This window comes from Mercurialis annua, linkage group LG1-X (genome assembly GCF_937616625.2).
Source record: "Mercurialis annua linkage group LG1-X, ddMerAnnu1.2, whole genome shotgun sequence".
Classification (NCBI taxonomy): Eukaryota; Viridiplantae; Streptophyta; class Magnoliopsida; order Malpighiales; family Euphorbiaceae; genus Mercurialis; species Mercurialis annua.
Window position 1 is genome coordinate 54,391,250 of NC_065570.1, and position 60,948 is coordinate 54,452,197.

Sequence of the window (60,948 nt, forward strand, 5' to 3'; positions counted from 1 at the left end):
ATTATGAATCGGAGGGAGTGCTAAATACAAGTGTGTCTTCCATCGCCAATTTTTTTTTGCAAAATTAAAAATATATTATCTTCTTAATTATATGAAATGTTGTAAATATTATTAATTATATGATTTAAAAATATTAGTCATTTTATAGAATTAAAAATTAAAAATTAAAAATTGAGAAATTAAATTTATTATTAATTTCATACTAAATTTAATAATAATTAACAATGATTTAAAGAAGGTAACACTTGAAATGAATTGATGGATACCGAATTCTATTTTAAGTACAATGAAGCCGAGTCGCATGAGATCCATTCTCAGACGATACTGGCCCCCCGCACCAAGGGCTAAACCAGATGAAACAGATGGCCGAATCCATAGGATCTGTCTCGACTAGAACACCGTCCAACGGGAAGAATACTGGATCCCTGAGGACTCGGACAAAGCACGTCGACCTTGGAATTCGGGCAGATGATAAGATCCACTGGATATTCTCGAGTATCTATCCTATTTGGATACAAACTCCAACTTAAGAAGATAATCTCTAACTTCGGAAGACGAGACTATTTAGGAAAGACGTTCCTAAATAGGACTCATGTCTGAATAAGGAATATAACTCCTAATAAAGGTTAAACCCTACAAAATAGGATTCACCTTCCTGCTACAACTCTACAAGGTATACTATCATCTGCTATAAAAGGAGTTTGAGGTATGCCTAAACACACAATTACATTCATATACACAAAACTCTGCTTAAGCTCAATACTGATTTTAGCATCGGAGAGTTAATCGGACAACCACCGTCTGGTTAGCTTCTACCCTGTTTTGCAGGTTCAATACACCGGATCAGAAGGCAGACTCCATCATAAATGAAGAGTAATACTTATATTATAAATTAGTTAACCAAATTAAAATTGTAAATTTTTCAATATTTGAAACATCTAAAATAATTTTTTTATTTATTTAGCGTGTTTTACAATTTTAAAGTGAACTTTCAATTTTGGAATTTAATATATGAACTATCATTTTTTACAATTTCAAACACCAAACAATTTTCCGTTAAAATAATGCTGATGTGGACACCAGAATAAATATTTTTCTGGTGTCCACATCAGTATCTTTTTGACGGAAAATCATTCAGTATTTAAAATTATAAAAATTTCAAAAGTTGATATCTGATATTGCTAAAACTGAAAGTCCGTATTAAAATTGCAAAAAACTCTAATATTTATAATTTTTAAGCATTTAGTCTAAATAGACATATAAATTATCAAATTACACAATAGACTAATTATTTATAAATGAGATGCACATAATTATATATATATATATATATATATATATATATATATATATATATATATATATATATATATATATATATATATATATATATATATTCCGTTATGATCCAATTCTGACCGGTAATAGATACCGGGACTTTACAATATTTGATTAATCACAATTTTGTATATTCCATTTATTATAAAAGTTTCCAGGGATAATTCTATATATATTCTAAATTCTATATTATAGAATTTCTATATATATAACTGAAGGAGGGAGGGCTTGTGGAGAAATTAAACCCACAACTTTAGCAGATTGCTGTCCAACACTTATATCATCTGAATTACAGCTTGTTGGTTGAGATGAATATAATTATTCCTTTATAAAGAAATTTTATAAATAAATACAAAATACTTAGTTACTTACTTTATATTTGTTTATTTATTTATAGAATATAAAGTTTGCATTCTCTCATTTTAAAAATTATTAAGCAATTTAAGGCTAATATAAATATTAAAAAATTAACTTATTTAAATAGAATAATTTAAGTTATAAATAATACTATAATTACTCTTATTAAACTAAAGAGTCGACTTATATTTTAAATAATATTTATTAATTTGAAAATAAGTACTAAAAAATAGTTTAAAGATAACTGTTTAATTTTTTTGAGATTGTAAAATTTATAGTATTAAAAAAGTAACAGGATCCATAAACTCCATCTTCTGTAAATATATCTGCCACTATTTAAAAAACTAAATAAGTATTTTTTTTATTATATTAAATACATGTTGTAATCATAACGTTGTATGCATTATAAATTTAACTTTTTAACAAATTATTGAAAAAAGAAGTCTAGAAATTTAATTTTATAGTAATTATTTATGGTATCATTCTTCCAACTTGATAATTACTACTTTTTAAATCAAGTTGGAAGATGATACCATAAAATAATTGGAAGAATAATTGAAATCTATAACTTTTAAACAAACAGCTTGATTTACGAAAATATTTTGTTTGATTTGATTATTTTTTTTGTGGTTATTATTATAAAAATAAAAAAATGCAACACATTTAACCTACAAGCCAAATAAAAAAGTAATTAAGGAGCTATAACTTGCTCGCAAAATAAAATAAAATTATAATTGATTCTGCTATTTCGTATTCAGTAATACATAGGTAATACATCCATATTCTTTAGAATTAGCTGCCATATTAAGAAGTCTTCAGAATTTAAATCATGAATTATCTTCATAAAATTCATTATTATTGATAGAAAAATTCTTCAAGATCCATTAAAAAATATATAGAGAATTTTATCTAAATTATCTAAGAAAGATTGTAATATGTTTATTTTAAGTTGACATTGTTATTTTTATAATAACGAGAAAAGTTGACTTCTGATAATAAGAGCGAAAATAAATTGTTTTTTTTGTCTGATTACACTGCAAGTTCTACCTATTCACATATACCATCAACCAACCATGTTTAATGGCTTACGTACCAAATAAACATAAAAATAAGCTTAGAAATAAATTACAAAAACAGTATTCGAAACAAATACGGCCACTAAAATTGTATATGGCCATTTTTAAAATCTTATTCCTTTTATTATAATTTTAACTCATTCATATTCATTATTTCAAAAAAAAAAAGAAGCTCATTCATACACATGTACACGTCAGTAGTAGGAATATACCGTTAAATTTAAATAGTTCATAATTTGAGTCATTTTTTCCTATTATAATAATTAAATTGACTTATCCATTTCTCATGAAATTGATTTAAACAATAAAGCTATCATTCAATAATTTATTTTATTTTCCATGACAATCATCAATTATTGGTTGTTAAAATTATATAATTGCAATAATTGCTTGATGTTTAATTAATCAGAAAAATAATTAGAACATTATATTGCTTTTGCTTAGTCTTTATGAATTTTTAGAAATTTGGTATTTGTTTTTAGTGTATGGATATACAACATATGTGTATTGTGCATATATTAATGGTTTAATGATGATGTGCCAGGCATAGAAAATATGAAAAATAATTTTGGATGAACCAGTCGGCTGTGAAAATTACACTATGATTATTTAATTCCATAAAGATGCAAAGGAGTACACTCATCATCTGTTTTTATATAAATGTTTCTATTGTATATATTGTTTTAGTTGCACTATTTATGATCAATAATGTGTTTGTCCTAACAATTAAATTATTTTGTAGATGGTGATTGGCATATATATGTTGTTATAGTATGCTAATTACATCATTAAAGATAAGATAAAAAAATACTTACTATTTCTAAAATTATAATAAAAATTGATAAATATAGGAACAATAAATCAGTTCATTAGCCCAATGATTTTATTATTTATGACAGTTATATATAAATGGCGAATAAATAAGGATATTGGCGAAAAAAAATACTGACGTTCACTTTTTAGCGATTTAAGTCTAATGTTTACAATATTACGAAATAAATTTTAAACTTTTTAATTTTTGCATTTTGCAACCTCATCCCGAATTCCGGCCATTTTGCAATCTCTTTTAGGCTACGGAGTGCAAAAATACAAAATGTTGGAATTTTATTTGTAAAATTTTAAAACGTTGAGATTTAATATGCTGATAATACGGCTGCCACACATGCAAAAAATGGCCGGAAAACAGTTTGAACTACAAAATGCAAAAATTAAAAAGGTCGAGATCTGTTTCGTAACGTTTTAAACGTTAGGCTTAAATCGCAAAAAAGATGAAACGTTAGGATTTGTTTTGCCAATACCTTAATAAAAAAATGAAAAGTCTAATTGATTCTCAATTTCTTTTTATAATAAATTAGTTGATAATCAAAAAAATCATAAGATATTAATTATATATCTATCTTAATTTTTTGTATTATTAAGAAATCATGATTGTTTTCTCTAAATATGGATAAATTTGTCATAGAAATAATTTTAAATATTAATTAATATTTTATTTTTATTAATATTTTGACGGTTCTTTATACAGAGGGTTATTATAATAATCCGAACCAAAATCAATCTAGTTCCTTATTAGCCTGAATAAACCGACCGATTTGGTTCCAATTTGACAACCATGTAAAAAATATAAAAAAGTTGAACAGTCTAATTAATAAAATAAAATATAGTATATAAAGGACGATGAAGTCCTTTAAACCGGTAAGTTAATTCGTCGAACCATGTATATTAACGATTTTAACTCGGTCTGATTCAATTAAAAATATATTTTCTCAACTAAAAAACCAATAGATGCTTTGGGCCCCGGTTCGCCTAAATTTATGGCAACCTTAGATATAGTCGCCACCTATCTAAGTTACAGAATATATTTTCTACCGACTGGACGTCCCACTCACTTATAAATGTATAGGACGACGTGCACCGAATAGAAAGATCCGAATTTGTATTAACTCTTGTACTTGATTTATTAATTTTATCGATTTATCAGGTATATCCCAAATAAAATAACTCATGTTATATATACAATAACAGTCTCATCAAATAGAATGTCTGGAAATAAATATTGGAAAGTAAATGACTGGAAATAAATGCAGAAAGTAGATGTAAACATGCATTATATTCATGACTGACATATGATTCGATCTGAATTGCCATGGTGAATAAGAAGCAAATACTCCTAAACAAGCATCTAACCCTAGGGGTTTCTAATACGTAACATATAGAAGCCAATTTTATTCCAATTATATACATAAAGACTAAACTGGATATACAAGTGAGATTGATTTTATTATTTACCATCATGAATTTCTATACAACAACTAACTACAAATATTATGGCACTCCAAAAATTTCTATGTGTTTGATTAGTTTGGAACTAAATTGACGTGATTATCTGATTAATCATGTTAAAATTGGATTTCGACATGCATAAAAAGCAATTAACACTTTCAAAATACTCAATACAACAATTGATATACATATATGGTGGTTTTCTGTCATTTGTCTGTTAGTACAATTAGATTTTAGGGTCTAGTCAAAACATAAAAATTGTTCCTCCGGTCGACATGAATCCACTGGTTCAAATCAAGGTCAATTTTGAATCTGAACCAAGCAAAAACATCGAAACAAGCTGTTGGGCAACCCAGCACAAAGAATACAATACAAGGGCGCAAGCCCGACATAGGAAATGCACAAAGCGTAAGCTAAACATTTATGGAAAGGAATGGCAATGAAGCCCTAAAAAATAACATATGGAAGGCGTAAGCCAAGCATATTAGCAATTGCATTCATCCATGAAATCATGGTATAAGATGCGTAAACCCGACCACCATAATTTAACAACATGCCATAACCAATCAAACATATAATTTGCCAAAGAAAAATCATGTCTACAAGAACCATGTTTCTCATAAATAGAATACGATGGTAAAACCAAAAGGTAAATACCCTACTAATAAAAGATGAAAAGCTAAACTTATGAAGGTGCAAATCTTACTAGAAAAAGCCGCAACACCGACTAGAATGAAAGAAACAAAACCCTATTTTGGATATTAATTCATAAGCAAAAATCATGCTAGGGGGCGAAGCAGCCTCACGCTTTGAAACTTTATAAAGTAAGCCGGAAATGACACTTCGAGGAAACAAAACAACAATCAGAAAAAACACTAAAAGCATAAGCCCGACTATATAAGGAAGTCATAGAGGCACGAGCTAGAAAACAATATTAAACAAAAAATGAAATAGAAGTTCAAAAAAAAAAATACAATGACACAAGCTTAGAACAAAAAGAACATCCACGAAAGGTGCAAGGTCTTGAACAACGTTCAAATAACATTTCTGTACAAAGCTGGAAAATGGAAAGGCAACATCAGAAAATTTATAAAAATCAAATACAACAAGAAGAATGTACAATCACAATGTCAATAAAATCATATATACATTCATAAAATGAGATACTATCAACAACTTTATTCCATATATGGTAAAGTGTTGTAAAGGCACTAAGTAGCGAAAACTAAGTTATTACAAAGAAAATGGAACAAAAATAAATTAGAAGCCCTGATTAGAAAGGCAAGAAAAGGCCCTGAACTTAGAGGGCACAAAAACAAGTTACAAAAATGAACTTTGAAGGTTCATTGACCAACAAGATTCATCTCGGTAAGAAGATTCCATACAGTTCTTAACTCTCATCCCACCCCTTAGTACCAAGGTAGTCGATCGTCAAGAGAATATCTGTTGGTCTTCCACTGCAAGTGTACGATGTCGCAACTAGTAATACTCGGTAAGACCGACGTCGAATCCCAGAAGGACAATAGTTTAATGAGAGTGATTTTCGTTCCTAATCTAAATTCGTTTAGCAAGCAACATTTTGAGAATGATTATGAACTAGAATGAGCTAACGAGCAATTGAGCCATAATTAAACTAAGCACGCAATTAATTCTAAAATAGCAATTAACAAAGAATGAACAATCAAATGAAACGATAAACTATGGGTAAAACGCTTGATGGTTGATACTAGTGTCTAGACATGAAAATCATGGGATATAGATTATGACAAATAAAATGATCTCGAGCCTCAAAGAACCACAAAACCGCACACACATTAATCAATCAAGCCTAACCCATTCTCGTGGCACCAAATATAGTCAATTAATAAGCTAGCAATTAATAAATCAATTCAAAGGTTACCGAAACGCTAACCCACTCTTGTAGCGTTAAAAATTAGGTTTCTATTTAATAGATCCAACCAATTATCCTTCTCTCAAAGAACTAATTAATCTAAAATCATTTTTTAGTTAGCTAGACTAAAATAAGCATTAGAAGCATTAATTAGAACAACAAACATGCCAATCACATACCCAAATCAAGCATTCATATCAACTCCCAAATATGGGGGCTTAGCCACTCATGGCTAAGACAAGAACAAATTTAATCAAAGAACAATAACAAATTAAAAATTTAGAAATCATATCTCTAATAGACGTTAATTAGATTGAGCTAGTGATTAAAAGAGATAAATCTTCAACAATAAGGAAATAACTTCATTCAAAGCTCCAAATGTGTTCAACAATGGTGGAAATAAAAGTGATGAAAATTAAATGTAGATGGTGGCTCAAAACTCTAAAATTATTCTACTCCTAACTAAGAGATTCAAAAAGTAGGCGAAAAGTGTATACCTAATTTAGAGATAAGGTGCCTTATGTAACGTTTACAAAATGGAAAATAATGACACCAAGTACAAGTTGTGTTTGGCCAAATCCGGAAGTGTGCCTCAAGTCTTGTCTTGTGCAAATTGAATTCCCAACTCAATTTTTCTTCATCACTCAACCGAGACCTTCATTTAAAAGGAGGGCTCGATCGAGCCTTGCTTCTGAGATCTCCCTGCTTCTAATTAACATTAGCTCTCGATCGAGCCCTTCACTATAAGTGAGGAGCTAGATCGAGCACATGCTTGATTTTCTATTTCACAATCACTAACTTCAAAACTGCATAACTCAATATAAAAACTTCCAAATGAGTTGGTTCTTGAACCCCTGGAAATATTAGGATGTCTACTTTATTATTTATGAAGAACACAAGCTCGTTAGAAGTTTCTAACTAATCCAAAATTGTCAAATAGTGCAGCGGGGTCAGATTCTCAAATGTGCTTTCAACGTCTCTTTGCTTCAAGACTTCCCCCTTCCTCTGATTCGTCGATTATTCCCTCTTTCAGTCTAAAAACACTCTGCATCGCTCCATTGTTCCTGAAAAGCTCACACATGCAATAAGGCACACAAACACCTCAAAAAGTACGATAAAATACAATAAAAGCGCACGAAAACAACTCAAGTACATAGGTGAATTTTGCTCCTATCAATATCTAGTTCAAGAGAATCAGCCTCATTAAGTGAGAAAAGTAGTCGACTCATGATACTAGTCTATTTGAACAGGCTCCCTTCGCCTTCCCCGTCGTAGTCCAAATAACCCCCACCTCTCTTCCAATGAAACTTGTGAATGAAGGAGTTTGGACATAAATGACGGGTCATGCTAAGGGAGATAGAATCTCCTATCGAGCAATGATAAGTAAAATAGAATCTCCAAGAGAGAACACTGGATATATAGCAACGAGAGTCTCTTCTCTCTAAAAAGTTGTGATTTTTGCATAACCAATCCATCAAGTCACTAAGAAACCACAATCACCATACTAAAAGTAGAATAAACACTTGACGAAAAGCAAATAAAAGAAGAAATTTACAACTATTGTCTCAAAGACTAACTCTCGTTTATAAAGATTATACCAACAACTAAAAAGGAAGAACTCAACACTGTTTCGTGAAGAATATGCAGGAACAGAAAGAAGGAAAATCTCATAGAAAATGAAATAAAAAAGTTTGGACGAGGAATGACTATTTATAGAAGAAATAGAAGGCGAGTTGTAACAGTCAAAAGTGAATTAAAGTATCGCATTGGGAAGGAAACAATAATTATAGCGGAACAATTACAAATAAGAACGTAATAATGAGAATTTTGAAATAAAATTCAACCACCTAAAACGGTAATTAAGAAATCGAAAGCGTGTTAACCCTATAGGGAAGCACAGAAAGGAAGGCTCAAAGAAAGATTTAAACTCTTTGTGAAAGACCAAGAAAGTTTTACAGCCCAAGTAATATTTTTATATTCTAACTCAAGTTACTAAAACTTCAAAAGATCAATCACCAATAAGAGAAGTATACAATTAAACATCGAATTTGATGAATCCCTACCTCAAAACATCATAAAAGAGGAAAGAGAGATCTCTAGCCCAGGCATGACTATCCGCATGACTTAAGGGGGGGTGGGGGGTGGGGACTAGTGATAATTCAATAGAGGCGAAGTAACCTTCAAGAATACATATGTTACAAACTCTAATATAATAGAATGAAACAGGCCTACATGCCCATGAGAATTTCAATCCCGGACTAAAGAAGTCTTTATCTGAGATTGCCTTATGTCTAATTCCGAATCTGTATCACCAAGGAAGCTGCCGAGATTAAGGCATAAAGAACATTACTTATAAAAGAAGAAAGGAAGGTCACGATAGTCAAGGGGACCACTGAAGATTCTCTAACAAGAGGATACACACATTCCGCGCCATCTGTGCTCCGAACACTAAAATAACATAAAAGATCAGATCAGCCTATAGCATAGAGGGACACCTCACCACAGGGAGCACGAGTAAAGAAGAAGAGTATACTATGTAAATCATTTTATCCTTAAACCTTACGGCACTTCTTTTTGATCTCTGCTTTTTGTTCTTTCTTAACTCTTCTTGTTCACCTAATACTTACTTAAGCGTCAAAGCGAGCACCCAAAAAAAACCTTTTCCGACGTTCTTTCTGACCGTGTTTTCAGTTCTCAGATCCCAGAGTTCTACTAGATCACCCCTCTATTTTCAGCGGTTTATCTATAGTCATGCTCGCAGCTAGAATATTTGGTTACATGTATGTTGTAAATTGAAAAAGGTACAATTTAAGGATTGAGATTTTATCAAGTTTTATGATTGTTCAAAAGTGTGTGTATATGGTTTACGTAATAAGTATCACATTTCAGTTTTATTAACTTTATATTTATAGTAATAATATGAACTCACTCATATTTATTCTGATCCGTTGTTTTCTCTATTTTTTTTTTAAAAACACAGTTAATTTTGAAAAGAATGCTTATAAATATTTGATTTCTTGGGGGTTCAATAATTAAATGAGGTATACCTCAAATGATATAAGCGCTAGCTTCAACAAACGAACCCTTCTTTCCGATTATTAAAAAATAAATTAAATGAAACTCTTTAAATAAGACATATGAATGTATATTATGGTTCATCTTTTTTAAGTTTGTTAACAAAGTTAGCCATTTTTATTAGATATATTATTTTTCTTAATTTACTCATTGTCTTATAATTTTGAAGCAAAAATATCACTAATCAAACATTAATGTAGTAATTAAACTTTTTTTAACTAATCGTCTTTGTCTGTTATCAAAAAAAAAAGTCTTTGTCTTATTCTAATATTAATATGTTAATTTTATTTGTTATGAATTTTCTTAGATATGAAACGATTTTATATAAAAAAAAGAATGTTAATTGATTTTAGAGAGAAAATTAGGGTTAGAGAGAAAAAATTAGGGCTTTTTCAAATTGATCAAGAAATCATTGTTTGGAGATGAAATTGAAGTTAAGTAAGGGTTTCTGAAGACATCAACAAATTGAATTTGGTTTATAAAAGCTTTGGAGCAGAAGTTGAAGTTGCAAGCATGGAAACTTATGAGGCGGGGAATTGAATTTCACTTGAATTTTGCAAAGATGGGCTGACTTCTTCCATTTTTGTTGTTTTGTGGTTCTCATCTTTTTCTAATTGTTCTTTTTAGCTTCTTACAAGTTATAGTTTCTTAGTATCAGAATTGCTTAATCAAATTGTTGAAATTGGGCGTCCTTTTTGGGTCTCCATTTTGACACTATCAGTACTTTTGTTAGTGCTTATCCCTCTTTCGGCAGTGCAGCTGTGGATCCTTCTTTCATATCTTCTACTGTTGCTGCTGCATCTGATATGGCCATGGGGTTTTTTGCGGTTCATACTCAGCATGAGAAGCGTAAGCGAGCTATGGTTTCAAATATCTATGAGGTTGATGCTTCAGTCTCGATTAGTTATATGTCCGAGGAGGAAACTTCATTACTCATTTTGGTGTCATCTGATATGGTGGAGGTAGCCAGCACCTACTGGCTCCAGACGGGTCCATGAAAATTCTATTTTGGAATTGTCAGGGTATTGGAACGATTCTGACAAAGAAACAGCTGCTTTGGCTCGTCAAATCCCACGGTCCAGATGTTTTTTGTGTTTCCGAAACTAAGACGCACTCTGAAGCTACTATAAAATATGTTGCTAAGCTGGGGTTTCATAATCTGTTTCGAGTGGAACCGATAGGTACTGCAAGAGGGTTTTTATTATTCTGGCATGACCATGTAAAGTTAAGTATTCAGTCCTCCTCCTCCTTTATGGTTGTTTGTACAGTGAATGACTCTACTACTAGTATGTTTGGTGTAATTTTTTGCCATTTGCATAGTTCCCCTAGGGAATTAGGTCAGCAACTTGAAACTTTGTTATCTTTTAACAGGTTGTTAATGCCTTCTTATGCAATCATGGGGGATTTTAATGCAATTCTCCATCCTTCTGAAAAGGAGGGTGGTGTTCCTTATTTGGCTTGTTCTTTTACCTTATTTTCTCGTTTTGTTAATACCCTTTCAGTTCATGATTTAGGCTATGTTGGTTTTCCTTTCACTTGGACAAATAAACGCAAATATCCTTTTCTGGTGAGAGAACGTTTAGATCGGGTTTTAACATCGGATACTTGGTTCAACAATTTTCCGACTGCTTCAGTACATCATCTTTCACCTATTGGATCTGATCATACACCTTTACTATTATCTACTTGTCCTCAATCAATCATTAGACCACGGCGGTTTTTTTTCGATCAACGATTCGGCTCTCTGGATAATGTACGAGCTATTATTTCCGCTGTTTGGGACACTACAGTTTCGGGTACTCTAATGTTTCAAGTATTTACCAAGCTTAAATGTACTCGTAGGCAATTGGTTTCTTGGCGTTCTACAAATCAAACTAATTCACAGAAACGTATTGCTTACTTCCGGGATCAAATTGAGCTGGCTCATCAACAAATTGCTGCTAATGTTCAATGGCCATTCATAAAAAGTTTGGAGAGTCAGCTGCTTCATGCGCAACTTCAGGAAGAGGCCTACTGGGCACAAAAATCTCGTATTAGTTGGCTCCAATATGGTGATAAAAATACTACTTTTTTTCATGAACATACAAAGTCTCGCAATCAAAGGAACAATATCTCTGCTCTTCAAGATCATACAGGTAGATGGCTCACTCATGAAGTTGATATTGCAGCTCTTATTCATTCTTACTTTGAGGAACTTTATTTATCATCTCAGCCATCCAATATTTCAGAGGTACTTGATCTTTTTCCTACCCAAGTTACTACTTCTATGAATGATTCATTAATAGCTCCAGTCACTTGTGAAGAAATTAAACAGGCTGTCTTTGATATTCATCCATCTAAAGCACCGGGGTCCGATGGTTTCACAGCTTATTTTTTCCATCAGTATTGGGATATGATAGGATTGTCTGTTACTTTGGCAGTTCAAGATTTTTTTAGGTCAGGCAAGTTATTGAAAGGGTTTAATCACACTCTTATTTCTCTTATTCCTAAGATTGCCTCACCTGTTCAAGTTTCAGATCTTCGACCTATCAGTCTTTGTACTATATTTTATAAGATCATTTCAAAAGTTTTGACTTCTAGGTTGCAGAAAATTCTACCTATTCTTGTTCCTGATACACAAAATGCTTTTATTAAGGGTCGAACTATCTCGGATAATATTTTGATTGTACATGAACTGTTTCATTTTATGAAAAATCAAAAAACACAGCGACATCCGTACATGGCTTTGAAACTTGATATCAGTAAGGCTTACGACCGCTTGGAATGGCCTTATTTGCATACTATTTTACAGTGCTGGGGTTTTCATAGTATTTTCATTCATTGGATAATGGAGTGTGTTACGACAGTGTCATATTCGTTCCAACTTAATGGGTCAGTCCATGGTTATATTATACCAAGTCGTGGTTTGCGTCAGGGCGATCCTTTATCTCCGTTACTGTTTGTCTTAGCTTCACAGGGACTATCTTTTATGATCAATAAATCAGTTCAGCTTCATCTCCTCCAAGGTTTAAAGATTAATCAGCATTGTCCTTCCATTTCACATTTATTTTTCGCTGATGATGCAATTCTTTTTGCGCCTGCTTCAATATATTCAGCCACAACAATTTTACAACTTCTGAATGACTATGCTTCTGCTAGTGGGCAGCTTATCAATTATGATAAATCATCGGTTTATTTTGGAGGTAATGTTTCTGTGACTCTTTCATCGGCTATACTATCTAGCTTGCATATGACTCTGATGGATCCTTGTAAACATTATTTAGGACTGCCTGCAGTTTTATTAGGTACTAAGACAGAGTCATTTGCTTATATCTTATCGAAAATTAAGAGCAAGCTAATTGGATGGAAAGAGCAATTTTTAAGTTTAAGTGGAAAGGAGATCTTATTGAAAGCAGTGATTTTTGCCATTCCGATATATACTATGATGTGTTTCCGTTTGCCTATCTCTCTCTGTAAGCAGATTAATCGGTTGGCAGCTAATTTCTGGTGGGGTTTTCATAATCATGAGCCTAAACTTCATTGGCTTTCCTGGGATACACTTTGTCTTAGTAAATGGAGTGGGGGAATGGGTTTTAAAGATGTTATTCAGTTTAACCAATCACTTCTGGCGAAACAAATGTGGCGAGTTATTCAAGATCAGGAATCTCTCTTATTTAAACTACTCAAGGGTCGTTATTTTGCTCAGTCACATTTTCTGCAGGCAACAGCAGGTCGTAATCCATCTTGGGGTTGGCGAAGCTTGTTATTTGGGTTTTCTTTGCTTAAGAAAGGACTCCTTTGGCAAGTTAATTCAGGTAACCAGACATTTACACTTCGGTCTCCTTGGGTAGCTAGTGCTCCTTTGTTTATTCCTCAGCTACGCACGGATATTCAGGTAGATAATGTTCCTTTATATGTTTCTGGATTACTTTCTGCTTCTGCATCAGATTGGAATACTCCTCTTATTAAAAGTTTGTTTATCACTGAACATGCTGATTGTATTCTATCCCTTCCTGTTCCTCTTTTTCAACAACGGGATAGGTTAGTTTGGCTTCATACGAGATCAGGTATATACTCAGCAAAATCAGGTTACTTTCAGGCAACAATCGACAAACCAGTTTCTTTAGCTATTCAACAACTCACATTTACAAAATCTGACTGGCAAGCTCTATGGTTTCTTCCTATTGCTCCTCGAATTAAAACTTTTTTATGGCGTGCTATTCATGGAGCAATTCCAACATGTGCTGCATTAACCCGAAGACATTGTCCTGTTTCCTTAGTGTGTGTTCATTGTGGAGATGAGGAATCGTTAGCACATATGTTGTTTTTCTGCCCTTTTGTGCAAAGAGTTTGGTTCGTTTCTCCTTTAAACTTGTTAGCTGTGAATCTACCAACTCTTCCTTTTCCTCAACTTTGGAAACATATTATGCAGGAACTTGCTATTTTGGATAATACACATTATGCATTGGGCTTATGTTCTTATATTTGCTGGTCTCTATGGAAATGTCGTAATCTGTTCCTATTTGATCATGTGGCTCACGGTGAGTAGGAGGTTGTCTCTTTGGCTATTTCTGCATTTGAAGAATTTTGTTCTTTGCCACCAACTAATCCTACTTCGTTATCAGTAAGCAGCTCGGATTCTATTCAGGTCAGTTGGATTGCTCCACCATTGGGATTTATTAAGATTAACTTTGATGCTGCTACTTCCTCTTCGCATCATTGCGGTTTCATTGCAGCGGTGGCTAGGGATTCTTCTGGATGTGTTGTTAATAGGTTTCATGCTTGTTACCGACATATTTGGGACCCAGGAATTTTGGAGTTCTTAGCATTACGTGAATCACTCAACTGGGCGATTTCATGTGGTTGGCACCGAGTCATCTTTGAAGGAGACGCTCTTCAGGTTTCACAGGCTGCGAATTCGGGCACTGTTTCGGATTACAAGACTTGGGGAATCTGTCAAGATATTAGTCGACTCCGTCGCTCTTTTACTTCTTGTTCAATATGCTATGTCAGCAGACGTTTCAATATGATGGCTCATGAGTTAGCTAGTTCAACAAAAAGTTTGTATTTGTCACATTTGTAACTGCAATGTTTCTATCAATATACTAAATTATTTGAAAAAAAAAAACGATTTTATAATAAATAACCAAATTCATCTCAAACCAAAAGGAGATGAAAATTTATTGAAACTTATAATACCATCAATGAGACTATTGTTTGAGTCCATAGATGTATTTTTGTATAATAAACTTTTCGATGCTTCATATAAATTGTTTCAACAATTTCACCATTGAAAAACACAATCTTAACATCCATATGATGTAACTTAAGATCACATCGTGCCATAAGTTAAAAGAGTCGGATGAATTCTTCGAAAAATATTTTTAACTCGTTTGTGATAAGAAATATAATAACTCGGTAACGCTTCACGCTTTACGGATGAATCAATTGATGATTGGCCAAAAAAATTCATATTAAAATCTTCATATTTCATTCAATAAAAATGCAATCATAGTACTTGTGAAAATCGACTCCGACCACAATAATCTGAATGAAAAGGTCTAGGGTTTAGGGTTTAGGAGTTGCAATCATAAGTATAATATTGGCATTATAAGTATAATATTGGGAGTTGCAATCAGCTCTTAAATATGGAAAAGAATTGCTTTGATATGATGGATGCTAGCTGCTCAGTCTTTTTCTTTCTGTTCTAGTTTGGAATATGCATTTATAATTAATAATTATATTCAGAATATTGCTAGCTATGATTAAATTTAGTACTCTAACAAATAACTACTCTTAGTTATGACTTAATTAGAGTTAGGTCGCTAACATATTAAATGGTGAAAATGACGATATTTATATTTTTGAAAGGTCCTGACTCCTGAGAGCAGTTTTTTTTACTTAGACATAGAGTTTTTAAAATTTGTTTTAATTGAACATAAAAATTGGATGGAATGAAATTATGATGCATCATTAGATGAAGAAGCAGCCAGTTATTATTTTTTAACGGTGACTAAACTTTTGTCTTTTTCCATTTTGGTTAGAAAATTTTAATTTATTTCAATTCAACCACTGATTTTCAAAATAACGAGCAACAAAAAAATTGGTGATTAGATAGAAAAAAATTGAAATTTCTAATTAAAAATGAAATAAACCTGAACATTTAATATACCAACCAACTCCATCAAATCAGAATTGGCCTGGGACAAAAAAATCGACCAATCTTTATATCAGTTTTAGAATACGAGAGTGAACAAAAAGAAAGCTAATGAAAAAATTAAGAAAGTGGGTTAATTGATTTTTAAGATATTCAAACCATATATTGTGTTATTATATTTCAGTGTTTGATTCGTTTCATTTGTGTTATTAGACTATAATTTTATTTCAACGAGAATTTTTTTACCCAAAGTACGTTTGTGGCAGTTAAATTTTGCTTATTTTTAACACGTGACATTCATATTTTTCTTGTTTTTCCTGAAAGCTTGTCACATATTTCATTATAGCATAAATTTTTTATAGAGAAATCACTGGCTTTTCTCTATAGTTCTTCTCTATGAAACCAATCCAAAATTCTCTAAAATTCTCTACACGGAATTTATCTAGATGACTCTAGAACTCTCTCCACAAGAAAAATCATAGTGTAGAACTCTCTATAACATATTAGATGTAGATACTATTATATAGAATTATATGAATATATTTAGACATGGAATAAGAACCATTAGATCATACAAATTAAGTATGCAGACCATAAATAGCCTAAAAGACTACATTTATAAAATATCCTACATATCCTAAAAAAACGGTTTTTCTTATAAAATAATCATCCAATTTATTAATCTATAGATATAGATTAAATGATGCACACATAATAAATTTTCAGATAAAAATAAATAATATATAATTTTTAGGTATATATCTTTGGCTAGTTTAATAAATAAACGGAAAAGAATTAAACTTTGATCACCAAATTGCAAAAAGGTGATAAGTTAGATATCCAAGGATCAATTACTCAAAAAAGCAAGTGAGCACAGTTGGCAATACTCACATTGCATGTTTCTCAGGGTATGGGTTTGACGCACCTCTTAGACAGCCAGTAGACTGATTAAAAAATGAATGCTAACTCTAACATTTAGTTTAGTGTAATTTTACCTTCCATAAAAAAATTATTCAAAGAAGGTCAGATCTAACTTTTATATATGTATGAATGAAAATAATAAAGTGAGTGGGTCGGCCTGAAAGATGAATGGTTGTGGTGCATAATAATAAGGCTAAACGCATATTTGGATCCCTGCACTATCACTTTTTTCCAGACTGGGTCCCTACATTAAAAAAGTGTAGTTTTCTTCCCTACACTATCAGAAATGTTTAATGCAAGTCCCTCTGACACTGCGAGTTAACGGAAGGCAAACGGAATGTAACGTAGGGACTTACATTAAACTTTCTTGATAATGTAGGGAAGCATTTTATAATTTTGAGTGTAGGGACTCAATTTTAAAAAAATTATAATGTAAGGACTCAAATATGTGTTTGGCCAATATTTTATTTTGAAATTTAATAATTTTTTTATTTGTACGTTGCCATTATTAATAATCATTATTGTGGGTATGAATTTATATATATTAGGCTTAAATTTTAAAAAAATTATTAAATAATTTAAATTAATAGAAAGGTAATAAAAAATTATTTGATAAAATAAATTATTAAATTCACAACTATGGAACAAGTTTGGTTACTATAAAATTATTAGAAATAAATGACGATTTTCATTTTATTTTTTAAATTTATTTTATTATTAAAAATTTATTCAAAGTTATTTAGTACGTTGTTTATTTATACTTGGGTTAATGTCAAAAAAAAATCACAAACTTTTACATGTTTTTTCATTTTAATCACACAATTTAAATTTTGTCATTTTCATGCACAAACTAACATTTTTTTGGAAATTCATACGCAGTGCTGAGATGACAGCCATTCATTGGTGTAAAATGACATCCACCTCAACGAATTACACCAATAGAGCCGTGACATCTCAACACCGTGTACGAATTTGAAAAAAAAATGGTAGTTTGTGCATGAAAATGAACTATATGATTAAAATGAAAAAAATATGTAAAGTTCGTGATTTTTTTTACATTATCCTTTTGTACCTTGCTAAAAATTTATTATTTTTTATTAATATAATTTTTATTTCATTACACTAAAATAATAAGCATTCATTTAGAATAATTTTATAATAATTAAAATAAACATATTCAATTAAAATAATTTTTTTAAGTTAGACTCATTTTAAACTATAAATGGTTAAATATTCGAATTTTGGATCACGTGGACTTATCCAAACTTTTTAAAAATAAAATAAAATTTTTAACGCAGTGTTTGGCCATATGCGTAAGACACAAGCCAATGAAATATAGGGATTTAAAATAAAAATTCCTGATAATGTAGGGAAGAATTTTAAGTTTTTGAGTGTATGAACCCAATCTGGAAAAAAATTGTAATGCAGGGACTCAATCTGAAAAAAAATTATAATGTAGGGACTCAAATATGTATTTGGCTGAGTTAACATGTCCTAGTCATCACCTGCTTTTTATTTCCTTTCTCACCAAGCTATGCGTGTAACACACGAGCTAACGATATTTAACGGAGGGACTTGCATTAAACATTTCTGATAGTGTAGGGAAGAATATTACACTTTTTTAGTGTAGGGACTCAATCTGAAAAAAAGTGATAATGCAGGGACTTAAATATGCGTTTGGCCTAATAATAATATGGAGAGAGATAGTATGGAGAAATTAGGGTTTCCAAAAGGGGACCAGAAAAGCACTCAACCCAACCCAACCCAATCTCCTCCATACAAATCCTTATATTCTCTGTTTCATAACCACCAAAACACATCATTCTTTTATTTCCTTTTCTGCTCATGTCTTTTCACTACTACTACTCCTCATCTTTAACCAACTTTCATAGCTGCACAACCAGCCATTTTCATTCATATGTGGACTCTCGCAATTCGCAACAGTCGCACCATTTAGTGCCTTACTAATATTATATTAGGCTAAAAATTTCAATTATCAGATTGATTTTTCTTTTTGAAATATTATCGAATCTCTATGAAGAAGTTTTAAAATCGATGTTTAGTCATATCTATATTATTAATTTAATATTTTAGCATAAATTTAAAATAAATATATGTATATTTGTATAAGCTTCAGATTCGAATGAAACAATATATTCCTCTTTCCAGTTATAAAAAAATATCTATTAAAGGATGCTAATAAAGTTGTTGTACAACCAACGGAACTTGGTTCAAATGTTAAGCGGCTTAGTATTGTTTAAGCAAGGTTTCGGGTCCAGTCTTGTGAATGCAGAAAATATCTGATGGCAGATTCACCTATCTTGCAAAGTGCGCGATGCGGATTGAATCCGAATTAGTCAGGGCGAAACTTTAAAAATCGGATAGGCAACTAAAAAAATTGCTGTCAACTCTCGTCTATGTAAGGAAATGATTCGTGTAGTCTTGAAAATAATTTGATAGAGTGTTGACAAAAGGCTACAAGATTATTGTGCTAAGAAGATGACATGGCGGAAGGGTGACGTGTCTTCAATTAGTATCGCTAATATGAAAAAAAATTAGGTAAACTCGGTCCATCATGTCATTCGTGAACTACACCTATCACATTATGACAAGTCATTAAAATAATGACACTATCGTCATATTACTATTCAAAAGTGTAAAAAAGTAATAAACAAAATTAAAATAGTGTCGTAATTTTAATGATGTATCATAATGTGATAGGTTAGTTCACAGGTGATGTGATATATTGAATCTACCTAAAAATCTCTCTGCTAATATGGAGGTGAGATGAAAGCAAACACAAATTAGTAGCCAGCTGGATTGTCACGACCCATTTTTATAGATCGCGACCGGCGCTAGGATATGCGTATGGTCGTACCGAAACCCATAGCAAAACTTGCGAATAACATACATTAATCATTTAAAACATTGTACCTGTATAAAACCACATGCTCAGGGGGCAACCGAGACTCCAACCTAGTCTGGCAGTTTATATGTACAACATATAAATAGTATATGCTCGGTCAACTCCGAGTCTCTAACATTGTATAAATATTAAATAATCAAAGTTAATATAATAATGCCAATCAACAAATAATCCTATTGAATTAATCTGACAACAAGCACTTAGAACAAATAAGACTTCTAATTACTACCGCGGTCTAAGAGTAAAATCAGTTTAATAGCTTAATTAAAATAAAGTAAGACCTCAGAGGAAATAAAGAATCGGAGACCAGCTGACTCGCTCAACATCATAACCCTGAATTTTTTTTGGAAAACAACGGGGTCAGATGCTAAGATGAGTTCATACAATTATTTACATTTATCAAGTGAAAACTTTTTAAAAACCTTAAAGCATTTATAAAGCAATTTATCATTATGGATAAGTATTCACTTGGAAAAAAGTTTAAGATAATCTCTCAATTTATATTTATATATTAATTAGACGTATAATATAACCTTTCATTTAATTGTTTTTAATGTTTTCATCTTTTAATTCATTAAATTGTCAATTATATTCTTGTATTGGATAGAGATGAAATCTAAAAACCTAAAATTAGGTACAAATGACTTTTTTATAAGGTCAGAGGATAAACGAAAAAAAAGTTAGTGAAAAGGGGCAATTTTAATACTTTTGGGTAGGGATGAAACATAAAAACACAAAATCGGATACAAATGACTTTTTTACAAGGTCGGGATATAAACAAAAAAAAAGTTCAAAATGATTTTTTTAAATAATTAAGCCTATAATTAACGATTTTACAATATTTGGTTGAAATTAAAAGGGCTAAAAAGAAGAGACTTTTTCTTAAAAAAATGAAGCCTTATTATTGCCGATACATTTAGGCATGATTTTTAGTTGTTATTCTGGTTTCAGACTGAACTGAGGTATGACCTTAGCCAACCCTACAAAGAAAGATAATGGAAATTAACAAAACAACAAAAGCAATTGTCTCATTTTCCTTTAACAAGAGTATGGCCAAATGTTAGGCTCACCTTTTAGATTAAAGTTGTTTTCTGTTCATAAAAATATTCAAATTAGGGCATATATTTTGATTGGAATAATTACAATTGTTATATTCAACCAATCACTTGGTCTAATTGACATATAATTTAACAAGTTATCCATCACCTGAATTTCCCGTGGATCACATGATTTGTTTCTTTTATATATCTAATACATTAATCCAGAAGATATATATTGTCGGATTTGTTAGTTTCTCTATTACAATTTAACTGAAAGAAAATATTATATATTGTGTTGTTATCTATTATTTATAATTTTTTTATTTACATCTGTTGAATTTTTTTTTTACTATTCATTGAATAGGTGACACATAAAAATAAGATAAAATTAGCCCCACCACGTGATTAGTATAAATAATTACACTAAGTACGTGGTTTATTTATTTTTGCAAACAAATGTTTGAGATTTCAATATTACGTGATGGCTTGATTTTTTTTTATAAACAATACGTAATTAACTTTAACCGTCTATATTCAACATCAACACCACGCGCATGGTCACCATTGCCACATCAATCGCTTTACCGATTTTTGGTAAGTTTCTTAATTTTTCATCATCCTTAGATCTGGCATGAAATGGATTTCCTTTGACGAAGGAGTCGACATACATGGAGCCATTATCTTGCTGGATTGTAATACCCTGTACGTAAAATTTTGTGATGTGTGATCCGTCGAAATCCTGACATGACATATAATTTATTTATGATAATTAGTATTTAAGTATATGAGATCGATATATGGATTGATAAAATAATGATAAGGATTAAGAATTTACACCGGAGTCAAAAGGTTATACGGAAAACAAAAACAAAAAATTATTTGATTTTAATCCAGTATTAAATTAATCGTTGATTCAGATTAAATCTCATAAATGTTGGATCAATATAAAGGCGGAATGTAAAGAAATTGACTATTGCAATTGATATTTTTGAAATAATAAAAAAAATAGAATATATAAAAAATACGTAGGCGGACAATATTCGAAATTGGTATTGGATAAATTCCGAATAAAATAATAATTTATAAAATAAGAGAAAATAAGTGGAAAATAATTCGGCGTCATATAAATAAATATATTAGTAATTAATATATCAATATCTAAATGGAGAGTTAAAAATTTATAAAAAAATCTCTAGAAATAATATGTTAAAATTTGAAATTGTCGACGTAAAATTTTAAAATACAAGTTAAGATTTATAAAAGATATATATACAAATAAAAATAAAAGAAAAAGACATGAGTTGGACATAGTGCAACGTGGCTTGCATGTAAAAACAAATATATGTATGGCGGCGGATATAGCCTATAGATAGGCCATCCCATTTACTAATTAACTCTACTTAAATCTTAATTAACACCCCAATTACAAATCTAATTAAAATCTAACTAAAACCGACTAAACTCTAATTAACCTAATTATCTCTAAATAAACACTACCTAACATACTTATTCCTAGACTTGTTAATGGGCCGGGCTCGGGCCGGACTCAGACCCAGTCTAGAGGGTTTTTTTATTTTTTTTACAAGTCCAAATTCGGTCCGCGTGCAGCTTAGACTTTACATTTCCTACCAAACCCGGCCGCAACGCTATATTTTTGCGAACTCGAACCGGATCTGGGCGGACTTACATGTAAAGTTTACACAAACAAAAAGCCCGAGCTCGCCCATAAAATAACGAGCTTTTTGCGGGCTTGAGCTCAGACTGGGATTGGTACGAAAAATCATTGTCCAAACCCGGCCCTAAACACCGGGTTTGGACGGGTTTGGGCGGGTATCCAAGCCCGTGAACAAATCTACTCATTCATGCTAGACATAAAATGGTTGAAAATTAAATAATTGTATTTTTGAGGAGGTTAAATGAGCAAAAATTAAAAGTTTAAAGGTGCAGTAGGAAAATAAAATAGTTCAGAAGTCAAATAGAATAAAATAGTATAATGCAGAGGTTAAATAGAACAATTTGTGCATTTTAATTATTCTGCACGCGTTTTAGAGCATTTGAAAACACATGTTCTGCCACGCTGGACGAAAAAGGTCAGATCGGCAAAAAAGTTGCAGTTGAGGGAAACTGGAACAAAAAAAATTAAGAGGTCCAGTATAATTTAAAATTAGTTTGAAAGTTCCAGAAAATAAAAAATATAATTTAAGGGTCAAATGATGTATTAAGCCAAAAATTAAAACAATAAAATCACATTTGGCACTTCAATCAATTTCCATGACTATAACCATCACCATGACCATTAACGATTAACAAAACACACATTCGTGCTATGTTTACCTATTAATTTTACAAAATTTTGTAAATCAAATAAATGAATTTATATTTTATTTTATAATTTTTTAAAATTTATGTCAAATAAATGAAAAAAAAAAATGAACTGGGACAGTTATATATATACAGAATTAAAGGTATGAAAATGAAATCACACTTCTTCACATATAAGAGTTCCTCCAAGCACTTCAAACAGACCATCAGAAGCCATGAGTTCACCTCCAACATTGGATCAAACTTTGAGAGCAGATGAGCTAACCCAGCTACATCATAGTGACGCTGTTACTACCACTACCGGTCAGCTTGAAAGAGCTAAGTGGGTGCTGAATTCACCCGACCCACCAGGTTTACTGGTCGAGCTTCTAGCTTCAGTGAAAACACTTCTTTTCAGTCATGGAAACAGAACTTCAAAGCAAACTAGAAGCACCAGTAAGCGTGCCGTTTCATTCTTACAAGCTATGTTTCCAATTCTGAGCTGGGGTCGAAATTACAGAGTTTCCATGTTTAAAAATGACTTAATGGCTGGTTTAACTCTTGCTAGCCTTTGTATTCCTCAGGTATTTAACTACTTTTCATCTCTTCATCACGGTCTAGCTTTTTTTATACGTTCCGGTTATGGGATAAGAAAAAACGTTTTGTTCTTTGCAGAGCATTGGGTATGCTAATTTAGCAAAACTCGATCCTCAGTACGGACTCTGTAAGTCTTCTGAATTCAGTTAATTTGCGCAATTTATACATTATTCTTCCCGAAAAGTTCTTACATATCGGTAATTGAATTAGATACGAGTGTAGTTCCACCTTTGATTTATTCGGTAATGGGGAGTTCAAGAGAAATAGCCATCGGACCGGTAGCTGTTGTATCGATGCTGCTTTCTTCAATGATTCAGAACATACAAGATCCTGAAACTGATCCTGTTGCATATAGGAAGTTGGTTTTTACAGTTACGTTCTTTGCTGGAGCTTTTCAAGCTCTTTTCGGGTTATTTAGGTACTATTATATACATTTATCCTATTTTAAAATCAGGTTTGTTCTTTTTTTTTGGGTGGATTAATTTATTAGTTGTGCAGATTGGGATTTCTGATGGATTTTCTGTCACATGCTGCTCTGGTTGGATTTATGGGTGGAGCAGCCATTGTTATTGGTCTTCAACAGCTCAAAGGCTTATTTGGTATCTCTCATTTCACTACTAAAACTGATGTTGTCTCTGTCCTCCATTCTGTCTTTACCTCAATCCATCATCCGGTAAGTTCTCTCTCAAGAACGATGGTTAAAATGACTTAGTAGTATCAAAACTTTGCTCTATATTTCACTTTGGTACCAAAATTTGAAAGTGTTATCAACATTCTTCTGACTCGCTTTTTTCCCCTGTTTAATGACAGTGGTCACCATTAAACTTTGTTATTGGCTGCTCTTTCCTAATATTCCTCCTATTTGCCAGGTTTATTGTAAGTTAACTTAGACCCTACTTCCATTTTTAAAATATGCTTAATATATATAATTAATTAATAGCATGTTTGGTAATTCTCACTTCTCAGGGAAGAAGAAACAAGAAGCTATTCTGGTTTCCAGCCACTGCTCCTCTAATATCAGTAATATTATCTACTCTCATAGTGTTCTTGACAAAAGCTGACAAGCATGGAGTTAACATTGTAAAACATATCAAAGGAGGGTTAAATCCAAGTTCAGTTCATCAATTACAATTCAATGGTCCACACGTTGGCCAAACAGCTAAAATTGGTCTCATTGCCGCTGTTATTGCTCTTACCGAAGCAATTGCTGTCGGCCGGTCCTTCGCATCCATAAAAGGTTACCACCTCGACGGGAACAAAGAAATGTTAGCCATGGGGTTTATGAACATTGCAGGATCAATAACTTCTTGCTATGTGGCAACAGGTAATCAGCATATTATTATTACAAAAAAAATAAAAAATCATTGCCGGTTAAAAATTTGTTCAGTACTTAATTTATATTTTGTATCTAATTGGCCTAATTACTTAAAAACCACCCACCTTATAATTTTTTTTTATTTATACCATGACCTAGGAAAATTTTCAATTGTACCCTATTTTCAATTTTTATGTTTCATCTCTACCCTAATGAGTTAAATTGACCTATTTTTTTTGAAAAAAGAGTTTAAGTTAGTCATTCATTTTTAACTTATATTATAATAAAACATTAATGTTAATCATTTATTTATCTTATTTTTAATATTTTCATCTTTAAATTAATCAAATTATCAAATTTTTTAATTTTGGGTACAAATAAAACATAAAAATCAAAAATAGGGTACAATTACAAATTTTCCCAAGTGATGGTATAAATGAAAAAAAATTGCAAGATGGGTGGTTTTTAAGTAATTAAGCCTATCTAATTTCGTATTAACATTATATTAAGAGTATTTTTTTTTTATTTTTTTTACAAGGCTATTGAGTATAATATATTTTTAAAAGGCCTAATTACTTAAAAAACCTCCACCTTGTAACATTTTTTCGTTTATACCCTCACGTAGGAAAAAGTTTATTTGTACCATTTTTTTGATTTTTCGTTTTCATCTCTACCCTAAAATTTAAATTTTTGACAATTAAATTAATTAAAGGATGAAAATATTATAAATGATTAATAATATTAATGTTTAATTAAAATATAAGCTAAATATAAAGGATCATTTTGAATATTTGAAAAGAGGTCAAATTAGCTCTTTAGGGTAGAGACGAAAATGAAAAATCAAAAAAAGGGTACAAATGAACTTTTTCCTACGTGAGGGTATAAACGAAAAAATGTTATAAGGTGGAGTTTTTTTAAATAATTAGGCCTTTTTAAAATATGTTAACACGTTTCACGTCTAGTAGAGCAGAGGACAGCCATCCACTGCCCCACTGCAAGTATCAATCCCTCGTATTTTCTTTCACGTTTTTGGTGATACCGCCTTCTCTTTTTTTGTTTAAATAGTTTCTTTTAATATATATATATATATATATATATATATATATATATATATATATATATATATAATGATTAATTATTTATAGTTTCGCGTTACGTGCTATGCACGTGGCTCGTAACGTAACTCGTCAATGTACATATTAGTAAATTTATTATAATTATATCAATTTTTTATTTATAATTAATATTAAATTAGTTAAAAAAATTTGTAAAAATAAATATAATATATTCGGTTATTAAATTTTTTCCATGCTGAATTTATTCTTCTTTTGGTTTTATAATAACCATAATTAAACAATTAACATAATTTAATTAATAATATCTTTAAAAATAATAAGATAGAAATTCAAATAATAATATATTGATTAAATATAGTATTTTAATTTTGTAGTTAAATCAAACTAAAAGATAGGTAGTCCTACTATTTTGGAGATAATTTAGTTATTTTTTACATACTAAAAACTAAATTTGAGATAATTTAGCTACCTATTCTAATTAGGACTTTAATTACAATAGTGATTAATTAAATAACTAATTAGTTAATGACTATAAAACCTTTAATTAGTAATAAACTGAAGTATAGATAGATGAGATAATTTAGCTATCTATTCTAATTAGGACTTTAATTATAATAGTGATTAATTAAATAACTAATTAGTTAATGACTATAAAACTTTTATTTAGTAATAAACTGAAAAAAAAATTATTCAGTAAATTTGCCTGTCCCCCCATCCGTGCTTTTATATATACTAGTTTCGCATTACGTGCTATGCACGTGGCTCGTAACGTTACTCGTCAATGTACATATTAGTAACTTTATTATAATTATATCAATTTTTTATTTATAATTAATATTAAATTAGTTAAAAAAATTGTAAAAGTAAATATAATATATTCATTATTAAATTTTTTTCCATACTGAATTTATTCTTCTTTTTATTTTATAATAACCATAATTAAATAATTAATTTAATTTAATTAATAATATCTTTAAATAAAATAGAAATTTAAATAATAATATATATTGACCAAATATAGTATTTTAATTTTGTACTTAAATCAAACTAAAATATAGGTATTCCTATTAATTTGGAGATAATTTAGTTATTTTTTACATACTAAAAACTAAATTGGAGATAATTTAACTACCTATTCTAATTAGAACTTTAATTACAATAGGAATTAATTAAATAACTAATTAGTTTATGACTATAAAACCTTTATTTAGTAATAAACTGAAGGATTATTCAGTAAATTTGTTTGTCCCCCCCTCCCCATCCGTGCTTTTATATATAGTATAGATAGTGTAGATATGTATAACTGGATTGCTAAACACCGCCCCTTTTTACTTAGCACCGCACAGCCACATTACATTTTTGCCCTTTTCACTTTTTGAATAGAAAACCAACTCATAAACAAAAAACATAAATTCTCTCAACTCATTCAACTCTATTCAAATTCATATATTACGAAAATGTCGGATTCCGAACGAGATGAAAATCGCCATAATCTTCTAAATGAACCTGCAAAACATAAATAATTACGTTTAACAAATCGTAATAATATGTAATACAAAGTCGTAATAATATGCAATAAAAAATCACTGTACTTATTAAAAAAAAATCATTTTAACGCTTTTTTTTTTGGAAAAAAAAAATTAATTTCCGGCCGCGACGTTTCGGTCGCGGCTGGAAAAGGGGGACGCCGGCGTCCTCTCCAGAAGAGTGGACGCCGGCATTCGGCGTCCCCTCTAGATGAGGGGACGCCAATTTTCGGCGTCTCCTCTTCTAGAGAGGACGCCGAACGTCCTCTCTAGAAGAGGGGACGCCGAAAATTGGCGTCCCCTCCTCTAGAGGGGACGTTGGTTTTCGGCGTCCCCTCTTCTAGAGAGGACACCGAACGTCCTCTCTAGAAGAGGGGACGCCGAAAAGTGGCGTCCCCTCCTCTAGAGGGGACGTTGGTTTTCACGTCCTCTCCTCCGGACCCAACTTTTTGGACTGAGGGCCTTCCTTTTTTATTATTTTACAAATTACTATTTCAATTTTTTTAAAGAAATTGGTTATGAAATCATTTTTTATGCAATTAGCCCCTCAAAGTTTTGTTTCACAAACCAGCCCCCTATATCAGAATTTCTAGTTCCGAACCTATGATTGAGTATTGTCATTCACATTTATAATTTACTTTAGTTGTTATTTCTGTGATTAAGTTGATCTTTAATTGTCATTGCACGATCTTCTAATTTGTGGGTTTGGAATCTTAATTTGTGCAGGTTCATTCTCAAGAACTGCAGTGAATTTCAGTGCAGGATGTGAAACTGTGGTATCGAACATAGTAATGGGAATTACAGTGATACTATCACTAGAATTGTTGACGAGGTTTTTGTACTACACTCCCATGGCGATTCTTGCTTCAATCATTCTATCTGCTCTTCCGGGACTCATCGACATTCATGAAGCTTACCACATTTGGAAGGTCGATAAGCTAGATTTCATCGCTTGCATCGGTGCTTTCTTCGGTGTTCTCTTTGTATCTGTCGAAATCGGTCTTCTTGCTGCGGTAACCACGAAACAGTTATTTTATAAGATTATGTTATAAATATAAAATTTTGACTCGATAAATTTCCGTACTATATAGACTGTCATCATATACTAAAGTGTAATGGTAAATAATTAATACATTTCATTTACCTAAAACAAGAAAACACTGGTTAGTAAGTTGCATGACTGGTGGGCACCATCTCATTATTAAAATTGAAAATTCATTCAGCTGGGTCCTCACTCACTAGACAGTGATCACCATCTACTTGGACTCGTTGACTTCCATAATAGCAAAGGTTCTGATCAGCTTAATTTGCACCTACTTTGCTTTATTGATATGAAGTTACATTTTTGTACATAAACTTTTCGAGCCTTATTTTCCGATACTTCATTTTTTTATCAGAAACAATTTTGCCGTTTTCTAATTTGATGTGTACTCTTTCGACGTTTCCGTTTCTATGTTACATATATGTAACGAAATTGTTGAATTTCATAAAGGAACCAGAATTTATCTACATTTTTTTGATGGACTTAATGTAGGTAGCCATCTCATTTGCCAAGATTTTGCTGAACTCAATTAGACCAGGCATAGAAGAAATTGGAAGAATTCCAGCAACAGATACTTACTGTGACATAAATCAATATCCCATGGCAACTAAAACTCCAGACATTTTAACTGTCCGAATCAACTCTGCCTTACTCTGCTTTGCAAATGCCAATTTTATAAGAGAAAGGTACATACTTAAATTTTGTTAGTTAACTGTTTATACACAGATTAAAGAAGATAATATTGTAACAATCCAATAAGATTTCTCCATCGTAGGATATTGAGTTGGGTGACGGAAGAAGCCGAGGATGAGATTAAAGAAAACACAAAGGGAAGGATTCAAGTAGTAATTCTTGACATGTCCAGTAAGTAATACTCATATAAAAGCTTAATCACTTAAAAATACCTCAATTTTGATATAATTTCTATAAGTACATTTCAATTGTAGCCAGTTATTCAATTTTTTTCAAATGACTAAACCTTTTTAATTTTTTCATTTATAATTAATTTTTTTAATTTCATCAATTTTAGCCTAATTTTAACAAGTATTTTTTATTAAAAAAAAGGAAAAATTAGGCCATAAATTAAAAAAAATGAAAAAATTTGGTTGTTTTATTAATAAATATTTCTAGTTGGCTATAATTGAAACACATTACCAAATTATACCAAATTGCCATTTTTGTAAGGCCTAATCACTTAAAAGCCCTCCACCTTTAAATGTTTTTTCAATAGCACCCTGACGTTGGAAAACTCTCTCAAAACCCTTTCACCTTTAAATTCCATTCCAATTGCACCTTAACGTAGGAAAATCCTCTCAAGATCCCTCCACCTTTAGATTTTTTTTCAATTGTACCCTAAATTGAAATTTTTTACAGTTTTGATTTTAAAAAGTTATTGGATATAATTTTAGGAAAAATGATTTTTTACATTATTAATAATATTAGTGTTTAATTAGAATATAGATTAAAAAGGAAAGATTATTTTAATTTTTTTTTCATGTGAAAATAGGTCAATTTAATACTTTAGGGTACAATTGAAAAAGAATGTAAAGATGGGGGGGGGGTTCTGAGAGGATTTTCCTACGTCAGGGTGCAATTGAAAAATATTTAAAGGTGGGGGGTTTTTGAGTGATTAAGCCTTTTTGTAAAGATATGGTATAAATATAAACGATCGAAAATGTAGAGTATTTTTGAGTCATTAAACTTTATAAAAATTACTTACAATAATAGTCACGGACAACTGTTGAATGTGTAATATTATTATCTCAAATCTATTATAACGATTTTAAATCTACTACATTTTTCTATAAATTTATTAATTTATTTTAACAACCGGAGACTATAACATTTCCATTATTTTTATGTACTATTTATGCCAACAGTTTTCAAAACCTCTATTGAATTTACGTACGTTGTTGTGATTGCCACATTATATAATAGTGCACATATCATATTATCATGGCTTAATCACCATAAAAACTCCCACCTTTTAACCCCTTTTCAAATGCACTCTGACGTTGCAATTTTGTCAGTTGCACCCTAATTTACATCTTTGATTTTCAATTCCACCCTCAAGTACTAAATTGATCTCTTTTTCATCTGAAAAAAGTTAAAATAAGTCATCTATTTTTAACTTTTTATATGGAAAAGAGTTCAAACGAGTACTTTATAAGGGTTTTTATGAATTTTTCCCGAGTGAAAAAAGTCCAATTTGATTTTGAGGGTGAAATTGAAACCCAAAGGTCCGAATTAGGGTGCAACTGACAAAATTGCAACGTCAGAGTGCAACTGAAAAAGGGTTAAAAGGTGAGGGTTTTTTTGGTGATTAAGCCTATTATCATTAACTCGTAAAGTTTTGTTGTTGCAGCCGTAACAAACATGGATACTGCTGGAATTCTTGCACTAGAAGAGCTGCACAAGAAGTTGCTTACACATGAAACAGAGGTAATAACAAGATTTGCATTATACAATAGTAATATTCTACGTTAATTAATTTTGTCTTCTGAATTTTGTCTTTCATTATTTGAATTTGCAGTTAGTATTAGCGAACCCAAGATGGCAAGTGATGCACAAGCTAAAGGTGGCTAAATTTCTAGAGAAAATTGGAAGAGAAAAGGTTTTCCTCACAGTTAGTGAAGCTGTAGATGCAAGCATAGCTACCAAATTAACTAGCTGTTGATTTTTTGTATACCAAAAATCAAGAACTTGTAAGCACACAACACTTGTTCTTCAATTCGTATAAAATTGGTGAGACTTAATCACTAAAAAAATATATTATTTTTTTGATTATTTTTCCATTTGTATTACACATCTTTTAAAAACGTCAAATTTGACCTATTAAAATTTAGTAACTAATTTTATAAGAATATTTAATAATAAATCAGTAATCTAAAAAAATATCTCAATTGTAAATTTAATCATTTATCTCAATAATTAAATAAACCAAACACGGAATAAGTAATTTATGATGATTTTTAGTATTAATCATTCTAAAAAACTAAAGGATTTCAGTTACCTCAAAGACCTTGTCAATAATCTATATCTATATCTATATCTATATACTTATATAATTGAGAGGACCAACGGAGCCCTCTCATTGATTCCTACAAAATAGAGCACTCTCATTGATTCTCACCGAATAAACCATTCTCATTAGTTCCCATTTTTTCTAAAACACTTATTTAGATTTAATTATTTGTTATATCACTTTTAATGTATATCAACTTCATCTCAAAAAATTACTATAAGATAGAATTTACTGCTATGGAAAATATACTTAACAGTAATCTACTCTTTAGAAAAACAAACTTATCAATGATGGCCACTAACATTCAGAACAACTTGAATATTTACAAAATAAGGTAGCTTTTTTGTTTTATAATTGTGGACTGATTTAATAATCACTACTGGTAGTTTTTTTTTGTATTTTTTTTTTCACTTTTTAAAATATTAAAGATTTGATTTTTTAAAAGTATAGCTTAACTTAAATTAATTTGATATTCTAATATTTTTCTACATATGTGAAATAATATGTATATGTATACACAATGGCAGAACTAAATTTTTTTACATCGGGAGGCCAAAGTAATATGCAATATATATATATAAGAGATAACTTTTAAAAGTTGAGAGGGTCAAATTGCAAAAGAAAAAAAAGTTTCCATTTATTAATTTAGCTATTTTCAAAACTTAAGGAGAGCCAAAGCCATTCTCAACCAACCTCTTCCTCCGTCATTGTGTATATATAGAGACAATTAAGTTTGTTATTTTTTCTTTCGGAATATAATTCGTTTTTATATGAATTGAATAAATAAATATATTAAAAATGAAAATAAACGAAACTAAATATAATTATTAATAGTTGTGAAAATCAAGTAAAATAAAATATCAATATGAGGGAGTTCATTGGACTCAAATTAAAAATATTACTCTTATCTATAAGATGCTATCTAAACATCTCCAATAAAATTTTTTATATTAAAGATGATCTTTAAAATGCAGAAAAGAGTACAAGAATTTTTTAATTTAAAACAATCTTATAAAAAAATATGCAGTTATCGAACACATATTTTATGATAGGAAAAAAATATAAATTCTATTAAAAATTATAAAAGAACCATATCACACAAACAATTTTGATGTAAATCGTAAAATACTGAGAATTATGGTATTCGATTCGCAAAATTATTTGAACATACTAATAAAAGTAATTATTAGAGAGAAATAAATCAAATCCCGATGCAAAATACAATGTAAAGTATGTATTAATTTTTTTTAACAATCTTTGTATGTTTTAATAAAATCATCATTTAAATTAAATAATTTAATTTCGCGCAAACGCACGGGTTTACGACTACTACTTATAAAATTGAGAGGACCAATGAAGGTCTTTCATTAATTCTCACAAAATAGAATTTTCTCATTAATTCTCACAAAAAAGAGCATTCTCATCAGTTTCTATTTTTTTTAAATCACTTATATTTTAATATATTTGCAAATTTTGAAAAATTTGGTCATAACTGATAAATTTTTTAAAAATTTGGTGTTTTTTGAGAATTTGACCTTATTTTAATGAGTGTTCTAATCTATATTAAATTCTAATCTCTACCTATTATAGTGTTGTAATCTATATTAACTCTCTACACTTTATAGTGTTAAATATATATTACCTTCTAATCTCTACAAATCATTTATTAATTTTTTAAAAATAAAATTAATCTAAAATTTTGACAAATTTACATGTTATAAAAATTATTTATTTAATTTTAATGATTTTAAAATTATGCTTTATTTTATTTTACCTAATATAAAAGTTATTAAAATTAATATTAAAGATCATCGAAAGGACTGAAGGAGCCTTCTCATGAGTTCCCAACTTAGATAAAATACTAAATTTATTTTTAAAAAATATTATCAAAAAATAATTCTCATTGGTTTTATAATTTGAACAAAATACTTATACTAAATGTACATTTTTATGAAAACTAAATTTAAATTAAATATTTATTTGATATTTATTTAAAAGTTATAATTATTAGCTAATTTTTAATTCTTTATATTTTTCTTATTTGTAGCAAAAAAAACTTCGTTAGAATTACATTAGTTTTCTTTTTATTGGTGTCTGTGTAATTCATGGTTATTGTTTTTTTTTTCGGCATTATGGTTATTTTAGGGCTATTTTTTTGAATTAATGTGACCATTCTCTTAATATGGCAGAACTGTTTTCATTTACGTGTCTCTCAGTTCCATTTTGTCAAAAAAAATCTAATTAAGACATTATTATACAATTAGAATTATATGTATAAAAACATATACGTGCTTAGATTATATATTTTTGTAATTAAGAATAATTTATTTAAATTATATTTACATTAATTTTTTTAAAAATAGCTATGCTTGATTTTTTTTTTATTATAGCTAATTTTCTTACAGATTTATAAAATAATATTGGATTTTTCATATTCATTTATATAAGTGACATCATGTTTATATTAAACAAATAAAATATCAAATTACCTCGATCATAATTAATATTGTGATAATATTAGTAATAAGATAAGGTACAAATCTTGGAAAAATAGTTCAACATCATTCTCTTTAGTTTTAATTTTATAGTGTAATTCATCAAAAAAAAATATTGTAATCTTAAAATTCAGATTATTTCAAAAAATTGGATTTTGAGTTTTTTTATAAATTCACATGTCACGTGAAACAAGGTCAATATGATATGGTATTAAAATGCAATATAGCAAAAACAGTGTGCTCTTTTGTTGAAATTTATCAAAAAACTTATTAGAGAAATAAAGATAAAATTATACTATAAAAAATATATAAAAATATAAAATGAAAAGGATGTGTCAATATTTTAAAAAAATTATTATTTGGATTATTAAATTAGATTTTTATTTTTATTTTAAGTTCACAAATTTAGAATATTTAGTTTTAGGTATTATTAATTTTTTTATAACTATATATCAAATAGTACAAGCGTTAGCGGATTACTGTTAAGTCGTGGTTGAAATTCTTCCATAATCGCTCCCCTTCCTGAATTGTATAAAAAAAATTAAAATTTAATTTATATAAATCTGATTCCGCACAAATGTGCGGGCTTACGACTAGTATTATATAATTGAGAGGACCAACGGAGTCCTCTCATTGATTCTCACCAAATAGAGCATTCTCAGCAGTTCCCACTTTTTTCAAAATACTAATTTTAATTTAATTATATTAATTAGATTTATATCACAACTTTTAACATCCTAATCTACATAAACTATTTAACATCCTACTCTATATAAACAACCTATTTACTTTTAAACATAATTAAACATTCATATCAATATAAATATCCACTTAGTATTCATTTTTTCGTATAGTAGTTTCTAGCAGCTAGGGTTTAATTTTAATATTCATTCTCCTTTTTCATTGTGATTATTTTAATTTTAAATATTAATTCTCCTTTTCCATTGTGATTTGTAGCCATCATGGTATTGTTTTTGCTTATTAAAATTGTCTATTTACCGCTTTGTTATCGGGGACAATGTTTTGTTTTTTTAATAATATGCTTAAGTAATTTGTTCTTTATCTTCATCCAGATTTCAGTTTTTGTGTTGTGGTTGTTACAATATGAAGTTTGTTGGAGGTATTGCATAATTTTTATAGTTTGTTTGTTGTTTTTTTTATTTCACTTCAATTAAAATGTGTTTTTGTGTTTTTAGGTTTTTTTAAATTCCATGTGTATAAAAAAGTTGATTAACAAACAACTCATATAAGTTACTATTTGGTTTGCTCCGGAATGGCAATGACCTTCAAAGGATGTACCCGGTTCACTATCATCAATCAAATTCATTAATATCACAATAAAGATCTGCAAATTCATCAACCATTAGAATATTTTAATAACATCACTCCAATAATAAAAGTTTAATGCAATCACAAAAGAGGACGAGTTTTATCGGTGAGTGAGTGACCAATTAATAATTTAGTGAAAAATTAATGATGAATCCATAACTATCTAACTACAGGATATGTACTATTTTTTCTAAAAAGTTAAAATTAACAATTTATTGGAATATTAAAGATATAAATTAAGCTGAATTAGTAGGGTTGAATTGATTGTTTTAAGTTTATTTGATTTTTATTAAAATTCAACTAATTTTTTTTACTACTAAAATCGAACTAAATATTTTTCTTTTATAATTTAAATTTCACTAAATTAAATTTCCGAATTTCATCCAATTAAGTCGGTTTTGATGTTTCAATCTTCCTATAAAGTCAAATATAATATTGTACGATAACATCTCACTTTGAAGTTTAATATTAGTACAATTTATGATAGAATGGAATGGCTTTATATGCTTAAAAAGTGTGACGGTTTGAAATTTTCATAACACATTCACCAGTTGGATAGAATTGTGGAATATATGAAATAAATTTTTCTAAATGAGTGTCCAGTTGCATGGAAGTGACTACTGCATAGGTTGTATGTGATAGAAATAGAACTTTTTATACTATATTTTACTTGATAATAAAAAATGGAAAAATTGGATGCATATTTTGAGTTTGCTTTTGATAAAAAAATTTAAATTTTTTTTGAGATGTGTATCACTTATGATGAGTAGCTAATTCTCATTTTATATATATAATTTTAGATCAATCTGTCAACATTGCCAATGCAATTTTTCACATTTTATAAGAAAATAAATTGCAGTCTTTGATGAATGGAAAATATATTTAACAAGAAGTTAATAGTAAATCAATATTAGGCCTCTTTGTTTATTGTAATACCCTTCACTCTTTCAATTACTGTTACTCTTTGCAGCTAAAGTAATCATATATATATTATATACAATCATATACATAATTACTTTTTTCATTTCTTTATTCTTTTTTTAGGAAATTATTCTACTTTTTTTTAAGTTTATGTGAATATGATTTGCTTCATTTGACGATATCGCATCCATGCAGTTTTTTTTATAATTATTTTTATTTTTTCTATGATTTTGCTTTATGTTGATTTTATTCAGTTCTTTTGTTGTTTATTATTTATTATGTTCATACCTATTAATTAAGTGATTTGCCTAGACATATTTCAAATTTAGTGTCTGTTGGTAAAGTTTAAGAATGCAAAGAGTAGTTAATTACTTCTATTTTCAATACTTTAAAACAATCCACTACTATAGCTATTAGAATAGATTTTATTTTATTTAATATTATTAGTTTACATATGTTTATGTACTATGAATTTTATTTTTAGAATTTACTATGTATTATTATTGTCTAATAAAAATGTTTTTAATTTATACCAAATATCACATTGATTTCGCGCAGATGCGCGGGGATACGACTAGTACTTATATAATTGAGAGGATCAAATGAGCATTCTCATTAATTCCCACTTTAATTAAACTATCTATTTTAATAATTAAAGATAATATAAATGTTTTAATTATACACTACATGTGATGTATAGTGTTTTATTAACGTGAATCACTCAATTAGAAAAAATTACTATCACATTTGGTTAATTTTGTTGGTGTACCCTTATACTTTCACTTATTATTGATTCTGTAAATAAATTGATGAAATGATAAAATATTGTAATAACTGCATATTTTGAAAAAGAAAAGCTACCCTTTCAAAAACTCTAAATGAATTTTACATATAAATAAGATGAAACAATTTTTCTTATAAAGCTTGGAAATTTCGGCTTATTATTTAAAAACCTTCAGCAATAATGTTTTAAATTTCTATCCTTAAGAGATTATTTCATAGTATTTTATTTTGTAATTTCCATATTATTTCACACTTTTGTGAAAATCTCAAACTATTAGATAATTTCCCCCCAGTTTGAAATTAATATCACAATTGTGAAATAATAGTTGTAAAATGTCTTTTATCATTATAGCAGCTATTACTTTCAAAAGTATTATTTTTTAAATATTTATTATGCATTCTCATGAGTTTTCCGTTTCCATAACCTATTGATTTAATTTTTATATTTTGTTTTTAAATTTTATATATCTTTTTTAAATTAAAATTTCGAGAAATCAAGAACATCTCGACTAGATTAACAATCCTTTTAGCGAATACATCACTTTTCTCGCTGCCAAATAATTATAAATAGAGAATAAAAAACTAATTATAAGAGATAAAATAGGATGGGCAAACAACATATAACTAAACAAACAAAAATTAAATCCAATGTTGCAAATTTTTTTCTATGAAATTTATTTATTCAATTAATTTTAATTTTTAATTTAATTATCAGTTTTTGTAATTTGTTATCAAATTATTGTAAACCTCAAATCAACTTTGAATTATCAAATATTACAATAGGTTAGATATGTTTTTTATTTCTTTAATATACTTTAATTTAAAAATCAATTTCAAATTACATCAAACTATATTAAAATATATTATACATTTACCATAGGACAATAAATATTTAAATGTAACTATTTATCAATGAAAAATATCTTATTTCAACAATTATTCAAAATAAAAAAATATAGTATGTATAAATTTCATAATTTATATAAATTATATAATCATTTTCGTATGTATAGTCACTTATTTTAAATTGGGTTAATTCCTAAAAAAATCACGAACTTTACACGAAATTTCATTTTAATCATGACCTTTAAAAGTTGTCATTTAATAACTTGGGTTTTTCATTAATGGTTTAGTGAAAAATTTAGTTAATAAAAATACACTGAATTGATGAATTTGAAACAATATGAAATTTCGTGCCTTTAAATGATAACTTTTAAAGGTCATGATTAAAATGAAATTTCGTGTAAAGTTCGTGATTTTTTTAGAAATTAACCCTTCTTAATATTCAGAATGAAAATAATTATAGGGAACAAATATTGAATAAATCCTTGTTAACCAAACAAACAGAGTCAGTGAGCCACGCTCATGTTAGACCATCTCCAAGGGGAGTCATCAAAATGGAAATTGATAACTCCCCATCTTCAAGGGAGTCATCAAAATGCATTTTGGTGACTCCCTCACACTCTCTTTCATCAAAAATGGTGAAGGAATTTTTCCTTCACCATTTCACTTTTTGAATATAATAATGTGGTTAATTTACACTTCAGTACATATAATTTGTAGTTGTATTTAATTAATTATTTACTTATTAAATAATTTAACGAGACAATGATATAAAAATATTACATGAATAAAAATAATTTCACCATTTCACTTTTATGTTGTGTTAATTTAAATAAATTAATATAATGTTTATTTTAATTTTTTTATTGTGTTAATTTAAATAAATTAATGTAATGTTCATTTTAAATAATTTTAATATAAATTAAATTTTATAAGATATTCATAATTTAAAAAATCAATAGCAATTTATTTTTAAAAGTATGAATAATATTATAATTCGGACGAATATGAGCATAAATAAGTTTGTGGGTGTGATTGGTAAAAAGTGTATAAAATGTTAAGAAGTAAAAATGATTATTATATTAAAAAATAAAAAAGTAGATTTTTTGGTAAAGAATTTGGTGATGACCATTTGAGTGAATTTGGTAAAAATTCACCAAATTGAAAAATGGTGAGGAAAAAATGGTGACCTCCCTTGGAGATGCCCTTAAAGGATCAAAAAATAAAGAATAAATGCGGTACTTAAACTTGCGAGTCGGATTTAAATAAGTTAAATCTTAGCCATTTTAATAATCGGCAAATTAAATATTTATTTATATTCATAATTTTAATTATTTTGTCACATATATCTCTAAAATACGATTTTGACATTCTAGTCATCAATTTTATAAATTAGGTCAAATGTATCTAACCTCAATTTAATCCTATTTTCAGGAAGTATAATTCTTATTTAAAACTCAAATTATTATTTATAAACTTAAATTAAAGATTAATTGTATAAAATAATTATTTATAAAATTAAAAACTAATAAAAATAAAAATAAATTTTGAAAATAGTTATAATTTGTAACTTGAATATATTTGTTCTAATTTAAAATATTAATTGATCAGAATTTTCAAATAATATTTTAGAAATATATTTGACGAAATACAGCGTTGTCTTAATAATTTAACACATAGCTCTAAAAAATAAATTCAATTTTAAAACGCATGTAAGTACCACAACAAATATTAAATACAAATATATTAAGATTAACATAAAATATTAAATTCTTCAAAAAATATAAGAATTGATGTAATGAGTCTGTCCAAGAGAGTTAAAGAACTGAACGACCCTTTGCTTTTAAAGAAATGCGGACGGCATCATTTCTCTTGGGCTATTTTCCCTTTGTATATATAAGGAGACCAGCAAACCATCTGTTCGCAAGAAAAGAAGAGAAACGGAGCAATGAGTACAGAGGAAGAACAACAATTTGTCTCTTGGAAGCGCAGAAATGTCTTTTCTTTCACCTTTTCTAATTTAATTATCAATCCTTAATTCTTCTTGCTGGGGTTTGCTTTATAATTTATATTGTTGATGTATATGAAGTTCTTTTAATTGAACTCTGATGGATGACACTGTTGGGTTATTAGGTTTGATAGAATTTCTATTATATATGTTGTTTCTATAAAAAGATGCATGCTTTGATTTCCTTTTCTTATGAAACAACAATGGTTCTTTTTGCAAATTAAGGGTTGAGAGGTTTTGGTGCAGGAGCAAGAATTTGAGGACTATCAAACTTCTTTTCGCAAAGAAATGATTCGAGAGGCTGCAGGAGGTCAATCTTCTGAAGGTGTTCAAGATTCTTCTTCAGTGACTGAAAGAAAAATATTGGAGGGACTCTATGAAAATATGAAAGATAGCACGAACCCTACTATGCAAGTGGACTCGACTCATATCAGAGAAAATAGGGAAGCATATGTGAAATTTCAAGAAGAGATAGAAAAAGAGAAGGCTGAGGAAGAAGATGGGTACCAGAATGTGCAAGAAAATATAGGGGAAGAGGAGCAAGAACAACCGAGTGAGGTTAAACGTGTGAAAATGGCAAGACGAGGAGACAAATTTGATGAACCGGAGGATATTCCGTCACCTCCACCTTCGCAGAATTACTGATGATGAAATAGTAAACTCAATCCTCTGCCTTTGGGAAAAGAAACAAAATACTTATTAAACTCAATCCTCTGCCTTTGGGAAAAGAAACAAAATACAACTCAATAAGTTTCTATCAGTGCAATAAATTTCCTACCTTATTACAGTATATTATTGTATTTATTATGTTTATTGCTCATTTCCAATTTTAAAAGAATAATTGTATTAATGGTTTTTGAAATCTTTAAACATATATCAAAGTATCTTTATACTATGTTTACCTAATAAACTCAATAAAATGCTAGTTTAAAAAAAATGGTTACAAATTACGATATTTTAAAAAGTAGTAATTAAATAATTATTTATTTAGAATTATCCTAATATATCATAAGCATAAGGTACAAAAAAATCGTCAAGTTATTTAACAAAACACATAAGTATTTTTTAATTTTTTTTGCTATTTGAGTATTATATATATTTAAATGGTATAAATAAATCTTCACACTTGAAAAAAAAATTAATTTTCTAATATGAAAAACGAAATCCTTGACAGAAACAAAAGTGTATATTGTTTTCTGAAGTTAAATTTTTTAATTTACTCATTTGACTCGTTTGGCTAATACTAAAAATACACAGAAGGACTAGATCGTTGACAAAAATAAGAGTGAATGGTCATATTGTTTGAATTTCAAACAGAATTGATGAAAGTGCGAATTATAATATATGTGAGAACTTTATAGTAATTTGCTGTGAAAAATATCTTTTATATAATGTGTGTGTGTGTGTGTATATATATATATATATATGTATATAATTAATATTAATTTTAGTTCAATAAACTTTTCAATTTATAATGTTTTAATTTATTTAATTTTATAAATATTAAAGTATATTTTATTTAGTTATTTTTAACTTTTATGTTGATATATAAATAAATAAATAAATTTGTTTTGAAGATAAAAACAATATTATAGATATTATAATTATAAATATTATTAAGGAGATATTAAAATCGAGAGTGAAGATGGAGAGGCAAAATCATTCTGTAATTGAAATTATAGGAAAAACTCGAAGTATTACAGGTAAAATAAATCATTGTCAAGTAATAAATACGACACGGTGTCGTTTATCTTCGGCTTCCCCGTTTTGTTATAAAGGACTACCGCCTTGCCTTCACAAGCAAAGGGCCTGTTTGGAAGAAAGGAAAAGAATGGGGGCGGAAGAAGAAAGGCTAACAAAGGAGCAACCGAGATCGAATGCCGTAACAGAAGCGCAATTCCTCTCTTGGAAACGCAGAAAGGTCTTCGATTAATCTTTCTGCTCTATTTATATTGTTGATTTAGGTCAATTTTTATCAATAATGAAATCTCCATTGTTGTCAGCATGGGTTCTTAAGTTGATTGTAATCTATATTTGCATCATTAGCTTCCAGCTAAACTAGCTAATAGAGCTGTAAATAGGAGTGATTAATTATATGTGTTGATTAATTTTGCAGGATGCAGATGCCTCTGCTCGAAAAGCCGAAGTAGCCAGGAAACGTGCTCAAGATATTGCAGCTGGAACACTGCAAATGAACGGTCGAGAGCTTTTCTTGCATGACCCCTCCCTTTTTGACAACTCTCTTTATTGAGGTTACTTTCTTTACACTTTTGAGTAGCAATTGCAAGTCCTAGTTAACTCTCCATTTCAGTATTTATGTTTCATTGCCATTATGGACCCGGTATGAACTGCATATAAGAACTAAGGTGCTTCTTTTGCTGCTCTTATTCAGATAAGGATCAAGTCTGATAAGTTGCATGCTTTTAACATGTAACCATGATTTGTTCTATTATGTGAAGGAAATTCATCTTATTTCAATACAATATACTCTAGTTTGTGATTGTTCGACATTACATAGTTTTTGGGGTTTATTCAAATAGGTTGTTTTCAGAGTAAGATTCTTAATGTGAGTGTATGGGAAGGAATAAGAATCTCAAACTTGAGTTTTGATGCATAAACTATAGATGAATGAGAGAATTGACAGAAGATAAACACTTATTTATTGACCAAAACTGAGTTCATGCATAGAAAAACTACCTTTACAGAGACGAAGAAACAACACATAATTTAAGCTAAATTCATTAAAAACTATACAGGGAGGAAACTGGAAAGTAAGATCAAATTGACTTTTTTAGACCGTTGCTTACAGTTACGTGTTTATTTAAGACATAAGAATGGAACATCAAGGGTGGTTGCAGAGTGATTGTAATTTTTCAGGAGTTTTTAATGGCCCGAATCAAATTGGGATTCTTTTGCAACTATTGGATCACTTCGTCTTTTTGACTTGATTTTAGAAACGCTAGTCTTATATACATAATTAAGCTTACAGCTAATAGGAAATTCATGACCAGAATAACAAAAGCTGAGGTTTAAGTGAGAAAAAAAAAAAGTCATAACCAAATTACAGTCACAGAAAGAGAATTTGAACTACTGCATACACTCCCTTGTTAAAACATCATAGTCTAGAAACCAAAATGTACTTGGGTTTTATTTTCATGTAACTATTATATGTTTTATTTTCAAATACAATAATTTCTAATATTTCCATGCAGTATCAATTAGACAACTACGATAAGCAACCTACATGAGAGCCAACATCCGCAGATGAGGGTCAATAGGTAGACCAATCCCTTCAAACAATGGATCGTAGATTGAATTTCTATTTGACCTGTCGTTCAAAAATGAAATTGATTTTAGAGATCTATTCAAATTTCTTGTATAGATCGGGTCCATCATAGACCCCTCTCATATAATTTTCATTATTTATAAAATATAAAAGTTACTTATGTGAGAATGATTCATGATAGATCCGGTTTGGGAAACAACTTTCCTTACATCAATATGTTAATTTCTTTCAATTAGATATTAATATTATATGACCAATAAAAACAACAAACCTATCAGAAGGCATCCCTTGCTTATTATCTTGATTGCCAAGGTTCCATTCCATTCGTTGCCGTTTTAATGATGATCCCGTGTTTTCTTCAGTTATTGATTCTACCTGTATATATAATGAGAAAATGAAATGATCATCAAGAATACTGTGAAATTATTGGATTTATTAATTTTTTAGAGGATACCCTTGAGCGTTTATTAGAAGTCGATGATGATGATGATGATGATGCCTCTCCAATCTCAAAGATGCTCATTCCATCCCTAATTTCAAAATGATCATCATTTGCATCAACTGAGTATGAGTTAGACTTGGTATAAATATAATCATTCAATATCTAGCTGATGAGTAAAATCAGATTCAATTTAACGAATTTATCTACAACTGAAATATAATCTTTTAATTTATGCTATAATCCATGCAATTTACAGTTTTTATTAGAATTAATTAAAATGTTAAAAATATTTAAATTTTCTAATAAGCAATATCCAAATAAATAGGAGTAGTCCAATACCTAGAAGTAGAAGGATTTGGCAGCAAGGAGAGAGCATGCTGTGGTGGATCGACTGAAGTAGGCAGTATAGGCGCATCTCGATTGAGCTGTTGGTGACGATCTGCAGGTAACTGTTGATTCCTGCAGAAATTCAAATCACTTTTATATAGAAGCCATGCAATAATTATCAAATTATTGAGAATCACATTTCTTAAATAAAGAAAAATTGAATTTGCAAGAACAGAATAAATAGATATACCAAGATTGCATTTGAGGCATGAAGCTAAAATATTGCAATTGGTATGCCAAGTTTTGTGGCCTGCCATCACAAAAAATTGGTAAAGCCAAATATTTTGTATTTAAGACATTGTATCAAATAATTAGTGTTAGATAAAGACATACATGAAAGGATCAGCTGGGAAGGCATTTTGTGGTTGAAGGTTGAATTGGTTGGGATATAAGAAATTAACATCAGTAACTGACTTGATCATTCCATTTTGCTGTGCCATTTCCAACTGATCCACAAATTTTCACAACACATAACTAAACATTCTTTATTAAATAAAAATTAAGTGAAAAAATAATTAAAGTTTAGTGAAGAAAAATTAGTCTTAATGTATAATAGAATGAATGATGGGGGAGGGTGGTAGTGTCAAATTTGGAGAATTTTCAGGTGAATCCAAATGGTGTTCATTTCCATTTGTAGATGGCGTCAGATTATGTTTTAGATTTTCTTGATTCAATGTGATTGGCCTATGTTGCGCGGAAACGGAAATAAAAAGGGAAAAGGATACCGTGAAACGGCTTTCTTCAAAATATAGAAAACATAAACGTGGGGAAAACGTGTAAATAATAAAAATGTAGGATATGTTTATAAATATTAAAAATTATAAAATTTTTATTTATAAAAAATACTTTCATACAAATAAAATACTATGACAATTAATATAATAAATTATTTGAATCTAATCAAAATTCAAATTCATAACTAATAATATCTTGTTTATAAATTACATAACTATAATTGAAATTAATATTTTAAAGTTTTGCAATTATAAAAAATATATAATATAATCCTACAAAACTTAAAGGACCAGAAGGTGTTGATATAAGTAATAATTATAAGTAACTCTTTTAAGACTTTTTTTAAACATGTTTTTTTAATTAAAAAACGGGTATCTAATTTTTATTATCTGCAGAAACTATTTTGAAACGTTTTCTAAGAGTTTCAGAAACGAAAACGTTTTCAAAATGGAGAAACACACATTTCTTAATCGGCAAGGTTTCCTCTCTGCAGGAATAGTTTTTTTTCTCTGGTCCACAGAGACAGTTTTCACGTTTGATTTTTGCTATGGATTTAACTACACTGTGCCAATCATTATCCCTGTCAGAGGATGAGGACATTGTTGTCTGTGATCTAGGAGACAAAGCAAGGTCAGTCGGAGAAGAAAAAGTTGCAAACTCTTTAATCGGCAAGGTTTTGTCCACAAAACCGGTTAGTAGGGATGGCTTTATTTCAACTATGAACTACGTCTGGAAAACAAAAGATCCAGTAATTGTGGAATATCTGGATATTAATATTTTTGTTATACACTTTAGGTCACAAGCTGATAAGAGAAGAGTTATGGCTGGGGGTCCCTGGAATTACTTAGACTGCTTAATCGTTTTGGAGAGTCCTGAAGGAATTTGGGATCACACGAGTATGGCTTTTGATAAAACTGATTTCTGGATTCAAATCCACAACCTACCTATTATCTGTCTCAATAGGGAAGCCGGTTTGAATTTGGGATCTCAGATTGGAGAAGTAATCGAAGTAGATCCTGGAGCATCAGGGGATTGCCTTGGTAAATATATGAGGGTGAGGGTAACAGTTGACATTACCAAACCTTTGAAGAGGGGGCTAAAGGTCAAAGTGAACTCTGAAGGAGCTATTGTTATGGCGTTACTCAGATATGAACGACTGCCGGAGTTCTGTTTTAAATGTGGTATTATCGGACATCCCCTACTTGAGTGTGATGTGAATTTAAACTCTAAAGTTAACGTGTATAAGTATAATGAGCTGATTAGAGCTGGGCCGATCGGTGTGCTGAGAAATAAAGGGAAGAAACCCCGCTCAAATGCAAATAGTGACGACGGCGGCAGTGATGGAGGAGCTGGCTCAGCTACTCAGATGAAGATAACGGAGCAGGCGGCTGAAATCTCTACCATGGACTCAAGGAGTAAACGACTGAGAAGCATGGCCGGAAGTCAGGCTGAGGACGGTGGAGGGAGAAAATCAGTTCCGACGATGGCGGAGAGAGGGAATCTTCAAACTAAATCAACCAATTTGGTAGATAGAGAGAATCGTGGAGTAAATATCGTACTGCCTATTTTGAATAAGGAAATGGAGGGTGATAAGGCATGTGCAAATGGGAAATCTGCCGATAATGAAGGAATTAAGTTGGTTAGTGAAGATTTGATTGAGATTGAGGTGGGTAAGGTAACAGAAATAAAAGGAAAGGAAATTATGGCACAATCTAATTTTCCTTTTCAAAAATATGATATTGAAAAAATGGGCTATTTGGGATCAAGGCCCAGGATAGGAAAGAAAGGGCTTAAGGCAACTATTACAACTATAAGCCCAAAAAAGAAAATAGGGAAGAGTTCAAGGAAGAAAATGCTAGGAGTAACTCCCATTAACGGCTGTTTTGGTGAAACTGAGGCTCTGATTTTGCGAAGCTTTGAAGGAAAAGAAGGTGATTCTTCTAACTATGAACCAACGGAAAATCAATGGATTAATGAGAAAAATGTTCCTGTGGTTGTTGTTTCAACGGTGAATTCTGCGATGCAGGACCACCTAGATCATTGATCATTAGGCATGGAACGTTCAGAGATTAGACTCTACTAGAACGTTCCGAAAACTGTGCGAGCATGTTAATAAAATCAAGTCTAATATTATTTGGGTGACCCATTTGGTGGTTAGTAAAACCCTAGTCGATGACTGTATTTATACAGCTCTCATCATCTCTATTAGAATAGTTCACTCAATATGTTGAGGAATCATTCTTCTTTGTAATTTTTATTATTTTAATGAAAATTTTAGCCTTCGAGAAAAAAAAAAAAAAAGGTTGCCGTGTCATCGTAACTATGAATATTATCATTTCTCATAGGTTAACAGTAAGAGTTGATTATGCTATCATTCCAAAATTAGGTCAAAATTATAGTGTCTTTTTTTTTTTGTAAATTTTAAAAAAATTCTGTTTCTTTCTTATTTTTTGGTATTTGATAATTAAACTCTTTTCCGGGGTTTAATGAAAAAAAAAATTAAAAATAATAGGGGAGAGGGAGTAAATTTTCTTAAATTTGGCTACACAATAGTAATTTCAACATAAATTAGGAGGGTAGTAGTAATTAATCTAAAAAAAGTAATCATTGAAAACAGAGTCTCAATCGATTAGGGTTGTCCATCCATTCTAACCAAACTGCAATGTTGCTATTTATAGAAAAAACCGAATTGAATCAAGTTTTCAAAGATGTAAAAAATTTCAAACCAAACCCATCGGTTTGGTTAAGTTTTTCAATTTTGTTTGGTTGTTTTGGTTTGATGATCACTAAAATTTGACTCAAAATTTCTTATGCTTAAAACTGAACCAAACTGAAAAAACTAAATACTTTTTACAGTGTCAAACTAAACCAAGCTAATTTTTCGGTTCGATTTGATCTAGTTTTTGCACACTTCTAATGTTGATTTATTGCACCAAAATAGAAAGGGAAAAGAAGAAGACTCACATTTAAAATTTTTGGAGAATGTAGGGCAATTTGATTGCTAATCAAGTGATTATCAATATCATCACTGAAATTAAACTCAACAGTAAGTAATCCTTTGTTCATCACCGAATGAATCCATTTCTAATAAGCTGCAATTCTGCACATCAATCAGCATAACACAACTAGGTATAAAAATACATTTTACTTTTAAAGCTTAAGTAAAACTCATAGGTTGAATTACCAAATAAAAATAAATTATCAAAGATAGAACACAAAACCATCAAGGTACTAGATACCTGTTCAATCTTCTACCAATTGAAATAGGTTTAAATTTTTATTTATATGCTAATGATACTTAAACTTTTTTTATTATTAAAATGGCAAAAAAACTGAAAACCCCTCCACTTTTGAATTTTTTTTCAATTCCACCACCACCTTAGAGAATTGTCAATTGCACCCTATTTGGGGTTTTCAGTTTTCACCTCTACCCTAATTCATTAAATTGACCTCTTTGCCTTTGTAAAAAAGTTTAAAATAATCCTTCATTTTTAGACTATATACTAATTAAATGTTAATGTTATTAATAATATAAAAAAACCTTCTTCTTTATAAAATTCAACAATTAATAATTTTTTTATTTTCTTAATTTATATTAATTATGAATAACTTTTAAAATTAAAAACCGTAAATTTTTAATCGAAAAAAAATAATTAAAAATCTTAAAATTTAACAAAGAATATTTTTTCAAAAAAATTAAAAAATCGTAAAAAAATACCTTCACACAAAATGAAGGCAATCTATATATAAAAAAAATTAAATATAAAAAAAATTATATTTCGAAAAAAATTCGAATTTTTTTTTTAAAAATAGACCACCCGGTGGTGGTCTGTTCTTCAACAGAACAGACCACCCCGTGGTGGTCTGTTGAAGGAGAACAGACCACCATGGTGGTCTGTTCTCCACCACCACCACCACCGGTGGTCTGTTAACAGACCTCCGGTGGTACAAAAAATTAAATTTATATTATTTAAAAAACCTAGTAAATTAATTAGTTATTAGGACTTGTTTGAACATTTTTAAAGATGAAGAAGTTGTTTGTATTTTTTCAATTAGAAAAAAGATTGACATAACCCATTTGTTTAGTTGATTTTAACATTTTTATCCTTCAATTAATTAAATTGTCAATTTTTAAAATTTTGGGGTAGAGGCGAAAACTGAAAACCCCGAATAGAGTGCAATTGACAATTCTCCTAGGTGGTGGTGGAATTGAAAAAAAGTTCAAAGGTGGAGGGGTTTTCAGTATTTTTGCCTATTAAAATTGATACTTAAACTTAAAGTTAGTTACTAAAAACTAAAAAGTATATCCTTAGTTAATTGCATATACATGGTGCTGAACCAATAATTATCAGCCATGTGTAATGTAACTAACTTTTGGAAACAAGAGAAGGACCACTTTGTTTTCTTCAAATTATTCCAATACTTATCTTCTTCATATTTAACTTTCAATAGTAGTATTTTTTTAAAACACAGTTTATTTCAAGTTTTACTTTTCTCAAGTCTCATTAAGGAAACAGAACAAGTGGACACCTCAAATGAAAAAGTAATTGAAAAAGAGAGTTAAAAATATTAGAATATATTAAGTCAAAATTGTTTCCTCTTTGAATTTTTCTTTTTCACCCAAAGAAGGTCCTGAATGATGATTGCATATGCTTAAAAGTCTTTAATTTTCATTATTTTATGATTTTTTTCAACAACAAAAAAATAATCTGAATATAATTTTTTTAACCCATACCTCCAAACTTCTAATTATTTTGTCTTCTATAATTCTAACGTTTAGGTTCACTTTATAATTGATCTGAGATTAATTAATCATCAATAATAACTGTGGAAATCCATTAGAAAGAAATTACTTCTCTCATAAAATAGTTATTTTTCAACTGATTTGTTGATGTTAGATTTATGATACAAGCATAGTAGATTTGAGTCAATCCATATGATACAAAATTTAGATTGGTAAAACAAAAAAAAAATTGGGATGATACCAGTTTATCATACACAAGAATTATAAAAGTGTAAAAATTTAAATTATTTACATAATGTGATTTATAGGTCAAGATTTAGAAACATTTTTGATATTTCTTGTGATCCATTAATTAAGTTGAGGTACTCTGCTCTCATAATTTGCAGCTTCATTCTCCATATGTACATGCTGGCCACTCATTGCAATTTCAATTTGCTCACGTGGCATCATATTTGCAATGTTTGGACCCACCATCCCATGCTGATTACATTAAGATGAAAGCATTAAGTTTAAAGATCATAACCAATGACAAGTATTGCAATTATATTATGAATGACTAATGATTTAATTAAGGCTTAAACGTCTAACAACATTCTAGCTTTTTGATTTCTTTTATTTATGATTCAAACCTTTAAAATCATCAATTTTAGTCTATTTTTCACTTTTCAATTTCGCCATCAGCTCAAATTGGAGTAATAAAAAGTTTAATATGCCCTTCATATTACTTCATATTGTTTCAATTTGCCCTTTTATCATAAAAATTATAAACATGAAGTAATATGAAGAGCATTGCAAATTTTTTACTCATATTTGAACAAATGGCTATAACTGAACTGGAAATTAAGACTATTTTAAAAATTTGGATATAAACAAAAAAAGTCGAAAAGATGGAGTATTTTCTGGTGATCAACCCTTTAAATTAATTGAAATGTTTGTTGTTTTTATTAATACTGATTAATTTTTTTTAATTATAAATAAACTTATTTTAATTATAATTAAATCTGCATAACTAAATTAATTGAGTTTAGTTTTACTCGCTTAAAGTCACTCAATGATTGATTATTATAGTCAAATTCATCAAACTGAATCAATAAAATAAAAGCATAAAAATATATAATTATTTGATGATGGTCACGTAGATAAAGTAAAACTCAATTGATTCAATTAAGCAAGTTTGACAATAATTAAAAGGGTTAATTGCAAATTAAATTATGAAATTTAGCGTGTTTTGCAATTATAACACGAACTTTAATATTTGTCAATGTCAATGACCAACTTTCATTTTTTGGCAAACTGAAACACTGACCAATCTTACAACACGTGACTGTATATTCTAATGTTCATGTCAGTGTTTTTTTAGCTAAGTATTCTGATTTTCCAAAAAATGAAAGTTGGTAACTGACACTACCAAATTTTAAAATTCCTGTTGTAATTATAAATCACGCTAAAGTTCGTGATTGAATTTGCAATTAACCCTAATTAAAATAATATCCTTTAAATTAGAATAAAACTAATAAAATTAAAAGATTTGATGCATGACTGACAAGAGCATCAGATATTTGAATTTTATGAGTAATTACCCTAGTATATATGAATATATAAGTAGAACTTAGACTGGGATTTCTATCAACATATTAGAAATACTATCAACATATTTGTACATCAAGTTCTTGTATTTTATTTTGATAAGTTAAATCATTTTCAATGAAATCTAACAACTAAGAAATTAACCTGAACTTGGTGAGAGTATAAGGAGGGCGGCTGAATGGTGGCGGAATGGAGCCCCGCCGAACTATACGGCTGAGACCATGTCGAGAAATTAGTATTATTAGTGTTTGTAACATGACATTCTCCCATATTGTGCGTCTGATCTCCATTTGAGCTACTTCCTTGCAACAATGGATCATACATTGTCGACGATAGATCTCTGTATAACATTCATAACGATATTCTAATTAATTAATCGTTAATTATACATATGTAATATCTTATATACTTATGTGAAATTGAAAATTGAAAAAATCGACCTTAAATTATCAAAAAATTGAGCATGATTTTGAGGTGCAGAAGTCGGAAAAGATTGGGCATGGTTTTGATCACCGTTGGGTAACCATCCAATAACATCATCTTCGAAAGTCGCTTGCTGTAAATGACAAATTAATTTTCATTAAAATTTGCATGTTAATAAATTTATCAATGTGTTTCTAATATTCTATATTCAACTGACCTGCACGCTAGACGGATCATAAGATAGGTGGTTGCTCAATAAAAATTCCTGCAACACAAAAAAAGCATCGAGTTATAAATTTCATTACAACAAAATTTACTGAAGAAATTAAAAATTAATTAGGATATTTATACCTTTCTTTGCATAACACGTGTTAAGGTGTCAACAAGATTTTTCTCACTTGATTCCAGCTCTCTCATTGATGGCAATTTCATTGGGTCTGGCTCATATGTTCTATTTTCATTTATATCAAGGACCAAAATGGTTAAAAATAAAGTTTGAGTAGTAATTATTAGAGAGAATAATCAATAAATCATGTCGAATTTAACCTTATTTGTTCCTCTGCAATATGGAGTTGTTGCTGCAAATTAGAAACTTCTTGTTGGAGCTCCTGAAATGAAAATTAATCAAAAATTAACCGATTGAATTCATAACTTATTAAAATTAATAATGTACAATTTGCAAATTTTTGAAATACCTCGACATCAGAGTTGATAGTCGTCGGACTTTTTATAGCGTCCCGTTCGAATCATAAAGAACATAAAATGAAATTGATAAATTAGAAGAAACATTAATCAAATAAATATTTTAAAATGAATATTAAGAAAAGAGGGAAACCAACTTGGCAAGGTGAAGAGCAATATCATTTTCGCTCTTAAGTTGCTGTAATGTCCTTAGCAAATACTGCATCAAGAAAAAGATAATTTTAATTAATTATTTATTTAAACAAAGAAAACTGAAATTGTATTAAGAAAAATATTATTGAATTATGGTGTTTAATATACCTCTTTGTTTTGAAAATCGCTGCAACAAAGAATTATAAATGATCGTATATATTAGTAAACCATAATATAAAAGGACATATGAATATGAAAATAAAGTTATAAATTGTAAGAAAAATACCGATGTCTGCTACGTTCAGGATATATAGCACTGCAACAAAAAATAATTTCATGAAAGAATCATTAATTTACTCAATCATTAATTGAATTGAAAAGTTTAAAAAGTTTAAGAAAATTACAAAAATTAATTTATTAAAAGCAAACGTACTGTTCTCTTTCTTGGTCTGGGAGATTAACGTAACGAGCAAAGACATCCTCGATTCTGATTTATAAGCATTAAAAATTAACAAATTGTCATGCATTAGACGTTAATTATAATTCTTATGTAAACTAAACAAGAACAATAATTAATTGAGGATTATAAACCTTAGTGCAACAATCCTTTTCGCAGTATAATGGTCAAAGATCCTAATTGTCAGGGCTTACAAAGAACAAAATATGGAAAACAATTACATTTTTTTTGCAATGATTAAGAAAAAAAATAGATAATCATTCTAGAGATGCCTTAAATGATCAAATCAAGAAATTCCAAAATATGTTACAAGAATCAAAATGCAGAAATCACATTGAAGATTAAAAATAATTACCTTTTTTTACCGGAAAAATGGCTAAGACGTCCAGAAGGAGAGAACATAATGAGTGCAACATCGATATCACAAAGAATAGAAAGTTCATAAGCTTTCTTAATGAGTCCATTTCTACGTTTTGAAAATGTAACTTGTCGATTTGTAGTATTCTCTATTCTTTTTATCTCCAATTTAACACGTCCCATATTTATTTTCTTTGATTTTGTGTTTTTAATGAGCAAGAACCTCTTTTTATTGTTAGAGGAAGAAACTTACAATTTGTTAGGTTCACCGGAGAGAAGAAGAGAGAAGAGATCGATGGTTATGAATGGAGAATAAATTGAAGGGTGCATAAAACTAGGGGTCATAACGTAACATAAGCTATGAGAAGATGAGATTTAGCTGTTTATAAAAGAGTTGGGATTAATGTAAATGTTTTTATTTTGCTCTTTTCTTCATCACATTTTTTTTTTGAATACATACACATACTGTTTACCATGTAAATAAACCAAAAATACTACTATCAAATAATTGTATCTTATTACTATTTATTTTCCTTGATTCAACTGAAGGGATACAATGAGTAAATATCGAAATAGAGTGAATTATAAAAAAAAAATATACTCATTTTAAATCTTTTAATCTCTAAATTTTGGCAACATACAAAAACAATCTTAATGAGCGTGTTAAATTTATTTACCATTCAAATAGTTCGCAAAGCTAAATTCTGAGATGAGCTTTATGTTTTCAAAAACTTAGACTCATAATAATACTAGCTTATAAGAAATAAAAAAATATCGGTGAAAATAAAATAAATTGAGCGCTAATACCACCGTACGTCAGATTATTTGATTAAAAACAAATGTGTAGCGATTTATTGGTTATTAAAAATAAATATATAAATAGTGTGTAAACTTTTTTAAATTTATTATTTTAATGTTTTAACTTTAATTTTTTTTAAATTAGTAATTTTGATTATACATATATATATATATATATATATATATATCAAACAATTCATTTTCTCCATTTTTTGATAACCAGTATTAAAAGCCAAATAAATCCAATGTCTGCTCAAGTTTTTATATATTATAAGCAAAGAAAAAAAATTGTGCAGATGATACATTTAGTTAAAGGTCTAATGTCTTAAAAAATTCTGATCTTTTAGTCCTTTTTCGATCCTACTCTGACGTTGAAATTTTGTCAATTTTATCCTATTTTACATTTTATCATTTCAATTGTATCTCAAATTTTTAATTTTTGTCAATTTTTTTACTTAGATGATGAAATCATTCAATTAACCATGTTTAAAGATAAAATTAAATTCATTTTCATTCAAAAAAATACAAATAAGTCCTTTATTATTAAAAACTAACTAAAAACTATAATCAAATTAAAACTAATTTAAATTCTTAATTAATTTAACTAAATTTAAATAAATTTTAAACATGAATAATTAATATATGCTATACATGAAGAATGTTTTTGAAGTTTTTTCAAGTGAAAAATACGTTAATTTAATATTTCAGAGTACAATTGAAACGATAAAATGCAAAATAGGGTAAAATTGACAAGTTTTCAACGTCAGGGTAAGATCGAAAAGGGGTTAAAAAGTAGGGGTTTTAAGGTATTAAGCCTTAATTAAAATGAAAACTATATCAGCAAAGTTGTAATCCATTTTTTGCCTTTTTAGTAGTTCAAGAATCAAAAAAATAACTAATAACAGTCTTTGATACAATTTAAAAAGTTAAAACACTAATTTTATAGAATCAAATGTTCAGGCACTATAATTGCATATTCATAAAAGTTTGGATACTAATACTTACAATTTTTCAAGACTTAACCAATTCTTAAAGTCTTTGTATTTATTTTTTCTTTATTTCGTATGTAAGCGTTTTTGTTTCTTTACCTGGTCCTTATACTTTTAAAAACACTTTTATAAAATTTTATGTTGGTATTTGGGTCGTTTCGCCTATGACGGATTGACCCTAGAGGCGTAACCATGGTGGCTAAAAAGGACATTTGCTCCTTTTATTTTTTTAAAACTACAAATTTCTTATATAATTTTTTTAAAAATTTTATTATGTTATTTAAATAATTGTTACATATTGACCCCCTTAATTTTAATAAATTTTTAATTTTGTATATTGTATAATTTTTTATTTTATCCCCTTTAATTTTGATTTCTGGGTACGTTTTTAATTGACCCGAATTGACTATATGAATTTACATGAAAAGGGTACAATACTTTTAATGAAAGGTTTACAATTTCATGAAAGGTGATAATTTAATAAAAAAAACTACACCTATTCATATAGTTTTCTGTATATATGTAGATTATTGAACCACTTCTTCTCATAATTAAAGGATTATTCTTTTTACTTTACCAAATTGTTTGTCTCCCTCCAAACTTTTTTCTCCCAAACCGGCCCTACCAGCTAGCTAGGTAGCATGGAAACGGAATTGGTAAACAAAAATAACACAAGACAGACACGGGAAAACGACATTTTTTTCAAAATAAAAGACACGAAATATGGAGAAAACGTATAAATAATAAAAATTTAAGGATATATTTATAAAAAAATTAAATTTATATAAATTAAATTTTTGTATATATTTATGATAATTAATAAAAAAAAGTAATTAAAATATACTCAAAAAATTAATTTTTATATATTATAAGAATATAATATAATTCAACCAAAATAAAAAGATTAAGCATATTGTGTCTAATGTGTATATGAAATTTGTGGATAATTAATTATATTTTCTTATTTGTTGGTAATTTTTTAAATTTTTTACGACTAATTAATTTTTCTTATTTACCGAAACGGCGTGAAATGTTTCGAATGAGTTTCCGAAAATTTACGGTTTCCAAAACGTTTCCGAAATGGAAAATGCGACTTTGTCGAAGTTTTTGTGCTTCCTAGCCTACCAGCAGTCCCGCCGCTCAAACTCTAAGGGAGGTGATTTTGACCATTTTTTTGGACTAAATAGTTTTTATTATCTATTTTTGGTTATTGTAATAACTTTTTGCCTTGCTTGTTTCATCTACCTGTTATGAGTTTTCTTTTTCTTCAAATAGAGATATGCAAGAAATTTTACTCCGATGTTTCGAGTTCTGAGAACACTTGGTGTAGAATCGACAAACCAGGTGTATCGCTGAAGTTTGGATTTTCTCGCATCTCATTGGAAAGATTAATTTACAGATTAATATTTATATCTTGAATGATAATTCTCTAGACTTGTTATAAAGTTGGAGTTTTAATTTTTTTTTTTTTGTAATTTTTATATTTATAATTTGTGTCTACTATGTCTAGATTTATTTTTAGATCTAATTTTGTAAAGTTTTATATTGGGTGACACATATATTGTCAAATAGTCCTTATATTCTGTAATATCTAGCCCAAATATTGTGGTTAGAATTGAGACTCTAGCTCGTGGTCGATTTTCCATCAATGAATGAAAGTATTTTTGACAAAAAAAAATTATTAACCAACTTAATCATAAGTAAATTCTCTCAAAATATATATAATTAAAGAATACATTAGGTGGTGAATATAAGTATTTTCCATTGTGAAAATAGTTGAGATTTAGTGCAATAAGCAATCAATCTTGTGAAATTAACAAGAGCCATGTTTAGAACGATTCTATTTAATTTCCGCATATTCCAGCATCTATTTCTTCAGTTTTTTTTTTGATAAATGATAGGTGTATTAGCTCATCCACAAATTGTGAATGGCAAAAGAGCCAAAACAAACAAATTAGGAGTTATTACAGAAGAAATCTATACATCGAAAGACATCGTTTCCAGAAAACGGAAAATCATGAAAATGAACTCTATAGAAATCTACCGCTTTGCAAATACTTAAGAAGACTAAGGAGTGAACGTCTTCCGCCTCGTCCTGAAAAACCCGTCTATTCCTCGCTTTCCACAAATTCCAAGTACCAAAAAACCAAAATAGCTTCCAAAGATTCCGATATCTTCCCGCCGATAAAGAGATCCACTGAGTATAAAAATCTTGTAATGATAAAGGAGTGACCCATATAACATTACATTTATTGAGAAGCAGTGACCAAAACCTCCATGCAAAGCTACAATGTAAGACTATGTGGATGTTTGATTCGACCTTCGCACAATAGGAGCAAGCCAATTGATTATAATTCAAAACTCCTCTCCGAACTAAAGCATCATTCGATGAAATTCTGTCGCGAGCCAACAGCCAAATAAAGAACTGAATGCGTGGAGGCAGTTTTTCTTTCCAAATTCTGATTGCCAAGAAACAAAACTGATAATGGTTTTTAGCTGAAGTCTGAAACCATTGATCCCTCATAGAAGCTGCTGAATAAGAGAATTTCTGACGCCAATAAAATATGTCCTGAGATGACTGAAGATGAGTGGGCAGTAACTGCTGGAGAGTTGCAAACTGCTGCTGTTCTCCTAGGCGCAGTCTTCGTTTCCAGAAAAAGAGGTGACCCCCAACCTGCTGTTGATCGAAGAAGGTAGAAACCGTGCTGAGTTTCTTCCTGCACAACCTGAAAAGGTCTGGAAACTGAATATGTAAAGGGGCTGTGAGCCAGCAGTCAATCCAAAAACGAGCAGTGTTGCCGTTACCCAATTCTAAGGAAACCGAATTCATAAAGCAATTCCAGATTTCCTTATTGTTCATGCAAGAAGAAACAATACCCTTCCACAAGTGAGATAACTTAACTGAATTCACAGACTGAAGGTCAGACCACGAATGAATAGAAGAGCTTGCTGCGACGACATTAAACCATAAAGAATTATTATCAGAATTCATTAGCTTCCATAACCATTTTAAAAGTAAAAACTGGTTCTTATTGCGTAAAGGAGTGATGTTAAGACCGCCATAAATAAAAGGAACACAAACATCAACCCAGGCAACCTTGCTAAAGCCTTGACGCTCCGTACTACCATTCCATAGGAAACGTCTCATTATACGCTCGAGAGTAACAACCACCGCTTGAGGAATCCGGAAAGAGCCTAGATAATAGACTGGCAGACTGCTAAGGACAGACTTAACAAGAACAAGTCTACCTGCAGGGGATAGTAAGTTACCTCTCCATGTCGACAATTGATTCGAAAAATTCGAAACCACGGGGTCCCATGACTTGGCTGTAAGTGCTCTATCAGAAAGAGGCAGGCCGAGGTAAGTAATAGGGAGCTCTTCAATCTTACACATCAAAATTTCAGAAGCTCGAGATAAAGAAACCTCATCGACGTTAATACCAATAATCGAAGATTTATGGTAATTGATTTTCAGCCCAGAAATAAGCTCAAAACATCTTAGAATACGCAGCAGATTCTCAATCATAGACATATCGTTAGGAACGAATAGCAAAGTATCGTCAGCAAACTGTAAAATAGAGACAGGATCTTCCAATCCATCGATATGAACACCCGACATCATACCCAGATTGCAAGCTTTTGTAAAAATAGCTCGCAAATTTTCTACAGCGAGGACGAACAACATAGGAGAGATAGGATCTCCCTGACGCACCCCTTTTCCCATAAAGAAATTCTCAGTTGGGCAGCCATTTAAAAGAACAGAAAGCTGAGATGAGTCAAACATAGCAGACACCCACGAAATCCATTTACTATCGAAATTCATCCTTCGAAGAGTTTGCAAAATAAATTGCCATGATATAGTATCAAATGCCTTTCTAAAATCAAGTTTTATAATAAAAACCTGTTCTCGGCGCTTTTTAACAAGATGTATCACCTCAGAGGCGATCATGTGGCAATCGTGGATGCTTCTTCCTTTAATGAAGCCGAATTGGTTCTCAGAGATAACCAAAGGAAGGACAGAAGACAATCTATTTGCCAGAACTTTAGATATCAGTTTGAAGACCCCATTGATCAAGCTTATTGGACGAAAATCTTTGATGTCAGTAGCTCCTTTGTATTTCGGAATCAAAACCAAAAAAGCAGTATTCAACCCAATAGGAAAAGTAGCAGCATTGTGGAAATCTTGGAATAAAGAAATTAAATCCCTTTTCAAAATTTTCCAAGCTTTCTTGTAAAAGAAATTATTAAACCCATCAGGACCCGGCGCTTTATTATCATCACACCCTAAAAGAGTTGCATGAATTTCTTCCTCCGAAAAGGGAGTCGTCAGTAAGGCTGCCTGCGAAACCAGCAGTTGCCGAACAGGAAGAGACTGAAGAGAGAAGTCGGTGGCAGCAGATTTACGGTACAGATTCTTATAAAAAAGGTGGACTTGCTGTTTAATATCCTTTGGCGAATTGTAACATACTCCATCAATTATAATCTCAGAAACACTGTTACTTTTTGCATGAATCGAAGCCATGGTATGAAAATAATTTGAATTCTTGTCACCATGAAGCTGCCAATTAAGACGAGATTTTTGGTGCCAAAGAGATTCAATATTCTTCGAGAGAAGGCTGACCTCAGAATATAAGGCTGCCAATCTATCACTCTCCACCTCATTTAGGCTTTGAAAATCCGCAGATGTTTCTAAAGCTGTAATCTCACTTTGGGCAGCTTTAAATTTCGTGTTAAGGTTCCCAAAAATGTCTCTGTTCCAAACTCGAATAACGTTGCGAAGCTCCCTCAATTTGACTACCATATTAGCAAATGGCAGTCTACGATTAATAGAGGACCAAGAATTATCAACAAATGTGCTAAACTCCTTATGACTCCACCAAGCATTTATTGATTTAAACGGTTTTGGCCCCCAATCTGATGGCAAATCCGAAGTAAATAATAAGGGGACATGATCCGAATAAGATCTTGGCAAAGATGACAGGACTAAATTCGGCCACTCTGTGAATGCCGAAGGAGACAAGAAACATCTGTCTATTTTTGATCGAGAAATACTATTTTGCCACGTAAAGAACCGACCCTGAAGAATAGATTCCACTAAAGCTGAATTAGAAACGAATGCAGAAAAATCAATCATTGAAGGAGTGAACTGACAACAGTTAAGGCGTTCCGAGGGATCCAGAATATCATTGAAATCTCCAATCAAAATACAAATCGAGTCAGTAGCAAGCTCAGGAAGAATGTCACACCATAATGTTGCCCGCTCCCTAGGACAATTACTAGCATAAATCAGGATAAATCTGATATTAATACTATTCCAAGAAAAATCCATGCTAATCCATCTATTAGCCGTAAAAATACGAGTAGGGGTAATCAACGTTCTATTCCAGATACAAAGTAATCCTCCCGAAGCACCAGTAGAAGGAGTAAAAGCGTAGTCGAAATCAAGATTTGGCCAGAGTTGCCTAACACTAAAATCATCAAGAGCTTCCCTTTTAGTCTCAATTAATCCCAGCAAAGATAAACAATGATTAGACACCATAGAACGAATAAATCTATTTTTCCGAGGAAAAGACAAACCCCCTCTGCAATTCCAAGAAACGAAATT

The 60,948-nt window shown here is 29.8% G+C and overlaps 7 protein-coding genes across 10 annotated transcripts; 5 read left to right on the forward strand and 2 right to left on the reverse strand.

Annotated features, from left to right (window-relative positions):
• Positions 1–14,317: 14,317 nt before the first annotated feature.
• LOC126673192 (uncharacterized) lies at positions 14,318–17,104 on the forward strand. The gene is made up of 3 exons (XM_050367209.1): positions 14,318–14,540; positions 14,583–15,059; positions 17,064–17,104. The coding sequence occupies exons 1-3, from the start codon at positions 14,318–14,320 to the stop codon at positions 17,102–17,104; spliced, it is 741 nt and encodes a 246-aa protein (XP_050223166.1).
• A 6,402-nt stretch (positions 17,105–23,506) lies between these two features.
• LOC126666033 (low affinity sulfate transporter 3-like) lies at positions 23,507–31,687 on the forward strand. Its single transcript, XM_050358978.2, has 11 exons — positions 23,507–23,928; positions 24,020–24,068; positions 24,152–24,359; positions 24,440–24,614; positions 24,752–24,817; positions 24,908–25,265; positions 28,585–28,871; positions 29,393–29,586; positions 29,676–29,764; positions 31,266–31,342; positions 31,434–31,687. The coding sequence occupies exons 1-11, from the start codon at positions 23,581–23,583 to the stop codon at positions 31,575–31,577; spliced, it is 1,995 nt and encodes a 664-aa protein (XP_050214935.1). The 5' UTR covers positions 23,507–23,580; the 3' UTR covers positions 31,578–31,687.
• An 8,449-nt stretch (positions 31,688–40,136) lies between these two features.
• LOC126665500 (uncharacterized) lies at positions 40,137–41,089 on the forward strand. Its single transcript, XM_050358319.2, has 2 exons — positions 40,137–40,292; positions 40,551–41,089. The coding sequence occupies exons 1-2, from the start codon at positions 40,245–40,247 to the stop codon at positions 40,947–40,949; spliced, it is 447 nt and encodes a 148-aa protein (XP_050214276.1). The 5' UTR covers positions 40,137–40,244; the 3' UTR covers positions 40,950–41,089.
• Positions 41,090–42,078: 989 nt separating this feature from the next.
• Positions 42,079–42,814, forward strand: LOC126664485 (uncharacterized). The gene is made up of 2 exons (XM_050356887.2): positions 42,079–42,225; positions 42,421–42,814. The coding sequence occupies exons 1-2, from the start codon at positions 42,136–42,138 to the stop codon at positions 42,553–42,555; spliced, it is 225 nt and encodes a 74-aa protein (XP_050212844.1). The 5' UTR covers positions 42,079–42,135; the 3' UTR covers positions 42,556–42,814.
• A 1,517-nt stretch (positions 42,815–44,331) lies between these two features.
• Positions 44,332–45,200, reverse strand: LOC126673197 (uncharacterized). Its single transcript, XM_050367224.2, has 3 exons — positions 44,753–45,200; positions 44,610–44,669; positions 44,332–44,491 (listed from the first exon to the last, which is right to left on the reverse strand). Exons 1-3 carry the CDS (start codon positions 44,857–44,859, stop codon positions 44,332–44,334), a joined length of 327 nt encoding a protein of 108 aa, XP_050223181.1. The 5' UTR covers positions 44,860–45,200.
• Positions 44,386–48,892, forward strand: LOC126664483 (uncharacterized). Of its 4 annotated transcripts, none has more exons than XM_050356882.2 (3): positions 44,386–44,477; positions 45,742–45,845; positions 45,950–48,892. In XM_050356882.2, exon 3 carries the CDS (start codon positions 45,975–45,977, stop codon positions 47,196–47,198), a length of 1,224 nt encoding a protein of 407 aa, XP_050212839.1. In that variant the 5' UTR covers positions 44,386–44,477; positions 45,742–45,845; positions 45,950–45,974; the 3' UTR covers positions 47,199–48,892. The 4 variants fall into 4 exon arrangements, with proteins under 4 accessions (XP_050212839.1, XP_050212837.1, XP_050212840.1 ...); XM_050356883.2 differs by having other exon boundaries at positions 44,391–44,477; positions 45,772–45,845; XM_050356880.2 differs by having other exon boundaries at positions 45,742–48,892.
• A 1,175-nt stretch (positions 48,893–50,067) lies between these two features.
• On the reverse strand, positions 50,068–54,032 carry LOC126664484 (agamous-like MADS-box protein AGL104). The gene is made up of 12 exons (XM_050356885.2): positions 53,555–54,032; positions 53,176–53,229; positions 53,029–53,058; positions 52,911–52,929; positions 52,748–52,809; positions 52,604–52,631; positions 52,455–52,516; positions 52,260–52,359; positions 52,126–52,173; positions 51,926–52,041; positions 51,630–51,825; positions 50,068–50,378 (listed from the first exon to the last, which is right to left on the reverse strand). Exons 1-12 carry the CDS (start codon positions 53,737–53,739, stop codon positions 50,247–50,249), a joined length of 1,032 nt encoding a protein of 343 aa, XP_050212842.1. The 5' UTR covers positions 53,740–54,032; the 3' UTR covers positions 50,068–50,246.
• Positions 54,033–60,948: the final 6,916 nt, after the last annotated feature.

Coding starts and splice junctions, on each gene's coding strand:
- LOC126664484 (XM_050356885.2), bottom strand. CDS start 53,739: ATGGGACGTGTTAAATTGGAGATAAAAAGAATAGAGAATACTACAAAT. Junction 52,517..52,603: donor CTATCAACTCTGATGTCGAG/GTATTTCAAAAA, acceptor TTTTCATTTCAG/GAGCTCCAACAAGAAGTTTC. Junction 52,174..52,259: donor CACGTGTTATGCAAAGAAAG/GTATAAATATCC, acceptor TTTGTGTTGCAG/GAATTTTTATTGAGCAACCA.
- LOC126664485 (XM_050356887.2), top strand. CDS start 42,136: ATGGGGGCGGAAGAAGAAAGGCTAACAAAGGAGCAACCGAGATCGAAT. Junction 42,226..42,420: donor TCTCTTGGAAACGCAGAAAG/GTCTTCGATTAA, acceptor TTAATTTTGCAG/GATGCAGATGCCTCTGCTCG.
- LOC126673192 (XM_050367209.1), top strand. CDS start 14,318: ATGTTGTTTTTCTGCCCTTTTGTGCAAAGAGTTTGGTTCGTTTCTCCT. Junction 14,541..14,582: donor ATTTGATCATGTGGCTCACG/GTGAGTAGGAGG, acceptor CTGCATTTGAAG/AATTTTGTTCTTTGCCACCA. Junction 15,060..17,063: donor GTTAGCTAGTTCAACAAAAA/GTTTGTATTTGT, acceptor CATGTTTCTCAG/GGTATGGGTTTGACGCACCT.
- LOC126666033 (XM_050358978.2), top strand. CDS start 23,581: ATGAGTTCACCTCCAACATTGGATCAAACTTTGAGAGCAGATGAGCTA. Junction 24,818..24,907: donor TCCTATTTGCCAGGTTTATT/GTAAGTTAACTT, acceptor CTCACTTCTCAG/GGAAGAAGAAACAAGAAGCT. Junction 25,266..28,584: donor TTCTTGCTATGTGGCAACAG/GTAATCAGCATA, acceptor TAATTTGTGCAG/GTTCATTCTCAAGAACTGCA.
- LOC126665500 (XM_050358319.2), top strand. CDS start 40,245: ATGAGTACAGAGGAAGAACAACAATTTGTCTCTTGGAAGCGCAGAAAT. Junction 40,293..40,550: donor TCTCTTGGAAGCGCAGAAAT/GTCTTTTCTTTC, acceptor GTTTTGGTGCAG/GAGCAAGAATTTGAGGACTA.
- LOC126664483 (XM_050356880.2), top strand. CDS start 45,873: ATGAACTACGTCTGGAAAACAAAAGATCCAGTAATTGTGGAATATCTG.
- LOC126673197 (XM_050367224.2), bottom strand. CDS start 44,859: ATGGCACAGCAAAATGGAATGATCAAGTCAGTTACTGATGTTAATTTC. Junction 44,670..44,752: donor TTCCCAGCTGATCCTTTCAT/GTATGTCTTTAT, acceptor TTGTGATGGCAG/GCCACAAAACTTGGCATACC. Junction 44,492..44,609: donor ATGCCTCAAATGCAATCTTG/GTATATCTATTT, acceptor GAATTTCTGCAG/GAATCAACAGTTACCTGCAG.